Source organism: Pteropus medius, unplaced genomic scaffold (genome assembly GCF_902729225.1).
Source record: "Pteropus medius unplaced genomic scaffold, Ma_sr-lr_union100, whole genome shotgun sequence".
Lineage (NCBI taxonomy): Eukaryota > Metazoa > Chordata > Mammalia > Chiroptera > Pteropodidae > Pteropus > Pteropus medius.
In genome coordinates, this window is record NW_024349798.1 from 162355 (window position 1) to 221455 (window position 59101).

Below are 59101 nucleotides of genomic sequence, written 5' to 3' on the forward strand. Positions count from 1 at the left end.
CTCCTTTGATTCTAAATGATAGCCTTGATGGATAGAGTAGTCTTGGTTATAGGTCCTTGCTCTTCATCATTTTGAATGTTTCATGCCAATCCTTTCTGGGCTACAAAGTTTCTGTTGAGAAATCAGCTAACAATCTATGGGAGCTCCCTTGTAGGTAACTAACTGATTTTTCTTGCTGCTTTTATGATTCTCTCTTTGTTTTTACCCTTTGGCATTTTAATTATGATATGTCTTAATGTGGGCCTCTTTGGATTCATCTTATTTAGGATCCTCTGCACTTCCTGGACTTGTATGTCTATTTCCTTAGCCAGGTTAGGGAAGTTTTCAGTCATTATTTCTTCAAATAGATTCTCAATCCCTTGTTCTCTCTCTTCTCCTCCCAGTACCCCTATGATGCAAATGTTGTTATGTTTGAATTTGTCTCAGAGGTCTCTTATGTGTCCTCATTTTTTGAATTCATTTTTCTTTTTGCGGTTCTAATTGGGTGTTTTCTGCTACCTTGTCTTCCAAATTGCTAATTTGGTCCTCTGCTTCATCCAGTCGATTCCTTCTAGTGATTCTTTATTTCAGTTATTGTATTCTTCATTTCTGACTGGTTCTTTTTTATGGTTTCTGTGTCCTATTTTATGTTTACTATCTCTTCGTTGAAGTTCTCAATGAGATCGTCTATTCTTCTCCTAAGTTCATTGAGCATCCTTATAACCAGTGTTTTGAACTCTTTATCTGGTAGCTTGGTTACCTCCATTTTGTTTAATTATATTTCTGGAGATTTTGCCTATTCTTTCATTTGGGACATTTCTTTGTCTCCTCATTTTAGCTACTTGTCTGTGTTTGTTTCTATGTATTAGGTAGATCTGCTGCATCTCCCAGTCTTAGCAGTGTGGTCTTATGTAGTAGCTGTTCTGTGGGGTCCAGCAGTGCAGTCTCCCTGGTCACCTGCATTGGGTGCCTCGGGAATGTCCCTTGTGTGGGTTGTAATTTCCTTTTGTAATTGAGATTTGATTGCTGTCAGCACATCAGTGGGTGGAGTTGATCTTCAGGCTGACTGGCTGTGAGAATTGGCCACAGCCACAGTGGACAAGCTGCTGTGTGTGGGCTGACCTCACAGAGCATGATTTGCCCCAGCAGGGCTCTGGTGCCTGCTGAGACCACCCTTTGGGTATGCCCTTCGTGGAGGCAATCAGCTGGTGCTCTATTGTGTTCTAAAGCTGGCCACTGGGTATGTTATTTCTGGGGCCACTTAGGAGGAGGTCTGGTATGGACCAAAGTCAGATGCTGCCTGTGCCCGGCCTGGGGCCACTTGATAGGAGCTACAAAGTGATCTGCAGTTGGTGGCTGCCTATGCTGGGACCAAAGGCATGTGGGAGAGGCAACACTGTGCCCTGAGGCCAGCCGCCAGCAGTGCTAGGCCTGGGGCTGATCAGCAAGAGGCACAGGGCATGCCAATACCAGCAACCACCTGCCTGGGGCTTGCAGACCTTGAAAAGTTTTCTAAAAGTCTGCGGCAAGGGCGGAGGCTGGCTGGCTACCTATGAGGAGCAGCTGCTGAAAGAGCCAAAGGCAGTACACAGTTGGGTATGGGGAGATCTCAGGGAGTCACCATGGTAGGACGAGTGGTGTTCACCAGGTTAATGTAGATTCAAATTTGGCACCCATCTGCACCTGCAGGCCATGTTGGAGGAGGGCTCAACAGAGGAAAGTTGGTAACTCTCCCTCCAGCCCTTACCCTGAAGCCACACAATTCAATTTCTCCCACAGGTCTCTGGCCACTTTGAGCTGCTGTCCCTTTGCTAGTGCCCAGGGTATTTGTGAGCAAGTGAGTATGTGCACGGGCCTTTTAATAGGATGCCTGGGTTTCGAGCAGCTTTCTGTCACACCTGGATGGAATCCCTGCTAATTTTCAAAGCCAGATGTTGTGGGGGCTCCTCATCCCAGCACTGGAGCCCTGCTGATTCTCATCCACCACAAATGTGAGACCAGGCCATTTTGTGTCTCCACTCCTCTTGTCGGTCTCAACATGGCTTCTCCTTTTTATCCTTAGTTAGTAGAGTTCTGTTCAGCTGGCTTCAGAGTTCTATAATTTAGTTGTAATTTTGATGTGGTCATGGGAGGAGGTGAGTACAGTATTCACCTATTCCACCATCTTGACCAAAACCAACATATATATGTTTTTTTCCCCTCGTCCCCACACCACTAGTAACCACTAGTCTATAGCCCACTGGTAACCACTAGCCTATAGTCCATGAGTCTCTGTTTGTTTGTCTTGCTCATTTGTTGCTTTTAGGTTTATATCCCACATATAAGTGATATCATGTGATTTTCGACTTTATCTGTCTGGCTTATTTCATTAGCATGATTATCTCGAGGTCCATCCATGTTGTCACAAATGGCAGTATTTCATCTCTTCTTATGACTGAGTAATATTCCATTGTACATATGTACCACAGCTTCTTTAGCCAATCATCTATCATAGGACACTTCAGTTTCTTCCATATCCTGACCGTCGTGAATAATGCTGTTATGAACATCGGTGTGCAAATATCTTTACAGATATGGGTCTTCAAGTCTTTGGGGTAAATGCCCAGTAGAGGGATTGCTGGATCATATAGTAGATCTATTCTTAGTTTTTTGAGGAACCTCCATACTGTTTTCCAAAGTGGCTATACCAATTCACAGCCCCACCAGCAGTGTATGAGGGTCCCTTTTTCTCCATATCTTCTCCAACATTTGTTATTACTTATCCTGTTGATTGTAGCTATTCTAACGGGTGTGAGATGGTATCTCAGTGTGGTTTTCATATGCATTTCCCTAACAGCAAGCGATGTTGAGCATCTTTTCATATAGTTGTTGTCCATTTGTATGTCCTCTAGAAAGAAGCGTCTGTTCAGGTTCTCTTCCCATTTTTCGATTGGGTCATTTTGTTGTTGTTATTGAGTTCTATGAGTTCTTCATATATTTTGGATATTAGGCCCTTATTGGAGGTGTTGCTTGCAAATATATTTTCCCATTTGGATGGTTCTCACTTTACTTTGTTGACGATTTATTTTGCTGAGCAGAAGCTTTTTAGTTTGATGTAGTCCCATTCATTTATTTTACCTTTTACTTCCCTTGCTTTTGAGGTCAAATTCATAAAATCCTCTTTAAGTCCAAGATCCTTGAGTTTAGTTCCTATGTTTTCTTCTATACATGTTATTGTTTTAGGTCTTAAATATAGGTTCTTAATCCATTTTGAGTTAATTTTGGTGTATGGTGATAGACAACAGTCTAATTTCATACTTTTGCAGGTGGCTTTCCAGTTTCCCAGCACCATGTATTGAAGAGGGTTTCCTTTCTCCACTGTATGTTTTTGGCTTCTTTGTCGAAGATTATTTGCACATATAAATATGGGTTTACTTCTGGACTCTCTATTCAGTTCCACTGGTCCTTGTGCCTGTTTTGCTGCCAATATCATGCCATTTTCATTACTGTCGCTTTGTAGTATAATTTGAAGTTGGGCAGAGCGATGCCTCCAGTGTCGTTCTTTTTCCTCAGGATGGCTTTGGTAATTGGGGGTCTTCTGTGCTTCCATTCAAATCTGATGATTTTTTGTTTTATTTCTTTAAAAAATGCCAATAGGGTTTTGATGGGGATTGTATTAAATCTGTATAGTGTTTTAGGTAATATGGTCATTTTAACTATGTTGATTCTTCCAATTCATGAACACGGAATATCTTTTCATTTCTTTGTATCTTCTTCAATTTCTTTTAATAGGGTCTTGTAGTTTTCATTATATAGGTTCTTCACATGTTTCGTTAGATTTATTCCTAGGTATTTTATTCTTTATGTTGCAATTGCAAAAGGAATTATTTTTCCCACTTCGTTTTCTGATGCTTCATTATTAGAGCATAAGAACGATATGGATTTTTGAATGTTAATTTTGGATCCAGATACACGACTGTATTTGATTATTGTTTCTAGTAGTGTTCTTGTGGAGTCTTTAGGGTTTTCTATATAGAGAATCATGTCATCCGCAATAGTGACAGTTTGACTTCTTCATTTCCCATTTGGATGCATTTTATATCTTTCTCTTGTCTAATTGCACTCACTAGGACCTCCAATGTTATATTGAATAAGAGTGGCAATAGTGGACAGCCTTGCCTTGTTCCTGATCTTAGAAGGAAGGTTTTTAGTTTTTCACCATTAAGTATAATGTTGGCTGTGGGTTTATCATATATGGCCTTTATTACGTTAAGGTACTTTCCTTCTATACTGATTTTATTAAGTGTTTTGATCATAGATGGATGCTGTATCTTGTCGAAGGTTTTTTCTGCTTCTATTGATATGATCATATTCATATTTTTTAATTTGTTTATGTTGTGCGTATGTTGAACAATCCCTGTGCCTTTGGGATGAAGCCCATTTGATTGTGGTGTATAAACCTTTTAATATGTTGCTGTATTTGGTTCGCTAGTTTTTTATTTAGGATGTTCGCATCTGTGTTCATGAGAGATATTGGTCTGTCATTTTCTTTTTTTGTGTTATCTTTACCAGGTTTTGGTATCAGAGTAATATTGGCCTCATAAAATGTGTTGGGAAGTATTGCCTCCTATTCGATTTTTTGGAAGAGTTTGAGGAGAATAGGTATTAAATCTTTTTTGAATGTTTGGTAGAATTCACTGGTGAAGACATCTGGTCCTGAACTTTTACTGTTTGGTAGGTTTTCGATGATTGTTTCAATTTCCATACTGCTGATCGGTGTATTTAGATTTTCCTGTTCTTATTGATTCAGTCTAGGAAGGTTGTATTTTTCTAAGTACTGTTCCATTTTTTCTAAATTATCCAATTTGGTATTATATACTTTTTAATAGTATTCTTGTATGATCCTTTGTATTTCTGCGATTTCAGTCGTAATTTCCCCTCTTTCATTCCTGATTTTGTTTATTTGTGTCCTTTCTTTTTTTTCTTTAGTGAGTCTAGCCAGGGGTTTGTCAATTTTATTAATCTTCTCAAAGAACCAGCTCTTTGTTGCATTTATTTTTTTCTATTGTTTTTTCATTCGTTTGTTTTCAATTTCATTTATTTCCGCTCTAATTTTGATTATTTTTTTTCCTTCTGCTGATGTTATGCTTCATTTGTTCTTCTTTTTCTGTTTTTTTTAAAATGAAGCATGAGGTTATTTATTTGGGCTCATTCTTGTTTTTGGAGGTAAGCCTGTAATGATATGAACTTTCCTCTTAGGACCACTTTTGCGGTGTCCCAAAAGTTTTGATATGTTGTACTATCATTATCATTTGTTTCTATATATCTTTTGATCTTTCTTTTTATTTCTTCTCTGACCCAGTCATTCTTCAGTAACATGTCGTTTAATCTCCATGTATTTGTGGTTCTTCCTGCTTTCTTTTTGCAGTTGATTTCTAGTTTCAAAGCATTATGATTAGAGAATATGGTTGGTATGATTTCAACCCTCTTATATTTTGTTGAAGGTATGTCTGTGTCCCAGTATGTGGTCGATTCTTGAGAATGTTTCATGTGCACTAGAGAAGAATGTATAAGCAGCTGTTTTGGGATGGAAGGCTCTATAAATGTCAATTACATCCAATTGGTCTAATGTGTCATTTAAGGATGTTATTTCCACATTGATTTTCCGTTTGGATGATCTGTCCATATCTGACAGTGGGCTATTTAAGTCCCCTACTGTGATAGAGTTTCGTTCTGTTTCTTCCTTTAGTTCTGTAACTGCTTTACATGTTTCAGGGCTTCCTGATTGGGAGCATAGATACTAACAAATGTTATTTCTTCTTGGTGCATGATTCTCTTTCTCATTATGAAATGTCCCTCGGTATCTTTCTTTACCTTTTTTATTTTGAAATCTATTTCATCTAATATTAGTACCACTACTCCCGCTTTTCCCTGAATGCCATTTGCTTGAAATATCATATTCCACTCTTTCACTTTGAGTCTATATTTGTCTTTGGAGCTGAGATGTGTCTCCTGAAGGTAGCATATGGTTGTGTTTTGTTTTTTGATCCAATCTGCAACTCTGTGCCTTTTTATTGGTGAATTCAGTCCATTTACATTTAGGGTGATTATTGAAATATGAGGTCTTCTTATAGCCATTTTATCTTTTGCTTTCTGGTAGCTCGGTGTTTCCGTTGTTTCCTTGTCCTTTTGTTTCTGTTTTCTTTATTTTGGTTGGCTTTTGTGGGTTTTCCCTCTGGTCTTTCTTGTTTTATATTATATACTTCGGTTCTGAATCTTTGGCATGTGGTTACCGTTATGAATATGTAAATGACAGTTATCCATTTTCTTCTACATGTGCCTTATCTCCTTTCCCCTTTGCAAATTTGGATCTTTGAATCCCTCCCCGCCTTTTCAGTCATTGTTATTTAATTTTGTTGCTATGTATGCTGAACATTCATTACTATCTTATTATAACAATTCTCTTGTTATTATTTAAGCTTATAATGCCCTGTTCTTAGTAAGGGTTGCACTCCTCTGCTTCTATTTGCCCGATAGTCACTTTACTCCTAATTATGTGTTGTTGTTGTTGTTGTTGTTGTTATTGTTTTTTTGTCATTTTGTTTTAGGTGAACTGACCCCTTTTAGTATTTCCTGTAGTGCGGGCCCCGTAGTGGAAAATTCCCTCAATTTTTGTATGTCTGGAAAGGTCTTAATTTCTCCTTCGTATCTAAAGGAGAGCTTAGCTGGGTACATTATTCTAGGCTGCTAATTCCTTTCACTTAATAGTTTAAATATTTGATTCCACTCCTTTCTGGCTTGTAAGGTTTGCACTTAGAAGTCTGATGATAATCTAATGGGTTTACCCTTATAAGTTACCGTTTTCTCCCTGGCTGCCTTGAGAATTCTGTCTTTGTCATTGATTTTTGATAATTTTAATACAGCGAGTCTTGGTGAAGGCCTTTTTGGGTTGAGATAATTGGGTGTTCTGTTGACTTTTTGAATTCCAAGCTCCAGTTCATTTCTTAGATTTGAGAAATTCTCATCAATATTTGTCTGAAAATGCTTTCTAGTCCCTGCTCCTTTTCCTTGCCTTCAATAATGCCCATTATTCTTATATTTCTTCTCCTGATGGTATCAGCTAGTTCTTGAATTTCTCTTTCATTATTTTTCATTCTTAGGTTTCTCTCTTCTAGATTTCTTTTTCTTTTTTACTTTTTTCTTTTTTTTAGGCTAGGCAACTATTGGTTGACCTCACAGATTGCAAGGAACTTGTCAGCATACAATCCTTATTTTTTATTTTTTATGTTTTATGCCTACAGCACCTGGTCTTCCTAGGTGGTCTCCCATCCAAGTACTAACCAGGCCCTACCCTGCTTAGCTCCCGAGATCAGACAAGATCAGGCTTGTTCAGGGTGGCATCGCTGTAGACTTTTGTCTAGATTTCTGTCTTCAGTATCACTGATCCTTTCCTCCATTTGGTCGACTCTATTTCCCAAGCTTGCTATTTCATTTTTCAACTCTTGCAGTTTGTTCTTCATCTCCAGAAGTTCTATTTGGTTCTTTTTGAGGGTTTCAATCTCCTTGCTCTGCTCCTCTAGTTGTTTTTTCAATTCCTGAAATTGTTGTTTTGAGTTGTTTTGGATCTCATTGAGTTGGGAATAGTATTCCATTTTATGGGTATACCACATTTTATTTATTCCTTCATCAGTTGATGGACATTTGGGTTTCTACCTTGGGACCATTATGAATAATGCTTCTATAAGATATTTGGGGAATACACTTTTATTTTTCCTGGGTGTATACCTAGCAGTGGAATTGCCGGATTATATCACTTTACGTTCAACCGTCTGAGAAACTGCCAAACTGTTTTCTAAGGCAGATGCCTCATTTTACATTCCCACCAGCAGTGTATGAAGGTTCCAATCTTTCCACATCTTTGCAGGCATTTGTTAATTATTTGTCTTTTTTATTATAGCCAATCTAGTGTGTATGAAGTGATATCTTGTGGTTTTGATTTGCATTTCCCTGAAGGTTAATGATGTTGAGTATCTTTTCATGTGCTTATTGGCAATTTGTATATCTTCTTCAGAGAACTATCTATTAAGGTCATTTTCCCATTTCTAAATTGAGTTATTTGTCTTTTCTTATTGAGTTGCCATAGGTTTTTAAAAATATATTCTAAGTACAAGTTCCTTATCTGATATATGATTGGAAAAATATTTCTCCCATTCTGTGGGTTGTCTTTTCACTTTCTTGATGATGCTCTTTAAAGCAAAAAGGGTTTAATTTTGATAGCCTTCAGTTTATATATTTTTTCTTTTGCTGCTTGTGATTTTGATATCATATCCAAGAAAACATGCCTAATCCAAGGTCACAAAAATTCTACTTTTACATGTAGGTCTATGATCCACTTCGAGTTGATTTTTGTATATGGTTGAGAGGTAGGGGTCTAAATTCATTCTCTTGCATGTAGATATTAAGTGTTTATACAATATATTGTATACTCCTGTGTTGGTGTATTAAATGAAGAATAAGCAGATTATGACCTGCTGAATAAAGAGGCACAAGCTACCCATGCAGAGTCAGCAGGTAGCTTCCACAGCATCTGAGCTCCCACTTTGGGGAAATAAAAAAAAACTACAGGGTCTTTCTGACTAAGGTACAGTTTCAGTACACTCACACAAAGGAAATAAACTCAAAATAGCTGTTTTCTCAACACACACTTCTGGCCTGCCAACAGCAGGCACAGCCAACTCTGGAGTCCAGAGAGTCTTCAGTCAAAGAAAACAGATGCTGGCAGCTGGAAATCAGGAAGTACGCACAGAAATCGGTAATGGTAAGGGATTTGGGGCAGGGGACCAAAAGCCTCAGCTACCCACTTAGCCTAATTATGCTGTTTCCCACTTTTAGGCCTTTCTGAAGTTGCCATCTAGGGCACCTTCCCCTTCTCAGTTCACCAAGTTCTCCTGACAAGTAAACAGATAGCTCCCAGAATTTATTTCTTTAAAGAGTTTTTCTTGAATCTATCCAAGAATACTTTCACTCAGAGGACAGCAGTTTTGTTGGCATTAAAGTTAACTCTAACACTTGTGCCTTCCACACAATGATGAGGCAGCTTTGGGACCTTGGGTTGATACTAACTTTCATAGAGGGGCATGCACAGTGCAACAGAGGTGCCAAGGATTCAGGATGGGCATTGGTTGAAACATTCCTGTCTCCATGCCCACCCCCTACTCCAAGATCTACACATATCCTCCCAGTTCCCCACATCCCTCCAGGCCTGCTGGTCTCCATATTCTCAAGGAGGAGGTAACGTAGCCGATACCTCTCTGTTGGCATTATTATCTGATGACAGCAACTTTCTTAGAAATGTGAACCTTCTGATAGGAGCAAATAGCTGATAACAGATTAATTAATTTATTTACTAATTAATTATCAATTAATTATTAATTAATTTACTAGGTAAATTTCCAAGGGGATTTGCATTCTGAAAAAGTTAATTAGAGTCTGACCTCTCCAAGGAGGGGCCTAATTCTTAAGCATCCCCATGACTCGGTGCAACTGAGAGGCAGTAAGTAGATAGTTATGAATAGGAGGACTATGGAATAGTAGACCCATCAAGTTCAGTCCTTCCCTGGCCCTCAACTAAATGTCCATTAGTGGGTCATCAACCCAAGAGGACCAGGCAAGGACTAGGCAGATTATAATGATCAGAAGAAGGCGCTGATAGTAGTTTAATGAGTTGCACCAAGACCTCAGATGTTAGATCTAGATGATGCGGCTGTTCCTATAATTGTAAAAAAGTAGTTGGGCTAAAATTTCAGGATCATGTGGTTAGGGGATAAGAGGTTTAACAATTGGCCTCTTCCTCACTTCAAGGGTTCCTGAAAACTGGCAGGACTTCACTCTCACATCTCTGGTAAGAACGGTAAAGTCTCACTACTTAGATTTCATTTTCGCCAAGCTTCTGACCTCAGGGCCATCATAATTCTGCCACTTACTGGGTGACCAAGGGTCTACTATAGCACTCAATCATTATATTTTGCAAATATTTATTAACTACCATGTGCCAGGCACTGTTCTGCTTTTCTATCTTTGCCAGTATTTAAAAAATGTCTTATATACAGGAAAGTACATAAAACCTATGTGTGCATTTTAAAGAATAATTAAAAGGCAAAATTCTTATAACCACTACCCAGAGCAAGAAATATACCCCAGAGTGTACTTCACACTCGCCTCTTCCTTTCTAGGGCTATGAACAGTATCCGGGCATTAGTGATGATAATTTCTTGCTTGTCTTTATAGTTTCTTATCTACATATAGATGTCTAAACTGTATACACATATAGTGGTTTTGCCTGATTTTGGACCTTATAGAAATGGAATTTAACTGTACGTATTCTGTCTTGCTTCTTTTTGTGCTACTATGTTTGCAAGATTTACCCCTATAGTTGCACATGGTTGTAATCATTCGTTTTTGTTGTTGTATAGTATTCCATTGTTTGAAATATCATTAATTTACATATCCATTTAACCGTTGATGAACACTGTTTTCGATTCTTGGTTACCAGGACCAATGCTAGGATCATTTTGTACTCACATACAGGTGAGTTTCTAGTGAAATTTGAGTCTTCATCTTTTGTTCCACTGTTCCGAAGCAGAATCACTGCTTTTGAGAACTAACAGGATTCTCCTCAACCACGTAGTTGGACTATCCCTAATTTTACAAAGATCAACTGAGGCCAAGAGGAAGCAAAGCTGGTCCAAGGTCACTCAGGCGGCTGGTGGCAGAACTCAGACCATAGTCAGGGTCTTTTCTAAATGTACTTCACTTCTGGGTGCCCGCACAGATATGCAGTTCACAAAGCTGAAGGGACTTGGTAGAGGTGGCATTGAAGAGGAAATTTGGGGAATTTCATTAAAAATTAATCAGCTTTCTGTTTCTGTAAATATGCTTGCTTTCTGCAAATATGCTTACTGCATACTAGGGCTCCTGCAAAAGCTCCTTTGCACTTTGCTTGACTTGCAAATGTAACTGTTTGTGCCTTTGCTCTATGAATGTAACTATTTGTACCCTAGCAGCTCCCCGCTTTCTGTAACGATTTGCATCTGTGGGCAACCCGTGATAACTCCTGGCCTTACCAATGTTACTACTTGTAGTCTCCATAGCAACGCCTATCATTTGTAAAGATTCGAGTTCAAACTGACCAATTAGCTTGTGTAAAAATTCTGGTATATAAGCAATATTTCAACTGAGACCACTGCCCAGATCTTCGGAACACTAGCTCATCTGGCACCATGTGTAATAAATTTGAATTCTCCTTCTTTCTGAGTTACTGCTTGTTTTTTCGTTGGACTGGGTTTTGGAGCTTTGGGGATATTTTTCCACAACAGCACTAGGGTAAGATAAGTGAAGCACTAGCCTCTACAGAAAAGTTTAAGGGGACACGAAATACTCAGCAACCAAGATAATAACACTTGAATGCAATTTATTTTTAACCAGCGAACTACGGCCTGTGCCGGCCACCTGTTTTTCTAAAAAAAAAAAAAATTATTGGAACTAGGGGCATGATTGGGTGAGGTGTGTGAAGGAGGGTCATGAAATTATGGGTTAAATGATATTTTTATTTAAAATTTTGATTTTGTTCACCATATATTTTTCACATTAATTTCTTTTGAAATATTGCATTAAAATGCCATTTATCTTGATTACTAAGTTTTGAGGCACCCCTTTAAATTCTGTGCCAGAGGCCAGTGCCTCACTCGCCTCACTAATCACAGCCCTGCCACCTACCATCCCTCTTGAATCTCACCACCTTAAACCTCCAGAGTTTTCAAGCTCGGGCTTCTCACCACGGCCTCCTGCCACTAGGGGGCATGGTCATCCTGCCCGAGGCACTTCGCGCCCTTCATCTCAACTCCCTAGGATGTGTGCTTCAGAAAGCAGAGGGGAAGGAGTGCGGGGCGCGGCTCCAAGCCACTGGGCGGGAATGTGGGGGTGGGGAGGAACCCTCACCGAGGCAACGTGGCGTAGAGCTCTGCACCGGGCCCTGAAATAGCAATCTCTCGGTGTTATGGCGCGAACAATTCTAAGACCAGCGGTGCCAATTGAGATTAATTATGAGCCTTTATTAGCCGGCCGGCGACTGACTCTCTACCACGCAGGGTTAGAGGAGATCAGTCCCAAGCTTCCAGAGGAGGCAGCTTATAAAGCCTCCTATTACATCCTTGAATAAACAGATTACAAGAAGCAGAAGTTAGCTGTTAACGTTTTGTACAAAGATAAATGTTGCGCTTCCAGGGAACTCTCAGATCAAACAGGGCCTAGTAGACAGTTTTATCATCTGCACCTTGGAATGGTGTGCTTCTCCTTGGGCTGGCGCCTGGAGATATCACCTCCCTGAAACTGGAGAATTTCCACTTTTACATCAGGTCTTTCCCTCCTCCCTCTCCCCCGCCTCATGGTCCCTGGCCATCTCCTCAAACATTTTGTTAGGATGTGGAATGGTGATTCCCACGTGGCTTTTTGTGGTGTGCTCACTGTTCTGACTTTTTCACCACCTTCTTGGGAAGCCCAGCACACAGGTGGTGGGAGGCTTTGGGGACATGCAAAGCAAGCAGGGCGGTAGGAAATGGAGCATCCTCTGGCGGAGGCTGAGAATACCAGGAACCCTCAGCATGAGGGGGTGGGGGGAGCTGAGGGTTACTCCCATGTACGTGACTTGGGGGTTAGAGGTCAATACACCGCCTACACCTAGGACCCCTTGCAGAGGACTACAATTCCCAGCAAGCTCTGCAGTGGCAGCTGAAGAACTTCAAGAGCATCCATTCCCGAGAGCAGAGTGCCTAGCTGCGAGGCTGTGGACTCTTGCCCGCTGGGTTCTGTGGATGGGGCCTCAGGGTTGGGACCTCTGCAATGCCCAGATGGCTTTCCAGGAGCTGGGGTCTGGCTCTATTCAGAGAGAGGGGGTGACCTGCCCCCACTTGGCTGCACTCCCAGGTGTCATGGGTCAGAGCTATTAAAGGGCAACAGCTGGGACCTGCTGCCTCTTACCTGGAGCCGGGGCATTTCTGAACACACGCCTCCACCAAGCCACTTTGATGAGGCACTCCACGAACTCACAGAAGAACACCTGTTACTGATGCAGGACAGGGCAAATTTCCCCAAGTGGAAAGGAGACCAAGCCCTCTACTGAGAAAAAAAGAGAATCCTTAGGTGGAGAGTGAAGAAAGAATTTAACACACATACCAAAGTTAGAGTCAAAAGGAAAATTTATTTGAAAAGGGGCAATGCTCCACAGACAGTGTGGTCTCATACGCACACAGAGAGGGACCAGGAGAGACCTAGAAAGGCAGTGGGTAGGGGCTCGAGTATTCAGGGATTCAGTTGATATATCATTCTTTCGTTCCTATTTCCTTTGATAAGGACATGCAGTGAGGAAAGGAAAGAGTATGTAGCCTGAAAGGCCTACTGGCAGTTCCCAGTCTTTAATCCATAGGTTCCCTAAATTGTTAGCCATAGGGAATGACTCCATTGGTTCCTGTGTCCTCTTCCACAGGTGTAGGGAAATGGATTGTTAACAATCTCCGTAGAAATCTTCGTTTGTTCTGCAGGTGTCCTCGTGGCCTGGTAATGTAGGGAGGAGGCAAGAGAATTAAAAATGTTAATCAAGCCACATTCAGAGACTGCAGTGTGCTGATTAGCCCTGCAGCCAGGAAATGGTAACTAAAGAATGACACATAAACTGAATTCCCTGAACACTCGAGGTCCCTCTCAGTGCTTTTGCTGTCTCTCTCTCACTGTCCCTCTCACTCTCTGCCTCGGAGACCACATTCTGTGGAGTGTTATCCCTTTTCTGTATAAACTTTTCTTTTGACTCCAGCTTTGGCATGTGTGTTGAACTCTTTCTACACTCTCCACCAAAGAACCCTCTTCTTCTCTCAGTGTAGAGCTTGGCTTCCCTTCCCCCACTCGGGGAAATTTGCCTTGTCCAGCATCACTGTCTGCAGGGCTGGTCAGCATATTGCAGTCTGCGAATGTAGCTTGATTTAACATTTTAGTTCTCTTGTCTCCTCCGGAGCTACATTGCTTTTAGCTTTCCATTAAGAAAGGACTCTATGCTTCAGCTTCTCTGAATCTGTGTCCACCAGTGGTTGTAGGTGCCAATTCAATGCCAACAGGAATCCCCAATTAGGTGAGCAACAAAAGAAACTTTATTCAGAGCAAACAGCTCAATTGTGATACAGCAGAGCTGTGAGAACAGCACAGCTAGTAGTGAGACAGCTCAATAGTATCACAACTCAAATTACAAAACAGCTGTGAGACAGTTCTGGCTTAAGCTCAGCTCTCCCCTGCTCTTTGCCACTCTGGTCCAGTGAGACACCTTCAGTGGAAGGGGAACATGTGCTCTCTGGGGTACATGGAAGCTGACATATAGACAGAAGTCCCCGCCCTTGGTCCCTGACTGGTCTGTCCTCATACAAATTAGGACTCCAAATTCTTGCAGTTTGATTGGTCCAAAAGGTACTTTCTTGATTGATCGCAGTGAAACTTCTCTGATTGGTCAGTGGAGATGCTATCAGGGGATGTAGCTGCACAGCTCTAATTGGATGGGGAAAGCCTCAGTCTTATTTTTGAAATGTAATTCCAGGAACTGCTTTATATGGAGTCAGGAACACAGTGCAGGCAGGAAGTTCGGTGCAGGCTTTTAGAGTGTGGTTTGTGTGAGAGGTCCCTGTTTAGAAAGAGGCTGCTAGGCTCTACTTTTAAATTTGAGCCCAGTTAGCCACCAGGAACCCTTCTCGGTAGGTGTCTTCTTTCTCAGGGCCCATATGAGTCACCAAGAGAGAACAATGAGCTTTCCTAAAATTTCTTCCTAAGGCACAAATCATGGGGGATAATCACATACAATACACAGTTTCAACACCAAAAATCAATAACAGTGCCTGTTCTTTCTCCATCCTGATAAAAATCACTTCGAAGAGTTTCAAAGTAATTTAATTGTTTCCAGACCCTAATTAAAATTTCCTGACACTGGAGCGATGGCAACTCAACCTTATCTTTTCTATGCATTCCTTCCATTTTGTGGAAAACTGTTAATCATTGAACTGTATGTACTCTAATTGAAACTTGTAATGCACCAGATGCATTTTTCACCTCCTTTGCCCTATATAAGCATCCCCCACCCTTTTCTGAAGTTACAGCACTGTTTCAAGTCTTCTTGAGGCTATAGTCTTCAGCAAGGCCTAAATAACAATCTTCTTAACATTTTCAAAGATTCAGGTTCTTTTCATTGACATTTACTTGGGGTAGTGAGGCAGGATCCAGAGTGAGCCCATCTGGACCACTTGAAGTTAGACTGGCCCCGGCGCTTGGTACGAGCATGGACCCATTTCACCCCTCCGGCTCCATGTCTTCCTTTGGATATGCTGGGTGAGTCCTTCTGAATCCAGACCCCTCGATTTGGTTGTAAGTCCTCATTTTTATTTGGGCTGTTAAACATCCCTACAGTGAGGGATAAAAGCAGCTCCTAGGGAAGGAAGCCAGGGAGGAATAGGGAGCGAAGGGAATGGCTGCCTGTTTATTTGGTCTGAAAAGTAAAATTGTACATCTAATCAATGTCTATAACAATGAGAGACCAAACTTATACATTCATCTCCAAAGGAAAAGGACACTTGCTCCTTCCAGCCTCCAGGCATTCCCAGGTGACTAGAGACCTAGTAGAAGTTTCAAAGAGTCTCTCCCTTGATATGAAGTGGTCCCTAGAGAAACTCCAAAGACTGTTTTAATTAAATAAAGGCTCATCTTGGGAACACACTTAAGGCATGGTCATCCAAGTGTTCTGAGCACCCATGGTAGTTTTAGTTACTGAAGGGAGAAACCAAGACTCGCAAAAAAGCTGAAATGACTCAAGGGTGACACCTTGCTCACAAGCAGTGCACTCTGACCCACTACATAAAGATCCTTAGAAATTGTTCCAACTGCACAGACCTTAACAAAGAGACTAAAGAGCAATATGGGAAATCAAACTTCAAAAGCCAACAAACCCAAGAAGGGCAGCCTTTCACTGAAACTCTGGCAGGGCTCATGTACAAAATGTAGGGAGCTTCTACTTGCAAGTATTTATTTAAATGGAGCAAATTAACCAAAACTTATCTAAGTTTACCCTGGCCAAAATGGGAACATATGAGGTACCTAAGTTAGTATATCTGTGTGATCAACAAGAAAAAGCCAGCTATAAAATTAGGCAGAATGAATGAGAAGCATATTTTAATTGGTCTCTTGAACTTCGAAAGAAAAAATTAGCCTCAATACAGGAAGTAAATAAAAAAGTATTAGAGACTGTCTTCCGAAGCCAACAACCATCAAACTCTTTCTCCTTCTCACTCCCTGCTCCCCATTATCCTTTTCTTTTGGAACTCCCTTTTCTGTTCTTCCCTCTTTACCTCGTCTTCCTCTTCACCTTCAAACAGTACCCGAATTAGAAGAGTCATCTAAAAAAATTGTAGAACGTAAGAGACCTATTGAGGAGGAAATTATAATAGCACCTTTCAAAGAAAAGCCAGCCACAGGAAAAGGAGAACCTGTACTTCCGTCCCTTGAACAAGAACAAAACTAAAAAATTTAACTAGCGATCTCCCAGATCCCCTTCAAGATCCTATTGGATTTGCAAAAGAATTAGATTTAACAATTAAGCCTAATGAACCAGGATATTCTGATTTATACCGATTAATTTATATGCTGGTCTCTGACAGCAAAGCAACAGAATGGTTAGCTCAGGTACATTGGAAAAACCCTTTCAAGGATTTTGCAAAGCATACCAAAGCTTACTGAGACAAAAGCCTTGAAATTGCTAACCACTTACATAATGTCATCTCTGAACTATATCCTAAAACTGTTGATTGGGCTAAGATTCAACAGTGCAAAAAGTGGCCAGGTAAAACTGATGCAGGACAGGGCAAAGTTCCCCAAGTGACGGGGGCACCAAGCCCTGTACCTAGAGAAGAGGGTCCTTTGGTGAAGAGTGAAGAAAGAATTCAACACACACGCCAAAGTTAGAGTCAAAAGGAAAGTTTATTAGGAAGTGGGTAACACTCCATAGACAGAGCGTGGTCTCCTCTCAGAGGCAGAATGTGAGACAGACAGTGAGAGAGACAGTGAGAAACAGAGTAAAGAAACTGAGAGAGACCAAAAGAGGATTGGAAAGATAATGAGTAGAGAGGGGGCTGAATGTTCAGAGAATTCAGTTTTTATATCATATTTTAGTTCCTGTGAGTTATTGTTTAAAAGACTTTGTTAACCCATTTCCTTTAATATGGACATACAGTGAGGAAGGGGGAGGGTATGTAGAGTGAAAAGGTAAGAAGATGTAGAGTGAAAGGCCTGATGGCAGTTCCCAGCCTTTAATACTTAGGTTCCCTCATGGTTTTAGCCATAGGGAATGACTCTTGGTTTCTGTTTCCCCTTTACAGGTGTGGAGAATGGGCTGTTAGCAATCTCTGTAGAAATTTTCTTTTGTTCTGAAGGTGTCTTCCTAGAGTGGCTGCAGGGCTGATCAGCACATTGAAGTCTCTGAATGTGGCTTGATTAAGATTTTAATTCTCTTGCCTCCTCCCTACATTAAACTGTATTTGATTTCTTTGAGATGTTCAAAAAAACCTATAAACAATATTTGGGAATGGTACCCACTAGCTTCCAGAGTCACCAAAATCACTCTTTAATCAATTCAACATTTTTAAATGGATAAAGAACTTGTCACTTGAGTAAAATGATACAACTTAGACTGGGCCACAATACATACTAATGGATTAGTAGATTTAGCCTATCAGTTATCTAAAACCATTCAGAAGAAGGAAAAAGATAAAGCTGCAACAAAATTACAAAACTATAACAAGTAATCAAATGAGACCAATAAGAAAGCCTATTCCCACAGAAAACAAGACTCTGTTTTTATTGTAAGAAACCTGACCACCTCAAGAACTGTCAAAAGCTAAAATGGGATCTTGAGAGAGGAAAGAAAACAAGCTTGGTTCTGCTCTGAGGAATGAAGAGGGCATTTCTCCTTACTAATACCTTGGGAGAGATAGAAATAATGATAAAAAGGGAAATTATTATGGCTCTCATTGACACCAGAGCCACACTATCTGTCCTTGATTCTACACTCCTTCATTGCCCTTCCCCTTGGGGTAAAAATATAGTACAAATGGTAAGGATATCGAATTTGCCAATGTCTTTAAATTAGAGCTGATTACTTTCCAATTAGGAAATCTTAGAGGAAAATATGTGTTTCTCATAATTAAAAGTACTCTGGTACACTTACTAGGCCAAGACTTCATAGAAACGCATGATGCCACATCTCTATCAAGGTAACTATTAATGTGACCAAACCTTTGCCCAACATACAGCAATACTCAATAAGACCAGAAGCATTAGCTGGTATTAGACCCACTATCCAGGACTACTTTAAGAAAGGATTAACAATTCCTTGCACTAGTCCTTGCAATATGTCTATCCTTCCTGTAAAAATAGCTAAAGGGGAAAGGCTGGAGATTTGTACTAGATTTAAAAGTCGTAAGTAATATTGTAGTTCCTCAACATCCTCTGGTCCCTAATCTACATACATTACTTTCTACCATCCCGATAAATAGGAATTATTTCTCATTGGTAGACCTATGTAGTGCATCTTTCGGCATTCCAGTAGACAAAGACAGTTAATATCTTTTTGCCTTCATCTGAGAAGAACATGTGGACTGCTACGCTCCAGAGATATATACTGAAAGTCCCACTTACTTTTCTCAAATATTAGATATGGACTTAGATGACCTTAAATTTCCAAGAAATTCTACATTGATTTAATAGGTAGATGCTCTGCTTCTACGTTCTGAAACTGCTGGACTCTCAAGAAGATACTGTTTACTTATTGCAACAATTGGTTTCAAGGGGGCATAAGGTCTCTAAAGACAAACTAATTTTGCCTACATAAGGTAAAATATCTTGTGCATTTAATATCAAAGGATGGACTGTTAATTAATCCTGAACAAATCAGGAATTTTAGCTTTCTCGCTTCCAAAAACAAAGAAACAAGAGGATTTTTAGGACTAACAGGTTATTGCAGAAATTGTGTACCAAATTTTTCACTTACTGCTCAACTTCTATATGCTCTGTTCACATTGGATCAACCTGACCTGATCGAATGGACTCCAGAAGGTGAAAAAGCTATAAGTACTTTAAAAACCAACTTAACACAAGCTCCAGCTCTTGTGTTTCAGGATACTCGGACAGAGCGACGGGACACCGAGGCGATAAGCAGGAAGTAGTGTTTATTGGTGCCGGTACCGGCTCAGTGGATTCACATCCAAAGGCTGAGCCCTGATCACAGTGGAGCTTTCCCTTTTATACACGTCTTATACTTCTTCATAGTTACAGACTTGCATGTTCTTTCTATATAAGGAAAGCGTATTTTGATTGGTTTGGGGGCTGTAAGGGGAAGTGAATAACTCTCAACCGTCCTAGGAAGTGGTTAGCTCAGGCCTCCTTGCTACCACACTTGGACACGTTACTTATGATTTGCCATTCTTTCTTTTTGTATCTGAGGATTAAAGAAATACTGTAGAAATGATCACCCCAAAATACCATGATCAACATCAAACTATAAGTTGAAATATATTTCAATGTATCATTTATTTGACCAAATTCATTTTAATAAATACTAGATCCCTTCACTCTTAGTGCCCAGTTTAATTCATTAAAACCATACATGTTTATTAAAGACATTTATAGCTGTCATATCCAAAAAAGAAGACACAAAAGTTTCAATAAAACATGTGTCACAGTACAAGGGAACAGAAATTGGAAATTTACTGGTAAAAGTTTAGAGAAATGCTGTGGGAGATGCCAAGTAACTTTAACTGAAATTAGGCCCCATCTTCTCAGAGCAATTCCAAAGTCCAAATGGGAAAAAGCAATTGTAGAAAGAATTCTATTACAGCTCAGTGAGGACTCAGGAGTAATTTAGCAACACTGTATAACATTTGACTGTTACACAGGTTACCAAAAAAAAAAAAAGCAAGCCTAAGAAAGTTAAATAAAAGCTAAATTCAGTTTAAACTTACTTTGAAAATGTACCTTTCTGATTTTTCTTCTATATGTTTAGATTAGGTACATAAAATTCATTTTTCTTTTATATATTTCATATCAGATACATCGGCTCTTGATCAAAGCTGGAGGCATCCTGTTGGACTGCAGTCCTAAAAAGGCATCTCTATATGGTTAACCAAAGTAATGTGGTTCAAGCATTCAGTAAATACATATTTTTAGAACATCTACTTCATGTCATGTTCTATGAGGACAGAGCAGAGACAGAGGCAAACATTAACCCTGCTCTGTCTTGCAGCTTTCAAGTTACCTGCTTAGATATGAAGTTCATACAGGCCTGCCTAGGGATTCTTTTCTTCCAAGTAGTCAGATTTTTCAGATTGAAATAACATGCTTAGCAGTAGACAGCTGTCAAATTTGTGGCTGCCCAGCATCTTTTGAGTACTCTTCCTATATCTGAAGATTTTCTCCAAGATACAATTCCTGCCTCCCTAAGACAGAGGCCAGAACTCAACTGCCCAGCCTTTCTCAAAATTAGAACACAGGCAATGACCTAGGTGTTGCCAATTGGGACCCACCTAATTCTGATTCAGAAGAGAGCAAAATCAAGGATGCAAGCTTCCTGAAGAATCCATTTTCAAGGGAGGTGAGGGTGAAATAAACTGGCTTTCCACAGCAGTGTTAATGAAGCGTTTGGCATCAAGTGTCCAGTGGTATAAACTGTGGTGCTGTGTAACTGCTGCTGCCCCATCTGTGTCTGGCTTTGTGGCTTGTAGGCCTCTCTGACCACACCAGAGATATTGTGAGCTCCCTAAGATTCTCAATTGCCTATCTTTTAAAAACTAGTTAGCGTGACTTTGATTCTTTGCAAAGAACTGACTAATACATATACTGAGCTACTGTTATGTGCCAGACTCTAAGTTGGCATATTTTTACATTACTTTATTTAAACTTCATAAACATAATTCAAAATACAAGTTTTTATATATTTTGCAGATGAAAAAAGCTGAGATTCAAAAGGACACTTAATTCATTCTACAAATATTTATTCAAGGTCTATTGTGTACCAGCCACTGGGAAGAGAGTATTGAACAAAATAGCTCCTAGCACCTAAAAAAAGAATGGCATATTGTTTTAAATGTCCCCTTACCAAAATAAGAGGCATGGTACAACAGCTGTCTAGAGAGAAGGACCTCATGCCAGTCAGGCCTCACTTTAAATATAGAAACCCCCTAAAAATAGCCACTCATTTGTAGACTGAACAGGTGATTGGTCCAAAAAGAAGGGAGGAGGACCTCGGACTCAGTGAAGGAGAGTGAAAGGACAGGCTGTTTTCCTAGCTTCTCTCACTGCAATGGCTCTGCCTCTGAGGTCCTTCAGTAGGGGTTTGGCGAGTGCTGCCAAGGGAGACCACGGAGGGGCAGGAGGTGAGTGGGCCCGGCTCCTAACCTTGTGGCTTCTTGACTTTGCCCACCTGTACCCTTCCTGCCTCTAAGGCTTTCCAGGATCCTGGCGGCACGCCCCATTGACTAACTCCCCCCTCCCCAGTCCTTCTGAGGCACTCCCAGCTTCTCTCATTCTTGCCTTTCTCTGTTGCAGCCGGCACCTGGCGCTTTCTGACCTTCGTGTTGGCTCTCCCGAGCGTGGCCCTCTGCACCCTCAACTCCTGGCTCCACGCCAAGCACCAGGAGCGACCCAGATTCATCCCCTACCACCACCTCCGTATCCGCACGAAGGTACAGCGGCCGGGGGCCTTGGCACCCGGGCAGGAGCGGGCGGTGGTACAAGGAACCCGCAGGCTGACAACTTGCTCTACTTTCCTCTCTCCACAGCCCTACTCTTGGGGGGACGGCAACCACACTCTTTTCCACAATCCTCACGTCAACCCTCTGCCCACCGGCTATGAACGGCCCTGAGTCCCGGGCAGTTGCCCTAGGCTCAATAAAGGTGTGGAAGCTGTGAGAACCCCAGTTCCGTGCGGTCCGCGGGGCTCCCCCTGGCGCATGCACCCAGTGCTGTCTGCGTCTGCTCTCTACCCAAGGCCGGATTTGGGAGGTACTGGGGAAACATCCTTGGTGAATCGGTAGAACTCCGCTCCTTCTCATTTATCTATTAATAATTAGGGCTCTAGGACTTGAAACAGCTTTCGCAATGAATCTGTGCATTCTGGCTATCTGGGAACAACTCTGGTTCCAAACATAGGGTTTACAGCCCTTTGCGTGAGGCTTCATGACCTAATTCTGAATGCGGAATAATTTTCTATGACCACCTTTAACGGGTCTTCTGTATTAGTTTGGGAAACCAGATGTTCCTTTCTGGAAGCCTGGCTCTCCTTGCTTCTGGGGACCCTGTTCAAGGGGGCATTGAGGCAAACCAGCTCTGGACATTTCATTCACCTTCTAAGACAAACTGCTTGCTTGCCATTACCACAGACCCTGAAGCCTATGCTGAAACCAATGACCAACATACACACACAGAAAACTTCTTTTGGCGTCCTCCCCTGACACCTCAGAGCACTGCTAAAAAAAGATGATTGCAGGCCCCAGTCACCTGAGAAAGTGAGAGCGTTCTCTATACCCACAAGCAGTTTCACCTAACCCTTCCTAGAACAACATTTGGGTCCCTGGATTAGAGCTTTTTAATACAAGGAAAATGTATTATAAACATCCTCGTTTACTGTGAAAATTCTCATACATATGAAAATTCATTCTGGCATCATGCCTGTTTCCATAAAAAGTGGGTGATCACTGAAGAAGTCTGGCAGATATAGAAACAAAAATTTTTCAAGGCCTTGGGAAGGTGGTGTAGCACCTGGCAAGTTGCTCAGGCCAGTCCAGATCTATATAGAAGTTATTCCCACAGAAGTAGATTTGTAAACTAAAGCAAGACCAGCCTGTGGGGAGTAGAAACAAACAAGGAAGTGGATTATTAGGACAAAGGCAAAATTTAGGGCCTCACAGCTGAAATTTTCCCCACTGAATGTGACAGTGTCTTCAGGCTTGTCATCTAGCATTTCTTTGTACTGACGTTTGAAGAAGCCAAGCTATGAGGGGAAGTAAATCAAAAAAGTTGGGTAAGAGGGTAGGGAAGAATGTTGAGAGTATGGAAGAAGCTGAGAGAAGAAGGAAATTATGCTGACTTATATTTGTGTGCCAGAACACTTATGTGAACAATAGCTATCATGTATTAGTATTTACTGTGTTCCAAGAACAGAGGTTATACACATAATCTATAGCAGAAAAACATAGATTCTGTGGTTAGGTAGGCCTGCGCACACATCCTGGCCTCATTTCTGTCTTGCTTCAGCCACTCTGTGATGTAGATACTATTATTATTTCAAAAACTAGGAACAGGCTCAGAGAGGTTGAACAGTTGGCCTGACATTAAACAATAAGACAGAGCCAAAATGTGTGCCCAGACCTACCTGACTCCATTGTCTGAGTTCTTCCTGCTATACTATCCTTTCTGTGCAAGCTTGGGTTGGATGCTGGTGGTGTCAAGTGTGAGATAAAAACAATCACCTTGTACAGTGTGGCTGTGATGAGGACCAGCAGCAGCAGTCCTCCCACCGAGCTGCCCACAATGAGAATAGGATCATAGACCTCATCATCTCCATCTGATTGGGAGATCAGAAGATGCAAGGTCTCTTGCCATCCCAGACTCTTCCCAGCTTCCCCAACCTTTAACTTCTCCTCCTTTCCCAGGCCATGCTCCAAGGTACTCATGGGTTTAGGGACAACTGTCCTGCCCAGGGACCTTCATCCTCTCCTTCACCAGGCTTGTGAGCCCCCCACCCAGTATCACAGATTTAGCATCAGAAGCTCTCTGACCAGCCTGGGCACTGCCTACCACACAGTCACTACCTGGGCTCTCGAAAATGCCTCCTGTCCTGGAAGCTGAGGGTACACCGATTGAACATGATTTCAGCCACACTCACAACCAATACCTTCTTCTGCAATGTCTGCAAAAGAGAGCAGGAGAGCTGGAAACCAGCTCTGGGGAAGGCTCAGAGTCAGAGAAATGTCCTAGCATGAGGATAGGCACAGATTTATTAGGAACCACCTGAGTCTGGGAGAGGGACTCTGCAGTTAGGCCTACACACCTGGCCGATCCAGCCAAAGCTGAGGTTGCCCTTCAAAATGAAGTCAAGTTCCTCCTGGGTGCCAAAAGAGGGTATGTCACAGCAGAACCTCAGGCAGTCAGCAATGGAACAGTCCTAGGGACAAGAGAGGAATGAAGTTAAGGAAGATCTTAAGGAGGAACCAAAAGAGAAAATGGTATGTCAGATTTGGGGTGAGGAATAGGTTAACACTTCCTATATATATATTCTAGGTCATATATATAGCTCTGCAACCTAGCAGTGCATTTTCCTGTGTTCCTGAGTGAGCAACTAGTTCTACAGTGTGAGTCCAGGGCCTTTCTCATCAGCACAAGACTCCTTGGAATCTGGGTCTAGAAGTTAGAATGCTGGAGAGGTTCCATCTCTGACACACAGGAGAGACTCTAGTGAGAAAGATAAAGAATCACAGAATGATCAAAATTTCACTTGTAAGTGGGTGTGAGGCATTGTGGAATCAGACCCTGGAGAGTGAGGAAAGGCAAGCAAGCACCTATGAAGGGGCCACCATAGCCACATCTCACACAGCCACACTGTTCAGCAGGAAATTAATACTGATGGCCAGATCTCGCTGACTCAGGTTATTCACCTTCAGAAAATCAAAGCAGCATAACTGTGGTCCCTAGAGTATTCCCAAATCCCACTTCTTTCCTGGCTCTAGCCCTTGGTTCTTTCCCATCTTTCTCCACCAACCTCCAATGTTAGCAGCACCATGGGTGCTGAATGAATATTCAGACATGAATATTCCCTGGCCTCTCCCAGGATATCGATGCTCGGCTTCTTTCCTGCTCTTCTCATCAGAAGTTGAAAAGTTGAAGTGCTTGGTGGATTCTTCCTGTCTGGAGAGAGAGGGCTTGTTGGTGAAAAACAGCCCTGGGACCGTCCTCAGCCTGCTGCCAAGGGCTCTTTTGGGGCCAAGATGACCCAGAGAAATGATGATGGTCCCCACAAGCCTCTGCAGCCTCAGCTTCAGCTCCTCTTCCCCCATGTCCTTTGTCTTGGTCACCCAGAACTGCTAGCTCATCCCTTGATATCCCAGCTCTTTCATATCCCCATGATTTTGTTTAAACTTTTTCTTCTGCTTTGAATGTCCTTACTCACTCCCTTCTGGAAACTTTCACTTAAAGGCCAAACTTAAACATCACCTCCCATAACATTTAAACATTTCCCATGGGGAAAAGGTGTTCATATGCTTTCTCTAGTTTTGCTTTCTCTAGAATAAACACGGTTGGCCTCAGGTGAAGTTTGCACAGGCTGCTGCAAGAACAAATAAGCCTAAGGAGTCTTGAGGGAATGATAGATGGATCACTCAAGAAAAAATAGAATGTGAGCCCCTTCGTGATGGGAATGAAAAAATAAATGTGGCCATCCTGGGGCCGTTAAGTAAATGTGGTGGGAGATGGCACATGAACACAAGCCCATGAAGTGGACATAAATGTTTCTGGCTGCAGGTGACTTTCCATCCATTCATCTATTCATGGCCTCCTTCAAGAAACATTTACCCTGTACCAGACAGTGTGCTTGTCTCTGGTGATTCAGCAGTTAAAAATTCATAATCTCTGCCTTCCCAGACCCCACAGTATCCCCACAGATGTGGCTGTCAACTTGATGATTAAGAGCATGGACTCTGGAGCCAGATGATCTGGGTTCACATCTCAGGTCCACCACTTTCGACCTGAGCGATTTAAGGCAAGCTACTTAATGTCTCTGGGCCCTGTAGTTTCTTCCTCTTTAGAATGGGAATGCTAATAATAGTGCCTACCTATAATGAGGTTTGTAGCCATGCCATAAATGTTAGAATTTATTTTTTCCTTTAGTATGTTAGTCTTCCTCTCTGTTCTCCACCCAAACCCTTTCTCTCTCTGCTTCAGTTTTCTCACCTTAAAATCTTCCAGTTCCAAATCTATTTTCATATTTGAGTAGATCACTCAGTTTTCTCAATCTTTAGAGAGCTATATAGTATGGCTATGGGCACAAGTTCTGGAGTCAGACCATCTGAGTTTGATTCCTGGTTCTGCTACTTACCAGCTGAATGACAGAGCAAATTATTTAACCTCTTGATTTTTTTGTTGGTAAAAAGGGGATAACAATAACTATATCATGGAGTTATTAGAAGTATTAAATGAACATAAACACATGTAAAGTACTTAAATGAACATAAATTATTAAATAAACATAAACACATGTAAAGCACATCATGAGTGTATATGACTGTAAGCTCTTACTATAAGTTTCAGTATTTTCCCACGGATAGAAGGGGAAATGCACACATGGAGTTTGGAAGGGCAATGACACTGCTTGATGCCCATCTCTAGTTCCCCTAAAAATATGTACATCAGCAGCAGCAGCAGAGAGTGTCCCATGGCAATCTTGTACGTTTCTAACCAATTCTCTAAATCCCTGGAGTTAAGCCAGGTGTGTGGGGCTCCTTGCCCTGCTTCCAGCTTGGCCTGCCCCTTCTCCTCCACCCAGTTTCAGAACCCAGAGCAGCATCCCTACACTTGCCTTTCTTGTGGCCTGCATTGTCCTTGGGCTCTTAGAGACCTTCCCAACAGTTTATCAAGTCTACTCTCCTCTCAATTTTGAAAAAACCTGACCTTTCTCTTCCTCTGTGTGGTAAAAGACCATATCCTGTTGGTCACAAGTTCCCCAATTCAGAGTGCTCAAAAAAGCCTCAATCTAAATCTAGTAGCTTAGCTTCAGCACATTTGTGTTTATCACAAGAGATAGGACTGGCTTCATGCTAAAAGAAGCCTACATCATGAAGAGAAAGGAGGGAGTGAACAGCAATGGCAAAGTGTGTTTGTCCCACAAGCAGACCAGTTTGTCAGAGAAGAAGCAAGAATTATGGTACAGGCATACCTTGGAGATATTGTGGGTTCAGTTCCAAGCAAATATCACAATAAAGTGATTTGCACAAATTTTTTGGTTTCTCAGCACACATCAAAGTTATGTTTACACTATACTATAGTCCACGGGTCCCTAACCCCTGGACTGTGGACTGGTACCAGTCCCTGAACTGTTTGGAACTGGGCTGCACTGCAGGAGGTGAGTGGCAGGCCAACAAGCAAAGTTTTATCTGTATTTGCAACCACTCCCCAGCACTAGCATCACCACTTTGGCTCCACCTCAGATCATCAGGCATTAGATTCTGATAGGAGCACTGGTACCTGGTGCCAAAAGGTTGGGGACCGCTGCTGTAGTCTATTAAGTGTGCAATAGCACTGTGTCTAAAAGAATAAACATATCTTAGTTTAAAAATACTTTTTTGCTAAAAAATGCTAATCATCATCTGTACCTGTTGAAAAAAAAATGGCACTGATAGACTTACTTGACACAAGATTGCCACAAACCTTAAATATATAAAAAACACAGTAGCTGTGAAATGCAATAAAGCCAAGTGCAACAAAACAAGATATATCTGTTTATGGTATAAACATATGGCTAGCCACAGATATTCCCATGTGAGGAATCAGAGGGAATCCTCAAAAGAGCAGACTGGGCTACAGAAGTACCAGGTTTGGAAGACAGTCAGAGGTCCAAGGGAAGGGCCAGGGATTAATTACCTGCTGCTTACTGTGTAGATGGCATAATTCACTAGGAACTCCAACTGTAATGTAGTTTTGCTTGTTGTAGGCTTATTATTCTCACTGGAGAGAGAGGAGGAGCCCTAGTTGGGAGAAAACCAGGAGAGGAGTCTCTAGCTTGGATAGGAGACAGGAAGGCGAGGGACATATCATACCTGGCCTGGGCTCACCTGCTTGCATTGGCCCTCAGGAGCAACTTGTCTCCCAGGATGGCCTTGTAGGAGGCATCAAATGTGACTATGAAGGTACCCTGAGAGAAGAAGAAAGGAAAAAGGGCATAGGGAAGGCAATGGGGGATTGAGGGAAGGAAATAAGTCAGGACAAAGGAAAAGAGTGAAGAAAATTTGGGAGGAAGCAATGACCTTAGTGCCCTCTCAGAAAAGGGTGGTTGATGCTACAGCTGATGCTCCTCAGGCCTTCTTCATTCCCAGTGGGCACAGCCTCACATGCCAGGTGCAGTGGACACTGATGAGGTTGCTTCCAGAGGAGGAAAACGAATTCAAAACAGTTACCCACATGCATACATGGGCTTCATATATAATAGAGGTAGCATTATAGAGCAGTAGAGGCAAGGACTGACTCTTCAATAAATGGTCCTGGGAAAATTGGCCTATACAAAAAAAAAAAAAGAAAAACAACAACAGCAACAAAACATTGGATCCCTATCTCTCTTCATCAATTAAAATAAATTACAATTGGATAAAGACTTAAATGTCAAAAGTCAAAATTATAAATCTTTTAGAAGATAATATAGTGGAAAATTTTTTCATTACCTTGGAGTAAGGAAATATTTATTAAACAAGATTCACAAACAAAAACACTAAAAGATTGATTAACATCAACTACGATCAAATCAAGACATTTTATTTATTAAAAGATGCAGCAAAGAGACCAAAAAGACAAGCAACAGGATTGGAAAAGATATTTGAGCAAATATAATTGGAAAAGGACTAATAACCAGAATATGTAAAGAACTCTTACAACTCAATAAGAACAAGATGGACAACTCGATAGAAGAATAAGAAAAAGACTTGGACAGGAACTTCCTAAAAGAAGAACTCCAAATGACCAGGAAATATGTGAAAAGTTGCCCAACTTCATTAGAGAAATTCAAATTAAAACTGCAAGGAAATATTATTACTCACCCACCAGATTGAAGAAAATTAAAAAGTCAGATAGGGGTGGCCCCATAGTGTAGTGGTTAGTACGTCTGCTTTACACACAGAAGGTCCTGAGTTCACACCCCAGGTGGAGCCACAGACCATACCCCAGGTGTGCCAGGCCCCCCAAGTGCGCTGAAGGTACTAGGCCCCAGGTGCACCAGGCCCCAGGTGTGTGCCGCGAGTGGGAGGAGACGCCCACCTTCAGAGATCCAGTTCTTAAGGGGAGACAGCAACATCCCTAGGTCAAGGGTGGAAGTGAGGGAGCAGGGAAGAGTGAATTAAAGTGGGGAGGAGTCAGATAATGCCAAGTAAAAGCCACAAGAATTATCATACACTGCTGATGCAAGTGTAAGTAGGTGTAAGTAGGTGAAAATGATTTGGCTTTACTTACGAAAATTGAAGATACGCATACCTAATGATTCAGCAATTCCACATGTGGTAGATACCTTCCAAATATTAATGTATAGGTGCATCAGAATATATGTCCAAGAATTATCATGGCCAAGATCAGGAAACAACTCAAATGGCCATCAATTGTAGAATAGGTAAAAAAATTGTGGTACAGTCATACAAGGGGCTTCTACATAGCAACAAAAATGTCCTATAACCACGAAAAACAACATGAATGAATCTCACAAACTTAATATTGAAGAAAAAAACACACACAAAAAGCATGCCACATGTTTCTATTTATATAAAGTTCAAATATTGGCAAAACTGAACAGTATTAGGGATGTACTTGTGGGTGGTAAAATTATAAAGAAATACAAGGAGTCGCTTATCACAAAGTCAGACTAGTGATTACCTCTGGGGAGAGAGTGAGGTTGTAATGAGGAAAGGCACGTAGTGAAAGGGCTTCTGGGAGTGCTAGCAGGATTTTATTTCTTGACCTCCATGCTAATTGCATAGATATTTACTTAATATTATTCATTAAACTACACACATGCTTTATAACTTTTCTGTGTGTGTCTGTTTTACATTTCACCATAGAAGAATTAAAAGGAACATACTATACCCTAGGGAAAGGGAGAGTTCCTGGCCAATTAGAGCCCAAGGGAGCTATTTACCTGAATTCCTAACACTCGTGTCAATAGGACAGCCCTGCTGGGTCATAGAAGTTGATCACAGTTCTATAGGAATCCTCGCCCTCATTCCACAAAGTCACTATCACATTGACTCCAGAGAGCTCCTCACTACCAGAGACTGTAAGCTGAAGGAGAAAAGACAGCACTGAAAGAGACACTCCATTGGAAATAGATTGGAATTAGATCAGAGGCAGAGGCAGAACTGTAGGAATTCATGAGCTACAGGCTGATAACATTCCAACCAAATCATTTCTTTGTTAGGACAGCCGAAGTCAAACACAAGCACGTCTCATCCTATGAGTGTGAAAGACTCAAAAGCTTGAGTGTCTGGATATGAAAGGAGATAGCACTCACATTTAAGTCCTCTTCAAAGAGGAGATCTTGCCCACAGTTCTTAAAGGGGAGCTGCAGCAAAACAATATATTCTCTTCCCATCGATGTCTTAATCCTTCTCCAATCCCCTCGTTAGGAGCACTCATCAACACTGAGTATTACTGAGCACACACCCTGCACCCAGATCTGTGCTAGATGCTGGTAAGGAGTGGGGTGGTGGGAGAGGGGCAGTTAGAATATAAAAGAAAGCTAAGACAAGATCCTTGGCTTCAAGGAACATAAAGTTTAGTTGAGGAGTCACATCCAACTCACACTGGAACAACTATTCAACAAACATTATTAAGTATCAATAAGGGGACAGTTTCTGAGTTGGGTAGGGGGTTAGGAAAGGTAGAAACTACAGGCAAATTAGACATGGTTCTTGCATTCAAAGAACCTACAATTCCAAGAAAGTCACAGAGGTACATACAGATAGCTATGATTCCAATTATGTGATATTTGGCATTGTATCACCATGATGTAATAGGAGGCCAGAGAAGAAGTGACAGATGCTGAATGTGGTTTTCAAAATAAAGGAAGATAAGACTGGAGCTTTGAGGACTAGAAAAGGTCTTTGTGTTGGAGAGAAGGAAATGTTTTCCAAATAAGAGATACAACATGGACAAAGGCACAGGGAGAAATTAGATAAGTTAGGAAGAATCTGCAGAATGAAAACCAACTTTATGTTGGAACAAAGTAGATAACCAGCTGGGATATGTGTAGGGTACAGTCTAGGCAGGGTCTTGGTAACTGGGTGGTGGCATTTTGGACTTGATGTGGTTGTAGGCATTTGGGAGCCACTTAGATTCTTAAGCACATGGAAACATGGTGAAAATCAGCACATCCCTGGGACTGCATCAGAAGACTCACAGAAGCAGTGAAGAGGTCCTGTGAACCCATAGCCAGCACAGGGCAAAAGTTCTGGGATGAGGGGAGAAGTTGAGGTGCAGAATGATGGGGTTCACCACATCCTCTGTACAGTCCTGAGGAAGAATGGCTTTTCAAGAACCCACTCTTCTTACTTTTCACTACTGGGGCTTCTCTTCCATTAGATCCATTCCCCATTGTCACACAGTGCCCCAGCCAAACTGTAGAGCCAGGTTCTCCAGCAATAATCTTCCTCTCTCCAGCCCCAGTCTATCTACCCATCCAACCTCACACAGCAAGGAGCAGGGGTTTCAGAGGCTAGCTAGCTTTGCTTGGGCTCTTCCTCCCTCTCTCTCTCCCTTTCCCAGAACCCAAAGTCCTTACTGGTAAAAGCAGTTTCATGATTTCACAGTGATTCCTCAGCCCCAGGGTTTTTCTTTGAGTCAAAGTCCAGTTCTTGGCCTTATCAAAAATGGCACGGGAAATCAGACAGCCTGCATCCAATGTCATATTGTACCTGACAGAGCTTTGGACATCACCTAAAGCAGAAGTAGGATGGAAGACAGGAAGTCAAAGAGAATCTCAAATATTCTGTTTTCATTTGTTCATGCTGAGCAATTTCTATTGGCCATGAACTGTACCAGGTGCTGAGGATACACGTGGAGAAGACAGATAAATATGGTCCCTGCCCTCATGAAACTCAGTCTAGGAAAGGAGACAAGCACATAGGACATATGTCACAGCATGATCAGTGCAAGAGTGGGTTCTCAGTGGTAACTCAGACCCTCAGAGATGCTTTTCTGGATAGACCTTGTCTTAGCTCTGACCTGAGGGATGAGCAGAAGTAGGGTGAAGATTGGGGAAGAGAACATCCCAGACTGTGGGAATAGTGGCTAAAACCAGAAGGGAGAGGAAGGCTGGCACATTTACACAAAATGTATGGAGTGAGGGGGAATGGGATGAGGCGAGGCTGGAGTGGCAGAGAGGGGCCACATCATTAAGAGCTTTGTGGGGAAGGATTTTGATCTTTATATATGCAAGAAGGAGGGAGTAGAAAGGTATTAAGCAGGGGAGCAAGAAGGCCAGATTTGCATTTTAGAGCTAATCAACTCTAGCTGCTCTTTGAAGAATGAAGGGAGGTTGCAAGAACAGGATGTGGGAACAGGTCCACGTGTAAATAGGAAGGAAAAGGGTGGCCTTAAGAAAGGCAGTGGCTGGGAAAGGTGGAGAGAAGTGGGCAGACTCCAGATTTATCCTGGAGACAAACCTACAGTCCTGGGTGTGGTAAGGGGGAAAAGAAGGGACCCAGGTTTCTGACACTGGTATCTGGGTAGGCGTGAAAGTGAGATTTGGATTCCTGGGCCCATTCTGTTCTGAGGACAGGACTAAGAACCTCTGAGGGGTGATGAACTGGGTCCACTGGAGAAAATTCACCTAGCTGCAAGTAAGCTTTTGCAGATAGTGAGACAGACTGTGACATTCCCAGCTTCCACGAGAGTGAACAAGCTCTTCCTGGCACTGGTACACAGCCTTCACCACCTCTGAAGGCATGAATCTGATGGCCACCCCCACGTTCAGCCCTGGCAAGCACCTGAGGGTATACATGGGAGCTGAGGAGGGGACTCTGGCCTCTAGGAAGAGAACAAGGGAGAGTCACCTCGGTGAATCAGATGCATATGAAGCAGAGTTGGGATGTGGGGAGTTGTCACCTGAGCAGCAGCACATGACCCTGGGCCCTCTCAATTAGGTCTGCAAGTCCATCCTGGGTGACATTCTGACCTAGGCTCAGAGATTGCCCCAAATTCTGGAGCCTGGGGGAGAACTGGCAGCCTGCCATCCTCTGGCCAGAGAGGGAAAGGAGAAGTAGAAGTCAAGGGCAGGTAATGAAAAGTTTTGAGAAGAAAGATTGGAGAAGAAGAGGGCAGCAAAAGTGGATCTGAATGGAGAAATCAAAAAGGAGAGATGAGAGGATAGGAATGGAAAGCAAGCAGAGCAAGAATCTCAGGGACTCCAAACAAAGAGAAAAAAGTTCTTTTGGGCCCACTCATCATGATGGTGCAGAATGACAACAAAATAAAAGCATAATGATAAAAACATAATAGATTCATTTATTTATCATTCGTATGTTCCTTCATAAATATTTGATGAATGGTACTCCCATTGAGTTATCTTTACAAGAAGACTAGGAGGTTGTTAATCATTTAAAGTTTTATAGAAGGAAACTAAGGCTCACAGAGGCTAACTCAGTCACTTGCCTAAAACAATACAGCTGACTTGGCTGGCCAGGTCCTTGATCTGGGGCCTGCAATCTCTTAACCATTAAGCTGCGCAGAACAGTTTGAAGTCTATTTGAAACCGAAGGAGTAAAAAAGATAATTGTGCTTAGCTGGGCCTGGTGAAATTCAGGGAAATAAACTACTGAAAGAAGGAGAGGTAATGGCTCCTGCTAAAGCCATTGACAAGAGGTGGCATCAGGTGAATCTAAGAAATGGAAAGGAGTTTGAACTAGAAGAGGCCGAAGACAGGGTTCCTCACCTTGCTGTGAAAGGGCTGATGCCCAGTCCTGAGGTTTCATGAAATAGGTAGACAGCACTCTGGTTCTCCTGCTCTCCAAGGGCCCCAATGGCCATGTCCATCAGCTTGTCCCTATTCACGTTCCCCAGCACTGTCAGGGCTTCCCCAAAGCGGCCCCAGGGGTGGCCTTGCTCCCCACAGAGAATGAACTCACACTGCCACTTAGCTCTCTGCAGAACAAAACCAGTGCCAGTTCCCAACCCGGGCAACTCCTCCACCCCACACCCAGGCCCCACCCAGCCCAGGTTCCATCAGCCACTCACCCCCCGAGGAAAGGAGCACACAGACACCTGCCCCCCAACCTCCGGGTTGGTTCATAGTATGAGGAGTCCCAGTGAGGACCAGGTCGGAGCTGCCATCTCTGTCCACGTCCACAGAGCAGAGGGAGGCCCCAAAGTAGGAGCCGATCTGGACGGCAGAGGCTGAAGTCACCCCGCTTGCCCCTGCTAGAGGCACCCCTTCTGGGTAAGGTACTGCCTCTCCCCAGGGACCAGTACCTCCCTACCACAAGCCCCAAAGCCCTTCATCTCTTTCCTCTCTGTCCCTGGAGACTGCCACCCTCATGTTCCACTCTGACTTCCTCCACTCCCTGTGACTTCAGCCTTCGGCCTCCATTGCCCAGACACCTGGGCAAAGAGGACAACTTTCCTGGTGTGCTGATGGTGGGGGGTCCCCAGGACCAGGCTCTGCACCCCCTTCCAAAGGGCCAGCTCTGTGGAGTAACCTGAAGAGACCAGGCCTCAGCACAGAGGCCCTGGGCTCCTGCTCCTCCCAGGCATCTCATCTCCCGCCTGTCACAACCAAAGCCTTTTCTCACCCAAGTAAGAATCCCTCATGTGCACATGCTCTTATATTTGGGGGGGTACAGAAAGGCATATCCAGGCCAGCTGAAGCTCCCCAAAAGCCCCGGAACTGGTCCATCCTGGGAAGAAAGGATTCTGGGGCTGAGTAGAAGGGAGCGAGAAGAGACAGCAATTCCAAAGCAATCCCTGCCGCCGACTCCACTCATTATTTGGAATTCTCTTTCTTCTTCCCTAGCCCCCACCAGCAGCCTCTGCGCCCCTGATTCCTAATGCCTCTCAGTCCATCCCCACTGCCCCTGCCATGATTAGTTCCATTGCTTCTCACCCACTGCCCTCTCTGCCTCCTAGCTTGCTCTCCTCTGCTCTATCTTCTACTGCCCCAGAGTTAGGGGCAGTAGAAGATAGAGCAGAGGAGATGTACCTAAATGTACCTAAATGTACAAGCAGAGGAGATGTACCTAATGTACCTAAATGTACAACCACCACCCTACTGACAAACCAGTCTGGCTCCCTGTCACAAGCCCCTTAGGATCCATCTCAATCAAACCTGTGGAGTTACCCTCTGTTTCAAAACACATCAAGCCTTCGACCTGGACACCTCTCTCTCTTTCTAAGACTCGACTTCCCTCTCTGGAAGAGTCAACCTCAAAGTCACCTCCTCTGTGAGGGTTTCTCAATTCCCTCAGGGAGTGATAGGCATTTATTGCTCTACATACACTGTTTACTGCCTTTTAAATATTTTGATTGTGGATAATTTAGAGCATATACAAAAGCAGAAGGAAATGTATAATGAACCTATAAGTACCTATGACCTAGATTCATGACAAACCTTATCTCATTTCTACATCCCCCTCATTCAATCCCCCAAATAACTTTGAAGCAAATCCCTGTGGATATTTTGAATACACTTTTGGACAAGGCATGCTATGGTCTGTATGGTCTGTCCCTTCCCATTCTACGTCTGTCTCCTTCCATGCTGTCCTTAGTTCATTCTATTTTAGTTACATTGGCCCTTCTATCTCTCCAATGCAGTGAACTTGTTCCTGCCTCAGGACCTTTGTACTTGCTTTTTCCTCTATCTGGAGCAATCTCTCCCCAGATTATTCCAGTGCTGGCCCTTTCTCATCATTCAGCCTCAGTTATTACTCCTCGGGCCTCCTCTAATCACCTCTTTCTCTATCCCAACACTTAGCACAATTGAAAGTCCTTCATTTATTGTTTGTCATCTCCTCCCACTAGATAAATGCTCCATGAGAGCAGGAACCTTGACTATCCTGTGCTCTGCTGTGCTCCCAGCACCTACTTACACTGCCTGAATGTCTCTCCCCTACTAAATGGTGAGCTTAAAGAAAGAGTCTGCTTTCTTATTTACTTCTGGGTCTTAGCTACAGTCAAGGGCTGGCCCAGGGTTAGTGTCTGAAACCTGTTTATCAAGCACCTGCTCTACCTACCACTGTGAGTACTGAACCGAAGCCTTCTTGTGACATCTCTTACTGGAAAGAGCTACTTCTTTTCAACTGGGTTCCTGTAAGGAAATAGGTCGCTTAGGCTCCCAGAGGCCATGAGACTACAAGAACCTGAGGAAGGAGAATGTGGTCTGAGGCTTGGGTTCTGGGGAACAATTTGTGGTGAGCTGAAAGTAGGAATAAATCTTCCAGGTTTGGGGGACAATTGGATCAAGATCTCTTCAATTCTAAGACCTAAGCTTGTTCCCCATAACTTTTGACTGCAAAGATCTTTTCCTGCAGCTGCTTCTGGATACTGCCATGTGCTTCAAAGTTGTCTACCTTGAATGTGTGGTTCTGCGAGGGCATTGAGCCAATGGTGTTTAGCTCCTGCCTGGTAGTGGGTTCCTGGAAAGCATCTCCTACCTATAGCAGAGAGGCAGCTGAGGAGGAGGAGCCCACCAGACTTCCTGCCTGAGTGAGGTGCAGGCCTAATCTGGGGGAGCCATGAAGAAGAGGACATACCCTAATGGCATATCGGATGATGCCAACTATCTCAGCCAGGGAGATGATATCACTGTATTTCAGGGAGTCTTTGTATTTCTGTCCATCTGTGATGACAATGAGGATCTTCTTGGCACTTTTGCAGGCCCCATTCTTACTATGAAATAGTTCTTTCCTGTCAGAGAAAAAAAGGAAATGACTCTACTGAGATGGGATTGATTCTGGAAAGAAATCATTTGTAGTGCTAGAAGCTCATCTGGAGAAACTAGGGAGTCCTGGTACCCTCTGACTCTGTAAGGCATGTTGAGAAATCAGTTCACACCGATGTTCATAGCAGCATTATTCATGGTGGCCAGGACATGGAAACAACTGAAGTGTCCTATGATAGATTATTGGATAAAGAAGCTGTGGTACATATATACTATGGAATATCACTCAGTCATAAGAAGAGATGAAATACTGCCATTTGCAACAACATGGATGGACCTTGAGATATTCATGCTAAGCAAAATAAGCCAGACAGAAAAAGTTGAAAATCACATGATATCACTTATATGTGGGATATAAACCTAAAAGCAACAAATGAACAGGACAGAGACTCATGGACATGGACAATAGACTAGTGGTTATCAGAGGGTAGGGGAGAGTGGGAGAGGAGGTAGATGGGGTAAAAGGGGTCAAACATATGGTGATAGAAAGAAATCTAACTATGGGAGATGAATACACATTGTAAATATTTTTATATGCCTTACTGTTAAAATGTACAGCTGAAACTGGATTTCGTTAACCGATATCACCATAAAAAATAAATTAATTAATTTTAAAAAATCAATTCAGCCCTTTTTGAAAGTCATACTAATAATAATTAGTAAGACCAATAATATACTCATATTCCTTGTTCCTAAAATTACAACTACTAAGGAATCCCATTCCTAGGAGGCAATATGGTTTGGAGTGGGAGCTCTGGAGTCAGATACATTGTGGGCAAATTACTTTACTTCTCTGAGCCTCTACTGCTCTCCATGCAGGATAAGAATAACAATTGTACCACAGCTGCTCTCCAAAGGTGGCCCCCAGTGAGCCACATCTGATTCCTTTACCATACTGAACCTTGCCTATAACTTGCTCTAATCAGTAGCATACAATGGAAGTGACACCATGCTAGAGGTTATGAGCCTAAGAAGCCTTGGTAGCTTTTGCCTTTGGGAAGCCCTGAACTACCATGAGAAGTCTAGTTACCCTCTTAGAGACACCCCATGGGGTGGCCACATGGAGAGAGAGGCCCAGCCATCCTAGCTGAGCCCAGCCTTCCAGCTAATCTTGTCAAGGGAGCAGCCAAGTGAATGAAGCTCTCGTGTGCAGCCTCAGATGCCACCCGACCACAGCCACACAAGACGTGAGAACAGCTGAGCCTCAGGATCATGTAAAATAATAATAAAAGAGTTGTTTAAGCCACTAAATTTGGGAGTGGTTTGTTAGGCAACAATAGATAACTGAGACAAATAATATCTATCAAGTTATTCTGAGGATCAAATGAAGTCAAGCTTTTACAGTAGTGAATGGCCTACTGCAGTTAATTCTATGGTAGTTGTTACAAACTATTAAAAATGTAACTATAAGCTAGCGTAGCTCTACAAACTCAGAATATACACACATGCCAACCAAGACAAGACACACATGCCAATATAATACTAGAAACAACTTAAATGCCCAACATTAAGAAAGGCATTTAGCAAATCATGACCCAGGGCCTTGGTTAAATAGTACACAGCCATTTCAAAGGAAAACAATAAAAGCTGTAGAGACGTGTGGAAAAGATTTCTATAACAGATGAAAAAAAGGACAGGATGAAAATAGTTTCTGCCCTGATTGTGACTGTATAAAATATGTCTGAATAAAAACAAGAATGAAAATGACACTGTTTTGACACTATTTATTCATTTGTACTTTTATCCCTTCTTGTTGCTTATCCCTTCTTGTTGCTAAAATACTGATTGGCTAGAGGGGCTGTCAGTCCCCCCAAATTTCTTTAATGTTATTGCCATTTTGTCTTTTTTGTAATGAAACTTCTGAAAAAAATCCAACACACCCCTCCACCCCCTAAAAACCAAATCCTAGTCAGAGTCAGGGAGAGGCTGAGTCCAGCTCTGAGATGGCCTTGGCTCTGGAAGCAGGGAGGCTGCTGTTCTGGGTGATAGGGAGCAGAACAGTACCGATGAGGACCACACCACCTCTTACCGCTGGAAGGAGCTCCAGAGACTAAAAAGGGATGCCACTCCTGTGACTTTCAACTCAAGGGACGGAGGCTTTCCTCTCTGTTGTCCAGTGTCCAATGCAAAAGAGCTACCCAGGAGTAAAGAGGGTGCATTTGGCAGAAGCACCCTGTGTTCAGCATTTCTCCAGCACCAACCTCAGAACAGCACCCAGCAGTGTGCACAAAGTAAAGGATCCCAGATATTCAGGCCTCCCATTCAGAACAGAACCACATCTTCTGTTCTGGCCTCACCGCTTAAGCCTTTTTCTTCATGAACTTTCTAAGAGAGGAGAGGGGGCATCTGAAAACTGCAAAGGAAAGGGCTTGCAGAAATGACTGACTCAGCCGGTTATAGATTAACCACACCCTATAGATTTTAAATGACCTTCTAGAAACTCTTGTAACACCTACAAGATAAACGATCTGTAAATAGATAGAACCAGTGGTCTGGGAAGTCCTTCCCCTTTGCAGCCCCTACCTGAAACTCCCCCTCCGCATCCTGAGTCATGAGACACATGAAAAAACTCAGACAAAGGAATCGCGCGCCCCTTGGACACTGCAGAGGTATATACACTATAAGAAATCTAACCAAGGAGAGCTCGTGCTTTGGTGTCATTAAGCCCCACGTGCTCCACAGGCTAATAAATTCTCCTTCCTCTAACAAAGTTATCTGAGAGTCCAATTTCCTCCATCGGGTGTCACTTCCTGCAATACTCCTAGCACACAGTGCTGAGCAGGCACATAATAAGCACCCAGTTAATGTAGAGAGCATGCATGGATGAGAAATGAGGGGATGGAAGGTGGTGAGTGGGGAGAAAGGCACAAAAAAGAGACTTGGCAACCATGTCTGAGTCCCTGCCAGGGTGATAAAGGGGGGCCACACCATTATCTGGATAAAACCCCAACCATTTATCCAGCACTTCCTGGGCAGAAGTGCCTCACATGTTATCTCATTTAATCATACAACCAAGTTAAGTTTATCCTCATTGGACAATTTACTGAGACAGAAAGAGCCAGTAACTTCCAGGGATGCCCAGAAAACAAGCAGGGATGGGAACCCAGATGTGTCATGAGATGGCTGCCCCAGGTGGGCTCGGGGTCCAACCAATCTAAGGCCAGGCAAAGGGGAAACATGGGGAAAAAGAGTCCTGTCCTATATCAGTGATCGAGGAGGCCAGGCACACTCCAGGGAAGACTATGCCTACAGCCCCCTCACTTCTCTTTTAAGCCCCTTTCCCCAGAGCCTCCCTCAGTCTGGTAGAAGAGTTGTGCAGACCCAGTATGAAGAAGAGGTTTGGCAGGTATCCCGCAGGCAGTAGGAGGGGCAGTTTACACCATTGTCAGGATCCCCCTGGCTGTGAACGTCAGTTCATTCAGTTGGACAGTGGGATCCACCAGGCTCTGAGGGCTAAAGCTGGTCTGGAATGCAGTGAAGCGAAGTGGATCTCCAGGAGGTTCGAGTACTTCATGAGCGAGATTTGCGGAGGCCAAGTGGAGGCCCCGGGCTCAGAAGTTGTTTTTGTTTTGTTTTTAATAAGCTTTTTATTTCGGAATAATTTCAGATTTACAAACCATGTTCTATGTGTTTTTGAGACCCAACAAATATATGCCGAAACCCAGAAGAAAAAAATGGCCTCAAAAGAAAACTAGACAATTGAAAACAAATAATGCTTCTTTCAGAGTTTACAAAGAATAACTTTCCTAACCACAATATTTGTTAAATTTTTAAAAAATGTATAATACATGAAATTATTTGTAGTCTATATTTCCTCACTTGTTAAGATTTGTACATACATATACACTAATTACCAGGAAATAAAATAATAAAATAAAATAAATCGTAAGTTACATGGAAAACATAATAAAGAATCATTAATTATTTGACCAAGTTACCTGCAGTCAAATTTCCCAGCAAAATTAATAATCCTTTCAATGCTTTTAAATAGCAAAAATGTCATATTTCTATGGCATATAGGGACCTATTAAATACAATGGGGGAGAACTCCTAGGATTGGGGCTCAACTCAGCCCTGCGCCAGGACCATATCTTAATCCTGTACCCCATTGTCACCATGGAACAGGTCCACTGAGCCAGCAACCCCAGCAATGCCAGCCCCACCTCCCAGGTTGTCTTCCCCAGAAACAGACTCTCCTTCCTCCCAGTGGGGCCAGTCTTCACTAGGGTGTTGGTGCCCTCAAACTGGTCCATCAGAGCTCTGACATCTGCTTAAAGTCACTTTGGCCAATGCTGCCACAGTCATTGATCAGGAGGACAAAGTCCATCGCTTGATTTGGACACTCTGCAGAGAGAGAAGGAGGAATCAAAGATGCATGTGTGGGTCCCAGCCATCTCCTAAGGCCCAGAAAACCTCCCTACTCCACACAGTCAGGGGGTTACTCCTAGCATAGGGATTAATTCCCACCCAGTTTCCAGTACCCTCCACAGAAGAGACCCAGATATGTTGCCCCAGCCCCTTCTCCCCTCAGCACAGTCCCTGTTGCTCTCTTCTCTCCATTGGCCTGAAAAAGAGGAGAAAGAAATAGAGGACAGGGGCCTGGTGAGTTCCTCATTCATTTAGTCAACAAATGTTTTTGAATACATATCTAAGGATGTCATACAGCATAGGGAAGGCAATTTAGCAAAGTAGTTCAGAGTATGCATTCTGGAGCCAACATGCCTGGGCTTAAATCCCAGCTCCACTACCTAATAGTGGTGAGTCTAGGCAAGTTATGGAACTTCACTGGGCTTCAGTTTTCCCCATCTATAAATAGGGATTATAATAGTGCCTACCACAGGGGATTATTGCGAGGACCAAAGGAATTAATATATACATAAAGTGCTTAAGACCAGGCCTGCCCTGCTTCCATAAGGGGTAGCTATTATCATCATCATCATCATCACATGCCAGGCATTGTTCCAGGCCCAAGGACACACCTGCAGTGGATGATGGGATGTGCCACCAAGACCTGGCCCCTATCAGGACATAAGTACCCATTCCAGCTACAGGAAATTGGTTGTCCATGGCTCTCAACTGAGTCCCTCCCCATGAATCACACTATCCAATAAAGAGCTCCCTTGCCCATGATTACACCTCCTGCTCCTGGGGGCAAACTGTATCCAGTCACAATTCAAGCTCCAAGCTCCAGGCTGACACCTCTGTTCTGATGGCTTTGCAGTCCACTCTCTCCCTCTGTCCACTCCTGCTTCTTTCATACTCCTACAGATATTGCTCCTAAAAACATCCCCAAATGAGCCTCAGAATCTGTTTCTAGGGAAATATGATATAAGACCATAGATTTAAAAAATGAAACCATCCCTGCTCTTCTGGAGTCTACACTGTAATGGAAAGGCATGCCATAGTACATAAACAAATAAGACATTTCAGATTGTCCCCAAACTCATGTGGGAGATTGTGGCTTGTGTGCAGGACCCAGTTGGTATCTCCACCAGTGCCCCAGGGTGGTGAGAGATCAGGTGACCTCAGCACTGAGGAGTGATGCTGAGTCGTGGCAACTCCTCCCCCATCCTGCCTACTTAACCAGCTGGTGCAGAGAAGAAACAGAAAATCACCTCCCTCCCTGCTTCTTTGATGAATAGGAAATCCAGCCACCCACATGGTAGCCCAAGGAGCCCTCAGGTGCTCTCCTTTTCACCATTATCTCCCACAGCCAGGTAGCCGTTATTCCCTGTCACCACATTTTGCACTTGTGCCTACTTCTTTAGCTGTATCACCAAATGACCCCTCACACTGTCTCTCAGGCCAAACAAGTTTCCTCACAATGTCATTTCTGTTTCTTGCTCCTTTTACTACATCTACTGGTCTTCCGACAGCAGGCATCTGGCTGTAGTTGAGTGTCTTCTGAAAAAGAACCAAACCAATCAGGCAAAGTTGGCTCAAGCTCTGAGCTTTGCCACTTCCAAACAAAGTTGGCTCAAGCTCTGAGCTTTGCCACTTCCAAACAGACTCACCTCTCTGAGTCTGTTTTTTCATCTGTGAATGGGGATCACCCTACTCGCCACCCAGGATCTTGTGAGGATGCAACGAGGAGATGCACAAAAGGCACCTGGCACTGCCTGGTACATCATCTCTTCCACTTCTATGCAAACCTACTTTGCCTGCAGCAGGTTTCCATGCTGTGTCCCATTTTCATCAGGCATCCTACCTCATGAGCTTCAGAGACATCTAGAAGACATTTACCTTCTAGTGTTTAAATGCCACATCCCTTACCCCAGCTACACAGATATCCCAGGCAGGGCATGGAGCCCCCAAGAGTCCTGAACACCCCTCCTCCACTCTGTTCACTCTGTATCCTCTGCTCTCACAATTTGTTCTGGGGATGTTTCTGCTGCTGCTTTACCTTTAGATAAAAACCCATTATGCCTGGCATCATGGCTTCTCTCTGGTCCAAAGCACTGTTCTCAGTCAGCACCATGAGAGGCCCCTGGTCATCACTTAGGGCCCATTATCCCCTCTGATGCCACAGATGAGGCAGTTTATAGCTTCCTCCTAGTCTACATGGTCTAGATCAGTTAAAATGGCTGTTTCCTGAAGCCATAAGCTTTCAAAACAAATGATGACTTTGTAATTAATTAAACAAAACTATAATGTAAACAATTTAAATTAGGCAATTTAGAATACCTGTATCAGAATCCATGCATATATCCATAGTCATATAAATAAAACGATTTATTTGCAAAACTCCTTGAGAGAATTTTTTTTTTACAACTTAAAATAATAGTTTATTATTTATTTTTCTTGGTTCTTTTTTTTTAAATTTAATTTTATTATTAGTTTCAAGTATAAAGTACATTGGTTAGATATCTATATAGTTTATAAACGATCCCCTAATTGCTCCTTCTCTCCTCTGGCTCTCCACCTAGCCAATATATTAATGCTAACTGCACTCCCTGTTTCCCATCCCTGTTACCACCAATCAACTACTAATTTATACTTCTTTAACCCTTCACCCCATTCTCCCAGTCCCCCAACCCACCTCCCCTCTGGCCGTCACCAGATTGTCCTCTATATTTCGGAGTGTTTTTGATTAGTTTGTTCTTTTTGTTTCTTAGATTCACATTTAAGTGAAATCATATGGTATTTCTCTTTCTCTGTCGTACTTATTTCACTCAGCATAATAACCTCTAGGTCCATCCATGTCTTTGCAAATGGTAGGATTTCATTTTTTTAATGGCTGAGTAATATTCCATTGTATATATGAACCATGACTTCTTTATCCAATCATCTGTTGATGGGCATTTAGGTTGCTTCCATACCTTGGCAATTGTAAATTTTGCTGCCATGATCATAGAGGTGCATAGATCTTTACGAATTATTGTTTTGGTTTTCTTTGGATAAATACCCAGAAGTGCAATTGTTGGGTCAAAAGGTATATCCATTTTAAACTTTTTGAGAAACCTCCAGACTGTTTTACATAGTGGCTGTACCAATTTGCATTCCCACCCACAATGTATGAGGGTTCCCCTTTCTCCACATCCTTGCCAACACTTGTTGTTCTTTGATTTATTGATGATAGCCATCATTGATGATAGATAGGTGTGAGGTGATATCTCATTGTTGTTTTAATTTGCATTTCTCTGATGATTAGTGACATTGAACATCTTTTCATATGTCTATTGGCCATCTGTATTTCCTCTTTGGAGAAGTGTCTGTTCAAGTCTTATGCCCATTTTTTAATTAGATTGTTTGCTTTTTTGTTGTTGAGCTGTATGAGTTCTTTATATATTTTGGATATTAACCTCTTATCAGAGGTATCATTAGCCAATATCATCTCCCAATTAGTTGGTTGTCTTTAGTTTTGTTGATTGTTTCCTTTGCTGTTCAAAAATTTTTTAGTTTCATGTAGTTCCATTTGTTTATTTTTTCTCGTTTCCTTGCCCGGGGAGACATATCCAAAAAGAAATTCCTATTAGTAATATCAGAGAGTTTACTGCCTATGTTTTCTTCTAGAAGTTTTATGGTCGCGAGTCTTACATTTAAGTCTTTAATTCATTTTGAATCTATTTTTGTATACGGTCTAAGAAGGTGGTCCAGTTGCTTTTCTTTTCTTATTATTTTGCATGTATCTGTCCAGTTTTCCCAAAACCATTTATTGAAGAGAATGTCTTTACTTTATTGTATGTATATTCTTGCCTCTTTTGTCATTTATTAAGTGAGCATATAGACATGGATTTATTTCTGGGCTCTCTATTCTGTTCTATTGGTCAATGTATCTGTTTTTATGCCAATATCATGCTGTTTCGATTACCGTAGTGTTGTAGCATAGTTTGATGTCAGGTAGTGTGATACCACCAACTTTATTCTTCTTTCTCAAGATTGCTGTGGCTATTTGGAGTCTTCTATAATTACATATAAATTTTAGGATTATTTGTTCTAGCTCTCTGAAAAATGCCGTTGTTATTTTGATAGGGATTGCAGTGAATTTATAGATTGCTTTGGGTAGTATGGCCATTTTAACAATGTTGATTCTCCTACCGATGAGCACGGTATATACTTCCATTTATTTGTATCTTCTTCAATATCTTTTTTCAATGACATACTTTTCTGAGAACAGTTCTTTTACCTCCTTGGTTAATTTGATTCCCAGTTATTTTATAGTAAATAGGATTGATTGTTTTCTTAATTTCTCTTTCTGAAAGTTCATCATTGGTGTATAAAAATGTCATTGACTTCTGAATATTTATTTTGTAACCTGCTACTTTACTGAATTAATTGATCAGGTCTAATGGTTTTTTTGGTGGAATATTTAGGGTTCTCTATATATAGTATCATGTCACCAGCAAATAACAAGAGTTTTACTTCTTCCTTTCTAATTAAAATACCTTTTATTTCACTTTCATGTCTTATTGCTGTGGCTAAGACTTCCAATACAATGTTGAAAAGTAGTGGTGAAAGTGGACATTTTTGTCTTGTTTCTAATCTTAAGGAAAACGTTTTTAGCCTTTCCCCCATTGAGTATGTTAGTTGTAGATTTGTCATACATGGCCTTTATTATGTTTAGGTATGTTCCCTCTATTCTCATTGTGCTGAGAGTTTTTATCATAAACGGATGCTGAATTTTGTCTAATGCTTTTTCTGCATCTATTGATGTGATCATATGGTTTTTAGCTTTCAATTTGTTAATACGGTGCATCATGTTGATTTGCGAATATTGTACCAACCTTGCATCCCAGGAATAAATCCAACTTGATCATGATGTATGATATTTTTAATGTATTGCTGAATTCGGTTCGCTAATATTTTGTTGAAGATTTTTGCATCAATGTTTATAAGGTATATCAGCCTATAGTTTTCTTTTTCTTTCTTTCTTTCTTTCTTTCTTTCTTTCTTTCTTTCTTTCTTTCTTTCTTTCTTTCTTTCTTTCTTTCTTTCTTTTTTTTGTAATGTCTTTGGTTTTGAAATCAAGGTAATGGTGGCCTCATAAACAGAGTTAGGGAGCCTTTCCTCTTCTTGAATTTGAATAGTTTGAGAATAAGTGTTAATTCTTCTTTGAATGTTTGGTAAAATTCACCTATGAAGCCATCTGGCCCAGGACTTTTGTTTTTTGGGAGGTTTTTGACTACTGATTCTATTTCATTGATGATAATCAGTTGGTTCAGATTTCCTGTTTCTTCTTGACTCAGTCTTAGGGGAGTGTATGTTTCTAGGAATGTATCCATTTCTTCCAGATTGTCCAATTTGTTGGCATATAATTGCTCATAATATTTTCTTGTGATCCTTTGTATTTTGTGGGATCCATAGTTATTTCTCCTCTTTCATTTCTGATTTTAATTATTTGAGTCCTTTCTATTTTTATCCTGATGAGTTTGGTTAAGGGTTTGTCAATTTGTTTATCCTGTCAAAGAAATAGCTTTTGGTTTCATTAATCTTTTTTTTTAATTTTTAAATTTTATTTAGTTTCAAATATACAGTACATTGATTAGACATCTATATAGTTCGTACAATGATCCCCATAATTGCTCCCTCCCTCCCCTGACCCTCCACCTAGCCAACGTATTAATGCTAACTGCATTCCCTGTACGTGCTTCCCATCCTCGTGACCATCTATCAGCTACTAATTTGTACTTCTTTAACCTCTATCATCTAGCCATTTTTTCCCCTCTCTCATTAATCTTTTGTAATGTTTTTCTAGACTCTATTTTTTTTCTGCTCTAATCTTTATTGTTTCTTTCTTTCTATTCAGTTTGGGCTTTGTTTGCTGTGCTTTTTCTAGTTATTTTAAGAACTAGAGTCTGGTTTTGGAATCAAGATAGATTAGATTAGATTGTGTGTTTGAGCTTTCTCTTGTTTCTTGCTATAAATTTCCCTCTTAGGACTGTTTTCTATATATCCCATAGATTTCGAGTCGTTATGTTTTCATTTTCATTTGTCTTTAGATATCTTTTGATTTTTTCCTTTATCTTATTGATAACCCATTCACGGTATAGTACCATGATAACCCATTCATGGTATAGCCTCCACGAGTTTGTGTATTTTCCAGTTTTTTCTTGTAGTTGATTTCTAGTTTCATATCATTTTGATCAGAGAAGACAGTTGATATGATTTAAATCTTCTTAAATTTATTGAGACTTATTTTGTGTTCTAACACGTGATCTATCCTAGAAAATGTTCCATTTGCACTTGAGAAGAATGCTTATTTTGCTGCTTTGGGGTAAAATGCTCTGAAAATATCTATTAAATCCATCTGATCTAGTGTGTCTTTCAGGCCCATTGTTTCCTTATTGATTCTTTGCCTGGAAGATCTGTCCATTGGTATCAAAGGTGTTTAAGTCTCCTACTATGAGTGTATTACTGTTGATCTCTCCTTTTATGTCAGTCAATAATTGCTTTATGTATGTAGGTGCTCTTATGTTGGGTGTATATATGTTTACTAGGGTTATGTCCTCTTGATTTACTGATCCCTTTATCATTATGTAATGCCCTTCTTTGTCTCTTCTTATAGCCTTTGTTTTAAAGTCTATTTTATCTGATATAAGTATCGCTACCCTGGCTTTTTTTTTTTCATTTCCATTTGCATGAAATATCTTTTTCTATCCCTTTACTTTCAGGTTGTGAGTGTCATTTGATCTTAAGTGGATCTCTTGTAGACAGCATATGCATGGGTCTTGTTTTCTTATCCATTCGGCTGCCCTATGTCTTTTGATTGGAGCATTTAATCCCTTTACATTTAAAGTGATTACTGATAGGTACATAGTTACTGCCATTCTATTATTTGTATTTGTTTTTTCTTTTTTACCCCTCCTCTTTTTACAGAAGTCCCTTTAACACATCGTGTAATACTGGCTTGTTGGTGATGAATTCCTTAAGCTGTTTCCTGTCTGGGAAGCTCTTTATCTCACCTTCCATTTTAATCGAAAGCCTTGCTGGGTAGAGTATTTGTGGTTGTAGCTTCTTGTTTTTCATAACTTTGAATATTTCTTGCCAGTTCCTTCTGGCCTGCAAAGTTTCCATTGATAAATCAGCAGGCATTCTTATGGGGGTACCCTTGTAAGTAATTAGCTGCCTTTCTCTTGCTGCTTTTAAGATTCTCTCCTTGTCTTTGACCTTTGGCATTTTAATTATGATGTGTCTTAGTGTAGGTCCGCTTGAATTCCTCTTGTTTAGGACTCTTTGTGCTTCTGCACGGGGCTGTCAAGCCTACACAGCACCAGATTTACTGCCAGCTCTGGGACTGTGGGCTCCCACCAAAGTCAGATGTCACTGTGTGACCTATGAAACCCCTGAGATCTGCCCAAGTGATACTGTATCTCGTGCTGGCAGGAGTGACCTGCCCATTACTGTATTCTCTGAACTTTGCTCACTTAGCTGACTAAGATCTGATGACTGCTCAGAATGCGCCACTCCAGGGCAGGGGCAGCTGCCCGTCAACATGCAGTAGGCACTTTGTGTATTGGATGGAGCAGGATTTTAGGGAGTCAAAGGCTGTCAGGCCAATAGTCTCAGTTTTCTGCAATTTTTATGACTGCATGTTCTCACACTAGTCACAGATCACAGGGAAAAGAGCTTCTATCTGGGGCCCTCCCACAGACCTCTGCAATTCCTCCCAAAAGATATTGCAGCTCATACAGGCAACAGTGGTCTGCCCACAACTGTTTCCCCGAAATGCGCTCACTGTGCTAGCCGAGGTCTGTTACCTTCGCAGAATGTGCAGCCCCAGAGAAAAGTAGGGCGGGGAGGCTGCCTGTCAATGGGCTGCAGGTACTCTGCAGCTTGGGTGAAGCAGGATCTCAGGGAGACAAGGGCTGTCAGGTGTATACAGTCTCAGTTCTGCTACAACTTCTGTGCCCACACGTTCCTGCTGTAGTCACAGATCACAGTGAGACCAGCTGCTGTCTGGGGCGGTCCCACAGACCCCTGAGATCTCCCCGCGCAATATTGCAGCTCTTGCAGGCAGCAGAAGTTGGCCTGTAACTGATTTCCCTGTAGCACCCACCCTGTGTTAGCCAAAGTTTGTTGCCTGTGTAGACTAGGATACTGGGAAGGAGGTGGGCAGGGTGGTGTTGGTTGACTATCAATGGGGCAATTTGTGGGTTGGGTGGGGTGGAGTCTCAGGGAGACTTAGGCCATCAGATCAATACAGCCTCAGACTTGCCGCAACTTCGATAACCATTCGCACATTCCCACAAAAGTCACAGATCACAACAAAACCAGCTACTGTCTGGGACTGACCTACACATCCCCAAGATCCTCCCAAGTTTGTGTTGGCAGCAGTGATCTGCCTGAAACTATCTCCGAAATGCACCTCACAGCGCTGGCTGCCAGCTGTGAATGCCTGGCACTGAAACGGTGCAGGGCATGGCAGCCACCCAGTAACAAAAACCCTGGGCAATCTGCAGGTTGGGAGGGGCAGGCTGATCTCCTCAGGCCAGCACTTCCTATTGGCCATGTGAGAAGGGTATGCGCAGACAAACTGGTGAGTAGGGGTGCCCGACTAAGGCACAAGGGTGGCTGCCTGTCCAGCCCTCGTTCAGGAGCCAGGAATCCCTGTGTGTTTAAGATTGCTGATAAAAACCTAAATAGATGGCTAGAGATGAAGCATTTTGGGACCTTCTTGTCTAAATATATGAACTAACTCTTAGTCTTAAACTATTATTCTTCCTGTCTATCTTATCCCAACCCATTCCTTACACAGAGGCTCAATCTTTTCAGTATTTGGGCTATAATTCAGCAGAAACCAAGAAAAACAATAACCTTATAACAATCAGAATGTCATCCAATATATATTATTTACTTTATTATAAATACTGGTGAATAGTGATCAATCAATAGTTTTATGTTTATTTTTTAAGACAGAGGATCTGAACACAAATTGATGATAATAGAAGTGGGACCGTGGCTATCTTTGGATTTGTTGCATATTGGGTGATCAGGAGGGGCCCAAGGGGACCCGGGAGTGATAGAACTTGAAATGTTGATCTAGGTGGTAGTTACTTGGGTTACACACATATGAAAGTCATTAAGTTGGACCTTTGGATTTATGCTTTTCAGTCTATGTGTTATACTTCAAAACAAACAAAGAAAAAAAAACTCTGGCACCTGCACCTGGCACTTGCTTTTATGTCCCTAGACTGCCAGCTGGGTAAGGAAGGGGAAGAGATGTCCATTTGGAACTCAGTGACCTCTGTACACTCTTTCCTGGCCAGATGAAATGTCCTGTGCTCTCAGACTCATTGCCAACGTCACCTCTTCTGTGAAGCCTTCCTGGAATTTCCTCCTGGCTTTGATCTCTCCCTTCCTTTGTTTCCCAGACTTTGGTTACACTTGCCTTACACTGACTCCTTGGATCTGTCTCTGGGCCCTGAGAATTTGTGCTCCTGGAATCAGGACCAGGTATGAAATTTGCTGGTCCCAATGCAAAATTAAAATGTGAAGCCTCTTGTTCTTGAAGAAAAGTTTTTCTTCTCTTTTTTGGTCTCTTCCTCTCTCCTGTCCTGGTTTTTCCATTTGCTATTTAGTGTCATACTGCCTCAGGCACAAGGGTACTCATGAGGCCAATGCAGACTCTCATAGGACTAAGCAAGCCAGGCATAGCCAACCTTGAATTTGCCTGGCTCATGCCAGGGACCGAGGTCGGCAGCGTTCAGTACGTAGGGATGAGGGAGCAGGTAGCTAAGAACCTTTCTTCCAGAGGCAGTTGGAGGCTGGGCTGCTTGTGAGCCAAGGCTCCAAGCCTCTAGCAATTCTCTGCTGTCTCATCAATCTTTACTTACAAAACACAATGCAAAGATTAAAGTATTAATAATTTCAAGAGGGAGACTGCAAAATGTTACTCCAAGTGCAGGGGCCCAAGTGCAGGGGCCCAAGTGCAGAGCTGACTGCACTGGTCATATGCCATGAAGCCTGCCCTACCTAGAGGACAGATTCAAGGCCTCCCTGTAAGGCCATGTCTTGCCCAGAGTTTGTGGTCCTTCCTGGGATTGTGAATAGTTAGTAGTGGTATCAGGGGCCTCAAAAGAGCTGTGAACTCTTTTACTGCTCTTCCTCCAAGACACCTTCTGGGTGTGCTGCATGCAGGCACCTGCCTGAAGGACAAGGAGGATGAGGTGAGGGGAGTGGGTGAGAACCACCTACATCTGCCAAACTGGGCCACATGCTGCCCAAAGCCAGCTCCATCCTCTTGGAAGACCTTGGATCACTCCACATCCAAGTTGAATCCATGATAAAAAGACAGGACTGAGAAACATGGGAAAATGGAGGTAGGAAGGACAGTCAGAGAAGCCCTACTCCTCTGGTCCCCTGACTTCTTAGAATCTTGATGCCCACCCGACTTCAGTCTTGGTTTCCCATCTTTCCAAGAGAAAGGCTTCTATTCTTCATTTCCTGATTTGCCTTCTGTGTGGTTCCTGTCTCTCTCTCTCCCTGAAAAATAATCAAAGCACAGTGCAAAGAACGATAATCCAAAGAAACATTCCCTTAAAGACAACCACAATCTGAAATTAGGCCAGTCACTTCCTGATACGTTAGATTAGGAATGTCTTTTAAAGATATAGTGACCACACTGTTTATTGTGTAAACTGAGACCTTCTGAGAGTGAAAGGGGCACCATTAATAATTTACACCAGAACATTGAGACCGCCCTAGGCAAACCAGAGCATTCTACTTAAAGACTGTTCTGCTTCATCCTCTCATTATACAGACACCCTTAAGGCCCAGATTGGAGAACACGCTTAGAATTCTGTGATTAATTGTTTGAAATTATGTGTTTTTCCTGTCCCTCTCCCTTGGTACCAGGCTCTAAAAAGACAAGGAATACATCTCGTCTTGTTGCCTGATGCAGTGCCTGGCCCTTAGCAGGTGATTAATTACTATTTGTTGTCTGACCCAGAATTGCAAAGTCACTGGCACAGCCAGGAGTCCAGCCCTCTTTCCTGATCCTCTTTGTCTGATCACATTCACCTCCCTGGTGGCTAAACTCAAAAGCCTCAGGGGAAAACTCCCTACATTTTGAGGGCTTTTCTGATTCCCCCACTCCCAAACCTCTTTTTCCTCCCCATTCCTCCTAGAATTCCCAGCTCTCTCTGGACTGAGGAGTTGACTCCAACTCCAAGAGGGGAGAAAGTCCTTGGAGGCCAAGCATCTGGCTAGATGGTGATAGGGAGGGTCCAAACACCTGAACCCTAAATTTCTGAGAGGAGGCCAGATGATCAGGGTTCTGGGCCCCTACTATGGCACATGCAAGGGAGCCTCATATCCTCTCAAAGAATGATTCCGCTTCTGAGTCTGAAAGCAGCCCTGATGATTCAACAAGTAGTAGAATACCAAGGGTCTCAGACTCAAGTGCCTCACGGGCTAGACATGAGACATCAATGAGTCAAGTGTGTGGGTGTGAGCACCACAGAATGATGGACACTCAGAGCTTGTGGCTCTTCTAAAGGGGCCAGACCTTCCCCTTTCTCAAGAGAAGCTGGAAATCTGGATTTTTTTGTGAAATCTGATTTTTAAATGACACACAACTGATTTTTAAATGACACAGAAATGTAGTCCTGATATAGTTTTCAATTTCTGGAGTATTTTCTTGGCAATAGTGGGATAGCCAACCTGAAATCAAGACTTGGGGGAAATGCAGGACAAAAGAGGTGATTTTCAACCTTTCCCCCTTTGTAGTAACTTCTATAGCCTCCCCATCCCAGGGTTGCTAGGACTTACTCCTCTTACCCACCCAGTGCCCATCCAGGGCCCACACAGGACAGAATGAAGGATGTCTTTGGGAATGTTAACAGGTAGCTCATTCTCTGCTGGTGTATAACCCACTACCCATCTTCAAAGCCTCATGTTTGCTCAGGTCATGCCCCTCCCCAGATTCCAGGCTATTCTTCCTTCCACACCAGACCATGGATACTAGGCCCCTCTCTTCTCCTCAGCTCATTTTTATCATCTTTATTTAAATATTATAGACAATTAGTTGCTTGTATTTACATCATATAATTCAATGAATTTTTTTCACTTATAGCCGACATACAATAATATACTAGTTTCAGTTGTATAACATAGTGATCAGAGATCCACATAACTCACAAAGTGATAACCTCACTAAATCTAGCACCTCTCTTCTCCCTTACATATTTATTACATTATTAACCATCTTCCCCATGCTGTACTCTACATCTCCATGCCTATTCTGCAACTATTTGTTTGTACCTCTTATTCCTTTGCCTTTTTATTGTCCTCCAACCTCCCTCCCATCTAGTATCCCTCAAAGTATTCTCTGTATCTATGAGTCTATTTCTGCTTTTGTTGTTGTTGTTGTTGTTGTTGATTTTGTTCTTTAGATTCCACATGTACGTGAAATCGTGATATTTGTCTTTCTCTATCTGACCCATTTCATTCAGTGCAATACTCTCTAGGTCAATCAAGGCAATATCTTTTACCATGCCCTCCTTTTTAGTCTGTGTGTATCTTTTAATCTGAAGTGAGTCTCTTGTAGGCAGCATATGTAATAGTCTTGTTTTCTTATCCATTCGGCCACTCTATCTTTTGGTTGGAGCACTTAATTCTTTTCCATTTGAGGTACTTGTTGAGGAATGTAGTTATTACCATTCTTTATTCCTGTTTTTGATATATGTTTTTTCTTCTTAAAGAAGTCCCTCCAACATTTCCTGTAATACTGGCTTGATGTTAATAAATTCCTTTAGCTTATTTTTGTCTTTATCTGTCCTTTGACTCTAAATGATAGCTTTGCTGGATAAAGTATTCCTGGTTGTAGATCCTGGATTTTCATCACATCGAATATTTTGTGCCAAGCCCTTCTGTCTTGCATAGTTTCTTTTGAGAAGTCAGCTGTCAGTCTTAGGGGCACTCCCTTGTAGGTAACTAACTGGTTTTCTCTTGCTGCATTTAAGATTCTCTCTTTGTATTTAACTTTTGGCATTTTAATTATGATGTGTCTTGGTGTAGGCTTCTTTGAGTTCCTGCTTTTTAGGATTCTCTGAGATTCCTGGGGTTTTATGTCTATTTCCTCCATCAGGTTAGAGAAGTTTTCCATCATTATTTTTTTTCAAATAGCTCTTCAATATCTTGTTTTCCTTCTAGTACCCCTATGACACAGATATTTTTACCATTAATAATGTCCCATAGGCTCTTTAAATTATGATTATAGTCTTGGCTTCTTTTTTTTTTTTTTTTTTTTTTTGCCATTCTGATTGAGTGTCTTTGGCTTTCCCGTCCTCTAGGTAGGTCATTTGATCCTCCTCTTTAACTACTTTGTTTATTCCATTTAATAGACTTCTCATCTCAGATAATGTGTCCTTAATTTCTGATTGGTTCTTTTTTATAATTTCCATTTCCGTTTTTATGTTTTTTATCTCTTTGTTGAAATTCTCACTAAATTCATCTACACTTCCCATAAGTTCATTGAGCATCTTTATAACCAGTGTTTTGAACTCTGCATCTGTTAGATTGCTTAACTCCATTATTACTGGACCTCTGTTCTGTTTTCTATTCTGTTTCTTTGTGTTCCCATTTTGGCTGCCTTTCTGTGTCTGTTTCTATGTATTAAGCAAAGCTCCTAAGTCTCCCAGTCTTATTAGTGTGGATTTATGTAGTAGGTGTCCAGTGGCACAGTCCTGAGAGGGGTTCAGCTGCAGGCCAAGTTTAGTCCAAGCCTGTGCCCCTCTGGGGCCACCTGTTAAGATTCAGCAAGCAATCCACAGATGCTGTGCTTATAGTTGCCTTAAAAGGCCACACCAGAAACCGAGGCCAGCTGCCACCAATGTGAGTCTAGGCACTGCTCAGCAAGGAGCACCTGACTCACCAAGGATACACTTGGATGTGGTTTAGGTGGGACCACGAGTTGGGAGAGACAGAGTTTCAGGAAATCCTCTGGGCTGAGCGACCTGTTATTCAGTTCAGTGACATCTCTGCTATGGCGGCATTGAGTCCCTGCACTGGGAAGGGAGAGAGCTCAGGAGATGAACAATGGATACCGCTGGCACTTCTGTACAGAGTGAGTCTCACCTCAGCCCTCTGTCCAATAACTCATGGCCCCCAGTAAATCCCTGGTGCCCCCTGCACAGCCCAAATGGCACTGGTGCTCAGAGTGAGCAGGTCTGTCACTTCGAAAATTCTCTTTAAGAGGCATCTGTGGCTGCAAGGCTGCTGCTGCTGCAGCCTCTGTCCCACTCAGCTACTCGGGACCAGGCAGCCTCATATCCTCGCCCCATCCTACCTTCTGCCGTTGCAGGGTAATTTCTTATTTCTCTCCCTAGTTGAATGGCTTGTTAATCTAGATCTCAGGCAATTTTTTCTTGCTGTTTGCTCCTTTTTTCTGTCATGACTTTAATTTGGTCACTAGAGGGATGAACAGAGCCTCTATCATCTATGCCATTTTTTTTCTGCCTCGCCTTCAGCTATTTTTGAGAGCTGTGTGAACTGACCACCAGTCCCCCCGGCCTGCCTTGTCAGAAAAAGCCCTCCCCCTAAAGCTTCTCCCAGCACTTGGGTTCCCACTCACCACCCAGGAAGAGCATAACTCCAAAGGCCTTTACTGAGCAGTGCATCAAAGGAGAAGTGAGGGCTGGGCAACAGATTACCAAAGGGTGCTCAGTGTCTTGGGAAAGAGTTAAAATAATGACTCAGGGCCTGGAAGTGGCAAGAGAAAGGGCATATTGAGAAAGCCATGGTTAATCTTAGAACAGAGGCAGGGGCAAGAAGCCAAAGAACCCTTGGAAAGAACTCCCATACTCTCCTACCACCACCACCTCCAGGAATCTGGCTTTATTCTCCAGGGCCTGACTGTCCCAGAAGACCTCCCCTGCCCACCCCGCAAAGCCCTTGAGATTCAGTTGGTACCCAGGGCATAGCTCCCTGGCAGGTCCCTTGTAACCTTAGAAACCAGGAGGTATATGGTGAAAGTGGTGGAACAGACAGCTATAGAAACCCTGCTACATGGATGTGAGCCTGAAGAGGGGCAGACCACCCTTCAGGTTGCTGGAGTATGGAGGGAGAAGGGGCATGGGTGAGGGTGTTATTTTAAAAAGCAGACCCCATTAAGAAGAGAATGGATAACGAAACTGGTAAATCCATACAATGGACTTAGTAGGCAGCAATAAGTAACAGATATATGTAACAACATAGGTGAATCTCAACATTATCGTAAGTGAAAGAAGCCAGATACCAGAATGTGTAATGTATGAAAAGATAAAACTAATCTATGAAGACAGAAATCAGAAGTGTGATACCTCTGGTGGGGTGGGGAGGCAACTTCTAGCATTTGTTAAATTTAATATTCAGCACTGAATATTTTAACATTTGTAAAATCAGGGAAGGATAGATAAGTGGGTGGTTGCTATTTATTTTCTGTAATTTTCTCTGTGTTTTAAATATTACACAATTAAGCATAAATAAATATCTTGTAAACACATGCAAAAAGGTCGAATGTATAGAAGTCCAGGAATAGACTTTGAAGGTTAAAATACATGACAAAATCCCTAACTATGGCATATTATTGCAAGTATATATAACAGTTATTTCTAACACTTAAAATGTAGATTAAATATCAACTGTAGACAATATAAATAATTTTCTTTAAAAATTTGGCTTAATTTACTTGAGCTGATATTTAACAGAAAGAAATTAAGTAGACACTGGGAAGGTCATTGACAGTGACTTACAGGGAATGGGTCAAAGACTATGATTACTGACTTTGAGGCTGACTTCTACTTATGCAAAGACTTGTTAAAGAGAAAACCACAGCCTAAATGGTATCACTCATGCTAAAAGCTCATGACACGAAACCTAGAGTTAATACCTGATTTAACTGCAGTTTCAATCTCTCCAAGAAACATAGTCGTAATAGACCAGTCTGGAATTTTCTGGCCACGCACCAGTAAGGTAATCTGTTACATGGGCCTTCTCCACCCCCTCAAAAGGAAGAAGCAATCTGAATGATAAAACCTTTGCTTTCCCTTCCACCCAAAAGATGTCCTAGTCTAAAAATAGTCCTTTCTTTTCTTTTGCTAGTAACTTCCTTCTTCCAATAAAAACCTTCCATTTTGTACAACCCCTCCAAGCACAATTCTAATTGCTAGATGAGATGGTGCCTGATTCACGAATAATTTAAAGCCGATTAGATTTTTCAAATTAACTCAGTTGAATTTTGTTCTTTAACACTATCAAGGCCAAATTGAGCAATAGCCTTTTCTCTCTTGTGCTAAGGGATCTGTAGCAAACAGCACCCTGTCATCAGTTCTGTGGATCTGTGAACTTCTGTATCTGGTCCCACAAAATAATTTTTTGATGATTTCCTAAATCCAAAAATTTAAAGATCTCTTTATTTCCTTCACCTTTATCATACCATCTTTATCATCTTTTAGACACAATGTTGAATGATATTCATGTAGGGAGGAGGCAAGAGAATTAAAAATGTTAACCAAGCTACATTCAGAGACTGCAATATGCTGATCAGCCCTGGAGCCAGACCACAAGGAAACCACAGAACAAAGGAAGATATCTGCTGGGATTGATAACAAGCCATTCCCTACACCTGTGAAAGGGAAATAGGAACCAAGAGTCATTCCCTCTGGCTAAAACCTTGGGGAACCTAAGGATTAAAGGTTGGGAACTGCCAGCAGGTCTTTCACGCTACATATTCTTACAGTTTTTTTCCTCTCTATTCTTTAATTTGATTAAAGAAGAAAATCTTAACTCAAAATTATAGGTCAATGGAAAGACAGCATGTGTTGACAGCTGTGTATGATAGTTCTAAGTTTTCGGATAAAACATAAAACCGTAAGTTATAGAGAAATGTCTCAGATTGCTTTCAGAGTTTCATCAGATGCTAAGTCAATGAGCATCCCAAAAAGGAGAGCTCAAGTGCTGAGATTCAGGAGAGTAGCAAATGGATTCCTAGTCCTGTCTTTGATTGCATTTAATCAAAGACTCTATGTTCTGCTGTAGCTTTAAGATGTGGTTTTAAATTTTACCTATCATTTGTAATTTGTTCTTCTCTGATGAGTAAAGAACATCTTAAAGTCAGGGGAAATTTTGTAACACAATACAGTCTTAAGAAATCTCAATAGCTTTTCCTTAATAGATAAAATTGTGGTATTTTCACCCTATAGAGACAGGTATAGGCTACTAAAGATGCTAATAATATATTACTGAGCTGTGAGGCTTGAGCAAACCATTTAAAATTTTAAAACTAGATTTGGTCATTATTAGATTTGACAAAATGCAATACTACTCAGCAATAAAAAGGAATGAAGTATTGGTACCCATAACAATATAGATGAATCTCAAAATAATTATCCTGAGTGAAAGACCTAATAAAAAGAGCAAATAGAGAAGGGAAAAAATGGCATAGATGATAGAGGCTTTATTCATCCCTCTTGCGAGCAAATCAAAGTTGTGACAAAATGACAGAGAAAACAGCAAGGAAAGTCTCCTGGGGTCTGGATGAACAAGTCATTCAACTAGGGAGATAAATAAGAAATCGCCCTGCAATGGGAGGAGATCGGATGGGGTGAGGAGGCCAGGCTGCTCAGTCTCAAGGGGCTGAGTGGGACAGAGGCCATAGCAGTGACAACTGGCAGCTCCAGACACCTCTTAAAGGGGCCGTATCCATGAGCAGACTTTTGCGGTGATGAACATGCTTGCTCTGAGCAACAGCACTGGTTCAGCTGTGCAGAGGGAACCAGGAACTTACAGGGGACACTGAGCTGTTGGACTGAAGGCCAGAGGCTAGGGTCTCTCCCGGACATAAGTGCCAGTAATATCTATTGTTTCCCTGTTGAGACCTCTCCACTCCCAGTGTGCTGACATATAGCCGCCATAGCGGAGACA

General features: G+C 42.1%; 1 protein-coding gene and 2 pseudogenes across 2 annotated transcripts; 1 reads left to right on the plus strand and 2 right to left on the minus strand.

The window, feature by feature from the left end:
- Positions 1-7250: 7250 nt before the first annotated feature.
- Positions 7251-7369, minus strand: LOC120620718 (uncharacterized; annotated as a pseudogene).
- A 14019-nt stretch (positions 7370-21388) lies between these two features.
- Positions 21389-22530, plus strand: COX6A2 (cytochrome c oxidase subunit 6A2). Of its 2 annotated transcripts, XM_039885597.1 has the most exons (4): positions 21389-21461; positions 21634-21770; positions 21867-21981; positions 22467-22530. In XM_039885597.1, the coding sequence occupies exons 1-3, from the start codon at positions 21389-21391 to the stop codon at positions 21948-21950; spliced, it is 294 nt and encodes a 97-aa protein (XP_039741531.1). In that variant the 3' UTR covers positions 21951-21981; positions 22467-22530. The 2 variants fall into 2 exon arrangements, with proteins under 2 accessions (XP_039741531.1, XP_039741530.1); XM_039885596.1 differs by lacking the exon at positions 22467-22530 and having other exon boundaries at positions 21867-22080.
- Positions 22531-23879: 1349 nt separating this feature from the next.
- Positions 23880-44106, minus strand: LOC120620481 (integrin alpha-D-like; annotated as a pseudogene).
- Positions 44107-59101: the final 14995 nt, after the last annotated feature.

What these genes read in the sequence shown, in the direction of transcription:
- COX6A2 (XM_039885597.1), top strand. Translation starts at nt 21,389, where the DNA reads ATGGCTCTGCCTCTGAGGTCCTTCAGTAGGGGTTTGGCGAGTGCTGCC. An exon ending in AGACCACGGAGGGGCAGGAG is followed by an intron (nt 21,462 to 21,633) that starts GTGAGTGGGCCC and finishes TCTCTGTTGCAG; the next exon opens with CCGGCACCTGGCGCTTTCTG. An exon ending in ACCTCCGTATCCGCACGAAG is followed by an intron (nt 21,771 to 21,866) that starts GTACAGCGGCCG and finishes CTCTCTCCACAG; the next exon opens with CCCTACTCTTGGGGGGACGG.